This window comes from Triticum urartu, chromosome 3 (genome assembly GCF_003073215.2).
Source record: "Triticum urartu cultivar G1812 chromosome 3, Tu2.1, whole genome shotgun sequence".
NCBI classification, from domain to species: domain Eukaryota; kingdom Viridiplantae; phylum Streptophyta; class Magnoliopsida; order Poales; family Poaceae; genus Triticum; species Triticum urartu.
Window position 1 is genome coordinate 674,939,302 of NC_053024.1, and position 52,853 is coordinate 674,992,154.

The window sequence follows — 52,853 nt, forward strand, 5'->3', positions numbered from 1 at the left end:
TTCATCTTTGACGATAATTTTTTATTGTTTTTTCTAAGATGTTCCGTGGAGTTTCAGGTCATTCCGAGAATATTTGTTTTCTGCACATAAAACAACACCATGGTAATTCTGCTGAAAACAGCGTCAGTCCGAGTTAGTTCCATTCAAATCATGCAAGTTAGAGTCCAAAACAAGGGCAAAAGTGTTTGGACAAGTAGATACGACGGAGACATATCAACTCCCCCAAGCTTAAACCTTTGCTTGTCCTCAAGCAATTCAGTTGACAAACTGAAAGTGATAAAGAAAAACTTTTACAAACTCTGTTTGCTCTTGTTGTTGTAAATATGTAAAGCCAGCATTCATGTTTTCAGCAAAGATTATAACTAACCACATTCACAATAATGCTTAGGTCTCAAGTTTACTCATATTAATGGCATAATCAACTAGCGAGAAATAATAATAAATCTCGTATGACAACACTTTCTCAAAACAATCATAATATGATATAACAAGATGGTATCTCGCTAGCCCTTTCTGAGACCGCAAAACATAAATGCAGAGCACCTTTAAAGATCAAGGACTGACTAGACATTGTAATTCATGGTAAAAGAGATCCAGTCAAGTCATACTCAATGTAAACTAACAATAATGAATGCAATGACAGCAGTGCTCTCCAACTGGTGCTTTTTAATAAGAGGATGATGACTCAACATAAAAGTAAATAGATAGGCCCTTCGCAGAGGGAAGCAGGGATTTGTAGAGGTGCCAGAGCTCGGTTTTGAAATAGAGATGAATAATATTTTGAGCGGTATACTTTCATTGTCAACATAACAACCAAGAGATGGCGATATCTTCCATGCTACACACATTATAGGCGGTTCCCAAACAGAATGGTAAAGTTTATACTCCCCCTTCCACCAACAAGCATCAATCCATGGCTTGCTCGAAACAACGAGTGCCTCCAACTAACAAGAGTCCCAGGGGGAGTTTTGTTTGCAATTATTTTGATTTAGTTTGCATAAAGCATGGGACTGGGCATCCCAGTGACCAGCCATTTTTCTCGTGAGTGAGGAGCGGAGTCCAGTCCTCTTGAGAATAACCCGCCTAACATGGAAGATACGGACAGCCCTAGTTGATACATGAGCTATTCGAGTATACAAAATAGGATATTTATTTGAAGGTTTAGAGTTTGGCACATACAAATTTAATTGGAACGGCAGGTAGATACCGTATATAGGTATGTATGGTGGACTCATATGGAATACCTTTGGGGTTTAAGGGATTGGATGCACAAGCAGTATTCCCGCTTAGTACAGGTGAAGACTAGCAAAAGACTGGGAAGCGACCAGCTAGAGAGCGACAACAGTCATGAACATGCATTAAAATTAATCAACATCGAATGCAAGCATGAGTAGGATATAATCCACCATGAACATAAATATCGTGAAGGCTATGTTGATTTTGTTTCAACTACATGCGTGAACATGTGCCAAGTCAAGTCACTTAAACCATTTATGCATCTACCTATGAAGAGAGCAAAATAATGTATAGCAGGAAAATGAATGCTCCCTATGGTAGCTTGTGTTATATCTCTAGATTCCCCCACAGTTATACTAGCAAGAAAATCTCTAAATTCAGATTTGTGAGGATCCCTGATACTACCCCATTGTGGAAGTTTGCAAGCAGTGGTAAAATCCTCTAAGTCCATAGTGTAAGAATTTTCATAAAGATCAAACAGGACTGTTGGAGAATTACGTGAAGATGAAAATTCAAACCTCCTCACAAAGGAACTAGTGAGATGGTGATACTAGCTGCACTTCTCTTCCTCGAAGCTCACAAGATCAGCGTTACGCAAATATGCGTTAAATTCTTCCTTAATTCCCGCTCGATCCATAAAGTTCTCAGAAGGCCATTCACAAGGACGCACTGGAGCGTCTCTTGGTGGCTCTTCATCAGCATCACGCATTGCAAGCCTGGGTCCTTGCTTCCTTGAAGAACCACCTTGGAACATTTTCCTAAGCATATTTCTTCCTTTGAAAAATTCTGAAATTTTTTAGTAAGTTCAAAATAAAAGTGAACCAAACTCAATAATATTGATAGCAACTACTCCTACAAGTGCCTAGAACCTATATCATGCATCAAAACTACTTGGAACCATATAAATTTGACATGCAAGCTCAAGAACATGCTCACCTAGGCAGCACAAATTTGCAATGAATAAAGCACTAGAACAAAAACTAATTGGACCAACGGAGGAGTCACATACCAAGGAACAATCTCCCCAAGCAGTTTTGTGAGAGGTGCTTTGAGCAAGGAGATCGAAAATGGCAGCAAAACGAGCTCAGACTCGGGTTTGAGCTGGTTATTCGTGTTTGTGGGAGGAAGAAGGAGTGTGTGCGTGAAAGAATAAGTGGAGGAGGGCCACCGTGGGCCCACGAGGCAGGGAAGCGCGCCCTCCACCCTCATGGCCAAGTGGATGACCCCCTGCTGTGTTCTCAGTGCCAAATATTCTCAAATATTCTAGAAAAAATCATGTTTAAATTTCAGGGGAATTGGAGAACTTTTATTTTCGGGGTATTTTTATATTGCACGGATAATCAGATAACAAACAAAAAAATACTTATTTTTATTTTATTTAACATAAATAACAGAAAGTAAAAGTGGGGTACAGAAGGTTGTGCCTTCTAATTCCATCCATCATATGCTCATCAAAAGGAATCCACTAACAAGGTTGATCAAGTCTTGTTAACGAACTCATTCCGAATGACATGGAACCGGAGAAATTTTGAATAACACTATGTTACCTCAACGGGGATATGCACATCCCCAATAATAAGAATATCATATTTCTTCTTGACAGTAGGAAGAGGAAATTCAAAACCTCCAAATATAATCGATGGAATTTTTCCAATAGAATTGATACTATGAACTTGAGGTTGTTTCCTCGGAAAGTGTACCGTATGCTCATTACCATTAACATGAAAAGTGACATTGCCTTTAGTGCAATCAATAACAGCCACTGCAGTATTCAAAAAATGTCTTCCAAGAATAATAGACATACTATCGTCCTCGGGAATATCAAGTATAACAAAGTCCGTTAAAATAGTAACGTTTGCAACTACAATAGGCACATCCTCACAAATACCAACAGGTATAGCAGTTGATTTATCGGCCATTTGCAAAGATAAATCAGTAGGTGTCAACTTATTCAAATCAAGTCTACGATATAAAGAGAGAGGCATAACACTAACACCGGCTCCAAGATCACATAAAGCAGTTTTAACATAGTTTCTTTTAATGGAGCATGGTATAGTGGGTACTCCTGGATCTCCAAGTTTCTTTGGTATTCCACCCTTAAAAGTATAATTAGCAAGCATGATGGAAATTTCAGCTTCCGATATCTTTCTTTTATTTGTAACAATATCTTTCATGTACTTAGCATAAGGATTCATTTTGAGCATATCGGTTAATTGCATACGCAAAAAGATAGGTCTAATCATTTCAGCAAAGTGCTCAAAATACTCATCATCCTTTTTCTTGGATGGTTTGGGAGGAAAAGGCATGGGTTTCTGAACCCATGGTCTCTTTCTTTACCATGTTTCCTAGCAACAAAGTCTTTCTTATCATAACGTTGATTCTTTGATTGTGGGTTATCAAGATCAACAACAGGTTCAATTTCTATATTATTATCATTACTAGGTTGAGCATCATCATGAACATTATTATTAGCATTATCACTAGTTTCAGGTTCATTACCAGATTGTGTTTTAGCATCAGAAATAGAAATATCATTTGGATTCTCACGTGTTTCAGTGATAGGTTTACTAGAAGCATGCAAAGTATTATCATTTTTCTTTTTCTTCCTATTAGAAGGACTAGGTGCATCTACATTATTTCTCTGAGAATCTTGCTCAATTCTCTTAGGATGGCCTTCAGGATACAAAGGTTCCTGAGTCATTCTACCAGTTCTAGTAGCCACTCTAACAGCATTATCATTATTCTTACTATTAAATTCATTGAGCAAATCATTTTGAGCCTTAAGTACTTGTTCTACTTGAGTGGTAACCATAGAAGCATGTTTACTAATAAGTTTAAGTTCACCTTTAACATTAGCCATATAATTACCCAGGTACTCAAGCATATTTGAATTGTATTTCAATTGTCTACCAAAATAAGCATTAAAGTCTTCTTGCTTAGCCATAAATTTATCAAACTCATCTAAGCATGGCTAGCAAATTTAGTAAATGGGATTTCAGCTTTATCGTATCTATAGAGAGAATTTACCTTTACTACCTGTGGAGGGTTATCAAGACCATGAGTTTCTTTAATAGGTAATGGATTAAGATCATATGTTTCTTCAACAGGCGGTAAATTAAGAACCATGTATTTCTTTAATAGGAGGTAAATTCTTAACATCTTCAGCTTTAATACATTTTTCTTTCATAGATTTCTTTGCCTCTTGCATATCTTCAGGACTGAGAAATAGAATACCCCTCTTCTTCGGAGTTGGTTTAGAAATAGGCTCAGGAGTTGGTTCAAGAACTGGTTCAGGAAGTGTCCAATTATTATCATTTGCCAACATATTATTCAATAGAATTTCAGCTTCATCCGGCGTTCTTTCCCTGAAAACAGAACCAGCACAACTATCCAGGTAATCTCTGGAAGCATCGGTTAGTCCATTATAAAAGATATCAAGTATTTCATTTTTCTTAAGAGGATGATCAGGCAAAGCATTAAGTAATTTGAGAGGCCTCCCCCAAGCTTGTGGGAGACTCTCTTCTTCAATTTGCACAAAATTATATATATCCCTTAAGGCAGCTTGTTTCTTATGAGCAGGGAAATATTTAGCAGAGAAGTAATAAATCATATCCTGGGGACTACGCACACAACCAGGATCAAGAGAATTAAACCATATCTTAGCATCACCCTTTAATGAGAACGGAAATATTTTAAGGATATAAAAGTAATGAGTTCTCCCATCATTAGTGAACAGGGTAGCTATATCATTTAATTTAGTAAGATCTGCCACAATAGTTTCAGATTCATAGCCATGAAAAGGATCAGATTCAACCAAATTAATTATATCAGGATCAACAGAGAATTCATAATCCTTATCGGTAACAAAGATAGGTGAAGTAGCAAAAGCAGGGTCAGGTTTCATTCTAACATTTAGAGATTGCTGATTCCATTTAGCTAATAACCTCTTGAGTTTGTATCTATCTTTGCAAACTAAAATAGCTAAAGAAGCTTCTTTATCAAAAACATAACCCTTAGGAATAACATGTAAATCTTCATCATCAATTTCATCAGTATTATCTGAAGGAAATATGCCCTAAAGGCAATAATAAAGTTATTATTTATTTCCTTATATCATGATAAATGTTTATTATTCATGCTAGAATTGTATTAACCGGAAACATAATACATGTGTGAATACATAGACAAACAGTATGTCACTAGTATGCCTCTACTTGACTAGCTCGTTGAATCAAAGATGGTTAAGTTTCCTAGCCATAGACATGAGTTGTCATTTCATTAACGGGATCACATCATTAGGAGAATAATGTGATTGACTTGACCCATTCCGTTAGCATAGCACTTGATCGTTTAGTTTGTTGCTATTGCTTTCTTCATGACTTATACATGTTCCTATGACTATGAGATTATGCAACTCCCGTTTACCAGAGGAACACTTTGTGTGCTACCAAACATCACAACGTAATTGGGTGATTATAAAGGTGCTCTAGGGGTGTCTCTGAAGGTACTTGTTGGGTTGGCGTATTTCGAGATTAGGATTTGTCACTCCGATTGTCGGAGAGGTATCTCTGGGCCCTCTCGGTAATGCACATCACCTAAAGCCTTGCAAGCATTGCAACTAATGAGTTAGTTGCGAGATGATGTATTACGGAACGAGTAAAGAGACTTGCCGGTAATGAGATTGAACTAGGTATTGAGATACCGACGATCGAATCTCGGGCAAGTAACATACTGATGACAAAGGGAACAACGTATGTTGTTATGCGGTTTGACCGATAAAGATCTTCGTAGAATATCTGGGAGCCAATATGAGCATCCAGGTTCCGCTATTGGTTATTGACCGGAGACGTGTCTCGGTCATGTCTACATTGTTCTCGAACCCGTAGGATCCGCACGCTTAAGGTTTCGATGACATTTCTATTATGAGTTTATGAGTTTTGATGTATCGAAGGAGTTCGGAGTCCCGGATGAGATCGGGGACATGACGAGGAGTCTCAAAATGGTCGAGACGTAAAGATCGATATATTGGACGACTATATTCGGACAATGGAAAGGTTCCGAGTGATTCGGGTATTTTCGGGGGTACCAGTGAGTTACGGGAATAGAGAAGAGAGGCCAAAAGGAAGGAGGCGCGCGCGCCCCCTCTGGTCCGAATTGGACAAGGGGTGCAGCCCCCTTTTCCTTGTTCCTCTCCCCCTCTTTCCTTCTCTCCTACTCCAACAAGGGAAGGAGGAGTCCTACTCCCGGTGGGAGTAGGATTCCCCCTTGGCGTGCCCTCCTCCTAGGCCGGCCGCCTCCCCCCTTGCTCCTTTATATACGGGGGCAGGGGGCACCCCATAGACACAACAATTGATCATTGATCTCTTAGCCGTGTGCGGTGCCCCCCTCCACCATAATCCTCGATAATATTGTAGCGGTGCTTAGGCGAAGCCCTGTGACGGTAGAACATCAAGATCGTCACCACGCTATCGTGCTGACGGAACTCTTCCCCGACATTCTGCTGGATCAGAGTCCGGGGATCGTCATCAAGCTGAACGTGTGCTAGAACTCGAAGGTGACGTAGTTTCGGTGCTTGATCGGTCGGGCCATGAAGATGTACGACTACATCAACCGCCTTGTTATAACGCTTCCGCTTTCGGTCTACGAGGGTACGTAGACAACACTCTCCCCTCTCGTTGCTATGCATCACCATGATCTTGCGTGTGCGTAGGAAATATTTTGAAATTACTACGTTCCCCAACATTATAAGATTCAATATTTTCATTCTCTCTAGCCCTAGCAAGTTGTTCATCAAGAAATTCACCAAGTTGCACAGTAGTATCAAGCATAGAAGTAGTTTCATCGTAAGTATCATGCATAGCAGAAGTGGCATCATCAACAACATGCGACATATCAGAATGAATAACAGAAGCAGGTTTAGGTGTCGCAAGCTTACTCAAAACAGAAGGTGAATCAAGTGCAGAGCTAGATGGTAGTTCCTTACCTCCCCTCCTAGTTGAGGGATAAATCTTGGTTTTTGGATCTCTCAAGTTCTTCATAATGATAAGCAGATATAAATCCCAAGTGACTCAAAGAATAGAGCTATGCTCCCCGGCAATGGCGCCAGAAAATAGTCTTGATAACCCACAAGTATAGGGGATCGCAACAGTTTTCGAGGGTAGAGTATTCAACCCAAATTTATTGATTCGACACAAGGGGAGCCAAAGAATACTCTCAAGTATTAGCAGCCGAGTTGTCAATTCAACCACACTTGGAAACTTAATATCTGCAGCAAAGTGTTTAGTAGCAAAGTAATATAATAATAGTGGTAACGGTAGCAAAAGTAACAGTAGCAAAAGTAATGTTTCTGGTATTTTGTAGTGATGATAGCAATAGCAACGGAAAAATAAATAAGCGAAGAACAATATATGGAAAGCTCGTAGGCAATGGATCAGTGATGGAGAATTATGCCGGATGCGGTTCATCATGTAACAGTCATAACCTAGGGTGACACAGAACTAGCTCCAGTTCATTGATATAATGTAGGCATGTATTTCGAATATAGTCATACGTGCTTATGGAAAAGAACTTGCATGACATCTTTTGTCCTACCCTCCCGTGGCAGCGGGGTCCTTACGGAAACTAAGGGATATTAAGGCCTCCTTTTAATAAAATACCGGAACAAAGTATTAACACATAGTGAATACATGAACTCCTCAAACTACGGTCATCACCGGTAAGTATCCCGATTATTGTCACTTCGGGGTTAACGGATCATAACACATAATAGGTGACTATAGACTTGCAAGATAGGATCTAGAACTCTCATATATTGATGAAAACATAATAGGTTCAGATCTGAAATCATGGCACTCGGGCCCTAGTGACAAGCATTAAGCATAGCAAAGTCATAGCAACATCAATCACAGAACATAACATAGTGGATACTAGGGATCAAACCCTAACAAAACTAACTCGATTACATGATAGATCCCATCCAACCCATCACCGTCCAGCAAGCCTACGATGGAATTACTCACGCACGGCTGTGAACATCATAAATTGGTGATGGAGGATGGTTGATGATGACGATGGCGACGGATTCCCCTCTCCGGAGCCCCGAACGGACTCCAGATCAGCCCTCCCGAGAGGTTTTAGGACTTGGCGGTGGCTCCGTATCGTAAAACGTGATGAATCCTTCTCTCTGATTTTTCTCTCCCTGAAACCAAATATATAGAGTTAGAGTTGGAGTCGGAGGAGCTCCAGGGGGACCATGAGGTAGGGGGCGCGCCCCCCACCCTTGTGGACATGTGGTGGGTCGCCTGGCCTTCATCTTTTGCAAGGATTTTTTATTATTTCTGAAAAGTTGTTCCGTGAAGTTTCAGGTCATTCCGAGAACTTTTGTTTCTGCACATAAATAACACTATGGTAATTCTGCTGAAAACAGCGTCAGTCCGGATTAGTTCCATTCAAATCATGCATGTTAGAGTCCAAAACAAAGGCAAAATTGTTTGGAAAAGTAGATACGACGGAGACGTATCAGTATGCCACAACCTTATGGATAGAAATGCACGTATTTGCAATATTAAAGCACATGCATTTATATACGAGATATAAATGCATGTTCTATATCTGACATTTTGATATAAAATACTAGAAGATTCCCCGCGCGTTGCTGCGAGATTTCTGAAGGACTTCTTGAGACATATAGTTTTATTTTATAAAGAAAAATAAGATTTGGCACCATATGAAAAATATACAATAGTGCCACAATAGTTGATACATATATGTCTCATATTTATTTGAGGTTCAAATAAAAAGGTGTACTCAATAGAAAAAAAATTAGTTTATAGCTTAAATAGATAAATATTTTTGATCAGATGTCTACATCACACAGTTATTCTGAAAACAATGTATAGAAAATGGATAAATGGGTAGCACAAAATGGATAGAGGGAGAATTAATAGAATTTTTTTTTGCACCTGGACAGGTAAACTGGTTGAGAGTTGGGACTTCGAAAGTTAGAACAAATTTGCAAATGCGCAGAAGAAAGTGGTAGTTCCATAAAAGGAAAAAAAAAGGAGGTCAGATCTAGCTACATGTTCTAGTGTAACCGTGGGTTGCCATATTTGTCCACATATCTTGTTTACCAGTCTAGGCAGCAGAAGTAATTTTGTTAATTATTCTAGGAAGGAGAGCTAACATTACTAGTACCCCCTTCGCAAAAAAAAAAAAGTACTACTACCCAATTAGAAGCACAAATGGAAATAGAAATAACGTGCATATTCATGTTTTCAGTGTAACCATGTCACTCAGGTAGATGATTTCTGAAACTATACCCATGTCTGTGGCCTAACAACATATGAATTAAAGAAATCACTTAGTTAGTTGCAAGATTGTAAATTTACATAAAAAGACTAATTAGACAGCAGCCAGACTTCATCATCTCTGCAAAGTTGGCCCATATATTCCTAGAGCTAGCAACGTTAAAATGGTAATCTTAAATCCATATCGACAATATACTGGTCAGTATAGAGAAGAAAACACTTGGACTGAGAGAAAATAAATTAGTAGTACGTTGAAAAAAAAAAAGCTTTTAGCTGCCATTTACGAGAAAGACGTACACGTGAAAGGCAAGCAGAAACCATTTCCATCAACACCAAAGAGTTTCGCCTAAAAATGCAAGCATATGCTTTGCAAGTCCTAAGTTCAACAAAGGAAGGAGAAAACAAACAAATTAGTTGTAGTACGACAGATGAGGGGCACCTTTGGGCTGACAGAAGCAATTATGGCAGCTGCTTCACTTGGGCGTCGCCATACGCGAGCAACAAATATCAGAAAGCGTTCCAAATTCCAACTACACCAATGCACCTAGCTTATTGAAGCGGAAGCTAGGGAATTAACATCTGATGTTCTAGAAGCCGGCATGACCAGCAGCTGGGAGAACACGGGAAGGAAAGTGGAGAGGCAATTGTATAAAACACGCAACACTGGCGGGTTAGGCTAGTCATAATGGGAGTAACTTAGGTAATAACATAGCGCACCTCAAAAAAAAAATTCTTGTGTGGCATGTAGTTAATGAGAAGTGGTAACATAATATTTTACTATAACATAGCGCTTTTCAAGACAAAATGAGTCTACAAGCCTTAAATGAAGCCACATACGACACTACTAGTATGTTACTTTGCACTATGAAGATAGTAACTTAGACTAGTGTTATATACATGATACTAGTATAAGTTACTCCCCATTATGACCAGCTGACCACTTGACTGCTTTGTCAGTTTTTTGTGTGGAGGATGCGTGGGAGGATTAAACGTCATAGTAGTGGGACGTCATAAGTGAACCACAGCGCTTGTGTTTGGCTATTATAGCCCTGCATGCATTCCGTTGCCAAACACAAACCCTGCGTACAGGATGCATGCATGTATACATAAGAAGAATTGCTAACATAGCTAGATGATGATGTGGACGGACTGCATGTTGAGAGAACTAATAGTAGTGGGGATTAACTTCTTAACACTAGTAGAAAACAGTGCTTTGGTCTAGACCGGCTCAGCCCAGAACCGGGACCAATGTGGGCATTGGTCCCGATTCGTGAGCCCAGGGGACCGGCCGGGCCATGTGGGCCATTGGTCCCGGTTCATCTGAACCTTTTGGTCCCGGTTGGTGGGATGAACCAGGACCAATGGGCCTCGCTCCTGGCCCACCACCATTGGTTCCGGTTGGTGGCTTGAACCGGGACCAAAGGCTCCCCTTTAGTCCCGGCTCATGTCACCAACCGGGACCAATGAGGTGCCTATATATACCCCTCGCTCGCGAGCAGAGCACCCCAGTGCTCTGTTTTTCTCTGGCCGAGGGGGAGAGGGCTTGGTGGTGCTCTAGCTCACCTCTTATGCACACAAGGTGTTCGATGGAATGCCCGAGCCACACTACTTAAGCTTTCTCCTCTCCAAACTCGACCTCCAAGCTCCATTTTCCATAATATTTGTCTAGATTTAGCGGTCTGTCACGCCCCGTCCCCGTCTTCACCGCCGTCGATCACCCGCGCCGAGCTCATCGCCGGCACCACCGTGGTGAGCCTCTTGTTTTATCTTCTTTCTGAAAGGAAAAATATTCTTACTTGCATGTTTACATAGATACTTGTATTATTTGCTTACTTGCACGTTCTTCGGGGCTGGCGGAACCTTGGACCCTGTAACAGGGAAGTGCATTTGGACGAACGATCAAATGGACATACCAGTCAGGAAGCTTAAGCAGTATATCGAAGCAGCGTAGGAAGGGACATTCTTTCCAGACAGAGAGAACGACGAGCTCACAATGGCCCTCGGGAATCCTGAGCGGACACGAGGCACGCCAGGCTCCATTCCGTGGAAGGTTGGGTTTCCGTACGCAGGCGGTTACAAATCCCATGAGAGGAGGAAAAAAGTGCAGCAGACCCAAATGCAGGCGCTGCAAGCAAGGGTAGACGCGATAGAGGAACGAGAAGCAAATCGCAGCAAACGTACTGCCGAAGCTTCCCCCGAAGCTACCCCGCCATCTCAGCGCAGAAGCAGCGTGGCTTCCACCGAGCTTCTTCAGCCGGAGCATGCCTTGACGGCTCCTGCCAGCTATCCTGTGGATGCTATCACGGAGTCTCAAAATTGCCACCTTATGACGCAATGGATGAATTTGAAGGTCAAGGCGGCTGTTGGCTCTGTTTATCCTACTGAACCCGGCGCAACTTTTCACTGCCGGCCGATTCCAGAAGGATATGCTAGGGTGATGGTGGATGAAATAACGGAGGGATTTGAGGACCTCCAGCTTGACCACCCTACCAGTGAAGGGGAGACTCGGCTGGTCTACTCTGAAGACTCCATGCCTATGGCGGAAGGAGCTCATCAACCTTCCGAACTGGACGCCTCCGCCTCCTCCTCCTCCTTCGGCGAGTCAGGGCACTCCGCCTCCTCCACCGCCTCCTCCTCCGGCGAGTGACGATCAGGGCACTCGGCAGGCTCCTTCTCCGGCGCGTGGCAGCACTCCGCCTCCTTCTCCGCCTGCGCCGGCGCGCCCGAGCAGCCAGCCTCCTCCTTCTCCGCCTCGTCAGCAAGGGCGGAAGAGACCCGCCGCCGCTCCGGCAGCTGCTCCGGCGTGTCGTAGTCCTTCTCCTCTGCCTCGTAAGCAAGTAAAGAAGACAACCGCTCCATCTGCTCGGCCGGCGTCTAGCAGTACAACCAGAGGCGGGAGGACATACAGATTCGGTCCTTCTCTGAAGAGTCCACAGAAGTTACCATACGAGAGGACCCCGGAGGAGAACGCGAAGATCACGCGAACCGAAGTGGATGACTGGTTTAAAGGGTTGAAAGCAAAGAGACATCCACCTCCGGAGGAGAAGGTAGATCCGGTGAAAGTGAAGCGCACTCTAGCTGTCCTAGCAAAACCACCCAAGTCTCCGCCAAAAGGCAACTACGAGCGCATTATTGCAAAGACATGGGCCGAAGCGGAGCGGTCGGGAAGTACAGTCGGTGATCAAAGGCTGAAAGAACGACGAGCAGCTGGGAAACAAATTGCCCAGCTCGGCGAACAAGCGAAGCAATCGTGCCCCCCGCTCAAGGTGCCTACCGACATCGTCGATCCGAGGATGGTGCCCGGTTATTGCAATGTTGACGATTACCTGCCCGACGATGTACATTATGATCCCATGGAGGTGCAGATACACAGATACGAGTACGGGAAGCCTCTTGTCAAAGATGAAAAATTTTTAACAACGATGATGTGAAGATTACATGATTGGTACTTGAAAATCTGCAGAGAGTCTGGGGGGAGGAGTACTTTGTATGCGAGAGTTAACCCGGAGCATGACCTCGTTGGAATTGAACTGTTGCCTATTCCATTTGAGGAGTTCTATCAGTTTTTCAATCAATTGGCCCTCGATAAAACAACGGTCACCTGCTACTGTCTGTAAGTACTACTACTTCTGTCATTAAGTCTCTCTATATAGCTCATCTCTTTCATTGCATGTATTTATAATTATCCTCACTATATTATGCAGATTGAAGATCGCCGAATTGAAGAAAAGACAAATCGGTGATATTGGGTTCGTTAACACATATCTCATAGATGCAACTGAGGTTGAACATCGTCCTGAAGATACCAAGGCCAACTTGCTACGATCATTCAAAAAAAATGAAAACAAAGATATAATACTCTTTCCTTACAACTTCAAGTGAGTGTTACTGTCTTGTGCATATTCGGTTTCCATAATATATTAGTCCAGATTATAGTAATGTAATTGATGAGTTATGCATGTGTGCGCAGGTACCACTATATTCTCCTAGAGATTAGGCTTGAGCGGGGAGTAGTAACTGTCTTGGACTCTAAACGAAAAGATCCCCAGGAGTATGCGAACATGACTGAAATCCTCAAGAAGTAAGTTAAATCGATCATTATCCACCATATCAGCAACTTTGTTCATTTCCTGATATCAAGTAATTGTTTTCTTTGTCCGGCAGGGTTTGGAGAAAATTCACCAGAAAAGTTCCGGGACTGCCGAAGGAGCTGGAATTTAGACACCCAAAAGTAAGTACTATAGTAGCATGTTCCGCGCATCTCCTAGCTAGTGATTCAAGCGCTAGTTTCATCAATACCATTTAGCATTCTTGCTTATCAGTTTGATTGACCTCTATTTCTTGTAAAGTGGTTGTGGCAGGAACAAGGGAATGATTTCTGTGGATACTACGTCTGCGAGTCCATCCGCCACACGACCTGTGAGTGGGGCGGGTACTCTGACGAACAATATGAAGTACGTAAATAACAACATTCACAATTTTATTTTATTACCATCATCTGTGTTGAGTTTCATTCATTCATATATATATATATATATATATATATTTATATATATATATGTATTGACCCCCTTCTTCAAATTAGATGTTTCGGAAGCGGGATGAACTCCTAGCACCAGCTCGCATGCGAGCAATTCAAGAGGAATTGGCGGCATTCTTTCTTGACCACGTGATCGCTGAAGACGGAGAATACTATGTGGACCATGAGTCCGTATGATTATATTTGTAAGAGATAATTATTGTATATATGTAGCCGGTAGTGTCGGATAGATATACGAGAACTTGTTGTTCGACCAATCTCTCGGAGAAGGAGAGGTGGTCGATATCACTTCTCTCTGTATGCATATATGTTCATGACGATCTTCTGTTTCCTTCGTTTGCTTACTAGCTAGCTAGCGTGTCTAGTCCTCTCTATACGTATATATAGTACGTAGCGTCGACCAAGCACGGACATAAGAGAGGACACTTCTCTCTATTAATTATAGCTACCTAACACAATATATGAAACACCTAAATTAACCCCCCAAAACCCCCAAACCCCCCCCCCCCCCAAAAAAAAACAAAAACCCCAGCCACAGAAATGCTGACGCGTGGATGCCTATTGGTCCCGGTTGGTGCCACCAACCGGGACCAAAGGGTCTCCTGCCTGGACTCCGCGCACAGGCCACGTGGAGGCCCATCTGTCCCAGTTCTGGATTGAACCGGGACTAAAGGGGAGAGGCATTAATACCAACACTTTAGTCCCGGTTCCAGAACCGGAACTAAAGGCCCTTACGAACCGGGACTACAGGCCCTTTTTCTACCAGTGTAAAGATGTAAGATGTAAGATTTGCAGTATTGAAACTCTTGCATTTATACATGAGATATAAATACATGTATAGGACTATCTAACATTTTGATATCATGTATTTGCAGTATTATTATTTTTTGCATGGTAATACGTGCCTCATTCATATCATAATGACCAAAGTAAAAGTCTCGTAAGGACCGACATGACAAAATTGAAAAGATAGCAGAACATCTCTGAGCTTAACACCAACGCCCGTCACCTGTCTTCGGCACCACCACAGCAGCCACCGAAGAAAAGAATGATCGATCACCTCCTCACACTACTAGGGAAAAGCCTATACACAGAATCTTACCAGTAGCGATGTACAAAATCAAACGCTACTGCTACTTAGTAGCAGCGCGCGTAAATAAACCGTGCTACTGCTATGACTTTTGCAGTAGCGCATACTAGCGAAAAGCGTTGCTGCTATGTTTGAACTGGGCGCGCATGGCTAGCCCAACCTAGCAGTAGCGCGTATGCTGGCCCAGCTCTACTGCTACTCTCCTTAGCTGCAGCGCGCTTACGTGTAACGCACTGCTGCTACCGGAAATAAAATAAAGTGAAAAACAAGTAGAAAAGTAAATGAAAATGGAAGAAATAGAAAAAGGAGAAAGGAAAAAAATAAAATGTAAAGAAAAATAAAAGAAAAAAGGGGAAAAAAAGAGAAAGGAATAGCAGTAGCGAGTTTCAGGAAACGCGCTATAGCTAACTTAGCTATAGCGCGTTTTCGGAAATGCGCTACCGTTACGTTTCACTTAAACAGCGGTTCTCCCCCCCCCCCGGCCCCCCGGCCACCACTTCTTCCCCAAATCCCTCGCCCTTGCCGCCGTCTCCCCAATTCGTCGTCGCCCCACTTCGCCGCCGTCTCCTGCCGGCGTGGACGCCCGCATCCTCACCGTCTCCCTCCGAGGCCGCCGTCATCCTCACCGCCGTCGCCCGAGGCCGTCCTCAGCCTCACCGCCGCCGCCCGAGACCGCCCTCGACATCACCGTCGGCGCCCTCCACCTCATCGCCACCCGAGCCCGCCTAGGACCGCCGTTGCCCGTGCCCGAGCCCGCCCTCTCCGCCCCTGCCTCCATCACCGAGCACCTCCCCGCCATCGTCTCTCCCCTCTCTGTAAGTCCCCCACCCCTCCCCCCACTCATCTCTCTCTGCATTCTAGAGAAAAAATTAGTAGAGCAAAAGTTTGTTTATAGCAAAAAATTTAGTTTAGAGCAAAGGATGTTAAGTAGTAGATGTTAGAGCAAAAATTAGTTTAGAGCAAAAAATTTGGTTTACAACAAAAGTTAGTTAGGGCAGTAGGGTTTAATTAGGGTAGATGCTGCTTGTATAGTATATAGTGATACTAGTAGATGTTAATTAGGTTACGGCAATAGTGGTATTAGTAGATGTTAATTAGATGTTTTTCAGTTAGGGCACTAGAGTTTTGCTAGGTTAATTAGGTTAGTAGTGCTGCTAGTAGTATTGGTACAGTAGGTTAATTAGGTGATGTTAAATGAATAACCTAAATGAATGAAATTAGTAGTTAACTGATTTTTTTTCCTTTCATCATTATAGAGCACTAAATTTAACTAAATTTTGTTCTATTAGTAGTTAAATGAATTTTCTTCCACACTGTTTGTCCATGTGGTTGCTCGTGTATATTTGGACACTGTTTGCAGGGAATGATGCTTAGTGGCCTATGTTTTGCCGGAATGTTGATTCATTTCTTTTCCGGCAAATTTCAGGTTCTCGATTTGTCCACTTTTTATCAAAGCTCATGCCGAAATTTTCCGTGAATTTCGGCATGACTTGTGCTACAAACTAGGACATATCGAGTGCCCGTGATTTGCCGCACCAGGAAGGAGTCAACATTCCTGCAAAACAATAGGCCTTTTTTATGTCATTATTCATTTTATTAGGTCTAGAATTAATTGACTAGATTTAATCATAGGAAACATGGCTAGCAACGATGAAGGACAGGGTTCTGGTGATTGCGACGACGCCTACCGGGCGGCAGACGAATTTTTTAGCCTTACCGATGATCAACCGATGTTATTGCTGGGCCCACCGGTGGCATCGGGGACTGAGACCGACACGCAGACCGGTGCTGAGACTGAGACCGGCGCTCAGACTCAGAGCGGCATCGAGACCAGCGCTAAGACTGAGACTGGCGCTGCCTCGGGGAGCAGAGCCGGTGTAGAACCGAAAGCAAAGAGGCAACGGGTTCCTAACAAACTCAGGACTACTAGAGTGGTGGTCACGGAGGTGGACAACGGCAATTTTGAGCCAACGGCGCCCGAGGAAGCGCGTCGATGCTACAGCAATCAAATAGGCTGCATCGTACGGACAACCGCCACCATCAACGATGAGAAACTACAGAAGATAGAAAATATGAGGAGCTCCCTCCTAAAGAAGTTTCACCAGATATTCTTGTTCCCGGGCCGGAATGAGAAGGATTATAAAGATCCAGATAAGGACCCGGCAATGAAGAAGATAAACAAACACGCCATGACCAAGTTTAGCGACGCATTGGCCGCCTGGAAAAATCGAGTGAAAGCAAGGATCATCAACAAGAAGGAACCCTACTCCGAGATTGTAAAGGATAATCCGACAATCATGGAAGAGCAGTTTCAAATATTTAAGGAGGCTTGCGAGGCCGAAGATGCCAAAAAAAGTCTAAGTACATGAAGGGGCTTCAAGAGAGGAACATTGGGAGCCACCACCTCGAAAGTCGTGGTTACGGCGGAAAGAGGTCCAAATGGGCCAAGGAGGACGCGGAAGCCGCGAGTCTGGGCATCCTAGACCCCTTGGCGGAGTTCACCGTCCCGCAGGAGCGTGACGTCCTCAGGGCCCGGCACCGTTGGGACCTAGTGAAAAAGGTTTACGAGACAACACCGGTCATTACGGAGTTCATGAGACTGCTGGTAATTTTAGTTTTTGATCAATTCGACTGCACACGTTAGTCATATTTGTAAACGATCGTTGTGCCTTTTGCAGAGAGAGCAGCACATGATTGCGGCCGAAAGCGACTCGCCGTCTGAGGCATTGGCGAGGCCCAAGTGGGACACTCCATTCAACCGGGCGTTGAACATATTGAAACAACAACCGGTGGATACTCGACCGTCGTATGGACGCGTGCACGGTGTCGGAGACGGCGCCACATGGAAGAAGTACTACCGTGAGACCACGGAGGAGAGAAAGGAAAGACGGAGGTTAAATGAAGAAAACATCGACAAGAGGGTTGAGATTGCGGTTGAGAAGAAATCAACTGAGACAGTCGCAACAGCGGTAGCTGCCGCAAAACAGGTGGCTTTAGATATTTCTACTACCTTGGTTCCGGCCGTTTTCAATTGGACCAAGCAAAATCCAAAAAAAGACGCAGCGGACTTTCCCCTTGCTGACTTCTTGGCGGGGAGCAGCTCGACTAGCGTTGCACCAACACCTGCAGCTGCACCTGCTCCCGCACCGGCTCCCGCAGTGGACGTGCTAGGCGGTGCTTCGTCTTTGGCTGAGCTCGACGCCCTCACGGTATCTGTCACACCGGCCCCCTTCAATATAAATGTATAATCTCCCGTTTTCGTTGCCTTTCGGATGTCTCACGTCGCAGACTTTTCTTTGCAGGCCGACGAAACCCCGTGCACCATATTGTACACCATCGGCGACCAGAAGGTGGACGTGGGGAAGGCGATGATAATGGAGCCGAAGGAACCATTGTTCCACAGCCGGCCGATCCCCCCGAACGTCTTCAAGGTTTCCGTGGCCAGTGTCAAACCGGGCCACGAGAATTTGCCTCCTCCAGTACTACTGGGGGATGACGACGAGACACCGCGGCGGCTTGGTGATTGTTGCAATGCTGGGTTGGTCCTGTTGTGGCCAAAGAGTCTGCTTCGTCTGGAGGCGGCCGGGAGCACACCCACGAGCACGCAGCCTCAGCAAGGTATGAACATCAACACCCCACCTACCCAATTATCGTCGGGTGTCGGATTGGGTGATAGCGGACGGGGTAAGGAGGAGGCTCCATTAGTCGCTGATGACGTCGCTATGGATGAGGATGAGGACAATGATGGCGCTGCTAAATAGTATGTCTATACTGGCGCCTCCTCAGGGTTTGAGCGTCATGAGTCGGTGCCTGAATTGCCGTCTCAACATATTATGGACGACCTTCCGGTAGTAAAGAAGTTTAGGAAGAGAGCGAGGAAAGGCAAAAAAGCTGTTTCTATGATCCAGCAGCCTCGGCTTCAGGACCGTATAGATATCCCCGGTGCGGATAAATGGCATATCCCCGGTTAACCAATCCTACCTGCAACAGTGCTACGGGCCAGATTCGGCGATCTAAAGAGACTTCATGACAATGTGCTGCGGGTAGAGAAAGACCTCATCGCCTCGAAAGATCCAGGATACCCACTCTACGTGGTTAACGTTCCGCGGCAAATGTCGTACGTCGACAGCTTCCCCGCGGATAAGTTCTTCCTCCGATTCGATTACATATTCGACATGTTTCACGTGAAGAAGCTGGATTTTACGTTTGTCCGCCTTTATGCCTTGCACATGAACTACATCATCGGGGTTAAGCAGATATCTCATATCTGTGTCGCTGACCCGTACTACATGCACGAGGGCTTCTTGGGAGTCTGCGCAAATCACCGTGAATACGCGAGGGATTACATCGTCAATTTCATGCTCGCCAATAAGGACAAGGAGGCGATTCTCGTGCCTTATCATCTCGTGTAAGTCATCCGCGCTGCTATCCTTCCTTCGATTTCAATCATTCATTTGCACGGTGGAGGCTAATTAATTTGAGGACTTATTTTGCGCAGCGGCGGGCGCGCCGTCCTCATCATCCTCTACCCCCGATTCTCCCACGCTCTTTACTTGGACTCGTCGAAGAACATTCACAAAAAGGATTACACCCACATCAAGGATGTTCTAGACAGTGCTATGTTTTACTACCAAGCAAGGGGTGGAGAGGTCAGGGACAAGAAGAGAAGGGGCGGCAGGGTCGCCTTCGGCCATAAGACCGACTTCTGCTGCATCCAGCAACCGAAAGATTCTCTTAATGATGGATTCTATGTCCTACACCACATGCTGGAGTACAGACGGGATCACCAGAACCTTCGCATGTCACCTAGATCCGGCGATGCCCATATTCTGCAATGGGCAAAGGACATAGGAGATATCGAGGATCATCGACTTCGAGCTGAGTTCTATAACATCCAGCGCGAACTTGACCAAATCATCATGAAGGAGGTCGTCAGAAAAACAGGGATGTTCTACGGAGAAGGACAAATGTCGCGGGAAGACGTCCGAACATGGATAGCCTCTCAGCGTCTCGACCTGAAGCCTTTCACTAGGCTCGGGGACTATCTCCCTGACTTGGATGGATGGAACGACATGTTGGAGTGATTGTCGATATATGACAATGTGTCTGTTTAGTCCATACTTTATGTATGACAAAACTTTGAGTTATGCACGGTGAAACTTTATTTGTGATGTAATTAAACCGTCCTCCTCCTTGACTAGCGAAAATCACTCTAGTTAGGGCATTTTGGGGTACGATGAACTTTGTTATTTATGCTTATGATATGTTGTTTTTATCTTTGCCAAGTTTGTCTCTTTCTGTTGCTCAACTATATATGTTGCATATCATCGACTCATGTGATGATGCAGGTGCATAGATCATAGATGGCGAAGAAGTGCTATGCCAGGAGTATATATACGACAAGTGGCCGGAGTGTCAGGCCCTTCCGGTTTCCGAGCGATAGGCAATAGTTAGTTTAGAGGTTCACGCTAATGCGAAAGAGGGATACGAACTCATGTTCTCAAAGTGATAGCTCTTCTCGCGTATATCATTGTTTAGATGGATGACGATGTATTTTCATATCATTCGAGACTTGTATCGCTATTTTTGAGATGATGACGAGAGACCATTTTGTGTTGGATGATGATTATGATGATGAGATGATTTGATGAGACTAATTGTATGTATATGCTATGATTACATTTGTATGTGTATGATATGCTAAAGATTATTGTATAAAGCCTATTCAAATACAAAACAAATACAAAACAAATATGCAAGAAAAAAACTAATAAATAAACTAGTAGTAGCGAGGGGGGAAATTTAGCAGTAGCGCCGCATTGTCAGTAGCGCGTCCCAGCAAACAGCGCTGCAGATAATATCAGTAGCGCCCTTTCCCAAAGAGCGCTACAGCTATTCATGTATAGCAGTAGCGTGGGACAACCGGCGCTACTGCTATACGTTAGCTGTAGCGCCTTATTAGTAGCGCCGGTGCCCGCGCTACTGAGAGGCCCAAAACCCTCGCTGCTGGTAGGCTTTTCCCTAGTAGTGTCACTTGAGCTCGACGCGGCTCCATCGCTGATATGCAGCTTTGCGGACCTCCAAGGTGGCTCAACAAAAGTGAAGCCATTGTCATCGATCGAATCGGACCGGGGCAACACCCTGGACACGCCATTGAATTCCAGATATGGCACTCCACCACGACTAAGACGCCTAAGGAGGAAACCACACCTGTCATCCATCAACCACGAACCCATCACATGTTTCGTCTTTCAGATGTCGTTGATGCAGACCATAATCTACGTCTGCTCCTGGACTACCTCGCAAGCTCCACGCCGACGTTGGAGCAGACATCGTCGCAATGGCGGAGCCCGAGGACACATGCCACCACGAGGATGCTGCCGCCGCCACACCATCCTTGCCTGAACATACTGGTTTCCAAAACCATCCCCAACCATAGGACTGACCGCCTTGTCGGGGAAGGATCTGAAAAATCTTTATTCAGTGCCGCCAGCGCTACCGCCAAGCCAAGACGATGAACGGCCTAAAACAAAGCTACTATAGCCCAAAACTATCCACACACACGTGGACCCGGCGACCCCTTCACCACCAACGACCGAGGTCTTTGGCGGAGGGGAGCCACCGGAGGACTGCGGCGAAGGAGCTCTTCTTGGGAGATATGCTGGTGAGGTCGCCCTTTTTCTTCCGGAGGAAGAAAGAACGACCCGTCAAACAAATAAAAAAATGTATTTGCAGTATTAAAGCACTTGCATTTATACATGAGATATAAATACATGTATATCCAACACTTTGCTTCCACTAGAGGCGTGGATTTGCTTCCGTGAGAAGCATGGCCGCGCCTCTCGGAAACGGCTTTCGGAAAGGAAAAAAGGGGCTCCCGGTGTGATTTTTTCGTCCATTTTTTCATCCATTTTTCTTTGTGAAGTTCATCGAAACCTACCAACATGGGATCAAGTTTTGAATAACTCGACGCGAGGAATCCAACGGTTAAAACGGTTCGAGATTTGGATGCACAGTTTAAGAGATAAAACGTTTTGAATAAACAGATCTAAGAAAAAAAGGGAACTCTCGGGTTGCAACAAGTGGCGCACATGCAGCACACCACTTGTTGTAACCTGGAGGTGGAACTGATCTTTGAAAGGAGTATTCTTCAATTAGTGATTTCACTCTTTATATCTCCAGACGCACAAATCTCTAAGAGGACCAATAGTTGAGATAGTGTGACTATATGGTAGTACAACCCATGATGAACTTTTGTGAAGTATTAATGCACTTGCATTTAATTATGAGACATGAATACACTTATATCTGTCATTTGGATTCCACATTGATTCATCTCATACATTCAATGGAAACTGAATAAATAGCACAGATCGGTTCACATCAATCCCAACAAACCACAAGCAAAGCAGAGCAAAATTTAATCGTCTTGGCCATGGTGTTCAACCGAGCACAATTGCTTGTTGCCTTTGCTCTGGGTTTGCTCCTCATGTCCCACGGTAAGTTCAGATACTATCGTAAGATCATATGTTAACTCCAATTTATGCATATACATACATATCGTAAGATCATGGATTACACGTTTTTATGAAATTTATATATGTGTGTGCATTTGGCAGATTGATCATAGTGGTATCGTGCAAGTACATATATTAGTTAAAGTTCTGGGTGCTAAACTCTCTGGTGCAGATGCGGAGGCTTTCCATCAGCTTTCCCCCTCCATGAACAAGGATTACAACCACGGATGCATGGACTGGAAGGAATGCATGAAGAGTTGCCAAAAGGGGGCCTTCGACGGCGGATTCTGCGTACTCTCCAAATGCATGTGCTTCAAAAAGGGTACGCATGCACCACGGCCACAAGACAATGCACCGGAATTGGCGCCATCCGAAGAGCCATCGCAGACAAATTTCATGTTCGCAAGGAAAGTCTACATGGGCATGCGTAATCGATTCGGTGGCTAATTTTCACGACTCTATAAAAATGTTCTATGTGTAAGCAACTAAGCATGAATAATTGACCGCATGAAAATATGCTGAATTGAAGTACCGAAAGAAATGACAAGAAAGAAAACTCTTCAATCTGAGACCCTGCTTAAGTAAGTTATGGTCGGTTTTACCAAATCTACTATGTTGTCATGGATTTTTACGTCATCAGTATTTTGGTTATCTCTATTACATTTACATGGATTGGGATCCCGAGCTTCACTAATTGGTAGGAAACTAGCCAAACAAACTCATGCATGAAATCCAACAATAAACATTGTAACATTGCGATGTTCAGAATAATTAAAAATTAATTTCTAAAAGGCAAGGCCAAAAAAATGTGTTTACTTTACCTGGTCAAGAAAAACTTAAATTGAGTTTTCATACATTTGTAGGATTTAATTTGAATTAATGTCAACCTAAATTAAGTTTTTTTTTATTTTTGTACATTTCTTTTAGTTGGGTTTTATCTTTCTCATTTTTGATATATTAAAGTATGGTACACAAAATTTTATTTGGATTTTTTGAACTTCGTTCGATTTTATATTTGAGTCTTTATTCACTGTCTGGATTTATGTAAAAAGAAATTCATTTCTATTTCCTTCTCTCTTCCCTGGGCGCAACCCACATTTTTTTGCCTAGCCAAATCAGCATCTCTGTCTAACCAAATGGGCCAAGAGAGCGGGGTTGCTCGGTATCCCCCTTCGTGGGAAAGGGCTTTACGATTCATTCCTGTCAGCGTTTTGAAGGTATACAGCCCAATATACATCTATACGAATAGGGCCGCGGGGAATATCCTAACGGGCGCTCATTGCGGCAGAATGTCGAGCTAACGCACAGAGGCGAGCGACCTAGCGATCATGATGGGCCGGCCCAACTACGAGATAGTACACGTGCTACAGTATCCGGTTTTGGGTACTTTCTGGAAGGTTCCTGACCGGTTTTGGGAACCTTCCAGAAGGTTCTTGAACCTGTTTTTTTCTTTTTCTGTTTCTTTATTTCATTTTCAATTCCTTTTTCTTCTCTTTCTATTTCCTTTTTGTTCTTCAGATTTGCAAATTCCTTTCTGTTTCTTTTTTCTTTTCTTCTTCTTTCGTTTTTTTCTGTTTGTTTTCTTTCTTTTGTTTCTTATTTCATTTCCTTTTTCTTTTCTCTTTTTTTCAAAATATTCAAATTTTGTTTGCCTTTCCATAAAATGTTCAATTTTTTAAAAAATGTTCTCAAAATTCAAAAATTGTTCTAGTTACACAAAAAAGTTCAAAACTTTCAAAATTAATATAATGTACCAGAATTCAATTATTTTGTTCACGTTTTCAAAAAATGTTCGCGCTTTCAAATTTGTTCGGGATTTTTCAAATTTGTTCTCCATTTCAAAATTTGTTCTCAATATTAAAAAAATGTTCGTGCTTTAAGAAATTGTTCGCGCTTCCGAATTTGTTCTAAGTTTCAAAATTTTGTTCTCAAGATTAAAAAAATGTGTGCTTTAAAAAATGTTCATGTTCAAATTTTGTTCTTGATTTCAAAATTTTGTTCTCTAAATTCAAAAAATGTTCGGGACTTTTAAAAGAGTTCATTTTATCGAAACTTTGTTCAAGCTTTTTACTTTTTCTTCTAAATTTTGGAAAGTGTTCACTTTTTAAAAAACACTTTATCAAAATAATTTTTGTGTTAGGAATTTGAGAAAATGTTCGGATCTACATTACATTTAGCTTCGCCATGGAAACCCAAGAAAGCTTGTCTTTCGTGTTGGCTAGGCTCATGCATACAAAGATGGAGGTCCCTGGTTCGATCGCTCCCTCGAGCGGATTTCTTTTAGACTTTTCACTGCGTTGCGCCAATGGGCCGGCCCAGCTGGAGATGCGCCTGTGCATCCGCTCGACAATTCGCGGCAACGAGCGGCGCATAGGAGCTCTCGTGCCGCGGTACAGGATAAGTCTGCCCCCTCTGCCAAAGTTGCAGCAGCAATAAGTGTTGCACTGACCCAACGAACAGCCAACTTAAAAAGTATCAATTTTCCATTCGGCTATCTTCTGTTTATGTACCGTCAGAGCATGTGTCTCTTTTTATATAAACTAATTTTCAAATTAGTGTGCAATTAGCTACTATTTGTTTAGCAAACAATCAACTAAGACATGCGTTTTTTTAAAGAGCTCTCTTAAGATGGTCCCTCTTGCCCCTTAATAGCCAAGAGAAATATTTCATTTGTCCATTCATCAAGGATATATATTTTTTTGCTAAGAAAAAAAACTTGTCACAAATGAATGTTTAAATTATTTACAACATCTCTTTTCAATATAACAAAAGTTCACATTTGAACCCCGTACGTATGTGTTGTATCTACCATATGAAGACGAATAATTCTCGCGTTGTAAAATATGATACATATCCATGTGATCCTAAAAAATTATGTACACACTACAAAGAAATTATTATAATCCATCTAGATTGCAACATAATAATCACCGTTAACTGTACTCGCATCATTCTAAGAGAGCCAATAAGGAAAATAAATGTACACAAGCCATGCTAGGAACCTATCTGACTTTTTCTTGTGTGAGAAATATGCAAAACATTCTCTGTTATGCATTATCTTCTCTAACAGAAAAAAAATGTGTTACCCCTCAAAAAAATATGCAGAAACACTGGTACACATGGTTGCTTTGTTACAGAAAAATTATGATGGTAATTTGACTGCTTTTTGTTATGATTTTGTCATTCATTTTTGGTGTTTTCTAAAACCAAATTCTATGTGTTTAGACAAAATAAAACAAGCATAGACATATATGATAGAACATGACGAACTTCTTATTTCGTTTGTTAGACATGATGATAAGGTACGTTAAGCAAAAAAAAAGTTGGAAACAAAATCTGGAATTAATTAGCTCTGATTATTTTATTTTCTTATATACTCATGGCTTAAAAGGAAAGGAAGAAATTATAATAGTTTATTTTCTTAATTATACCGCAACAATGTCCGTACTAACCCCCACGCCATCATTAATGGAATATTACCTCGTGTTACCTGCTAAGAGGTACTCCCTTATTTTTATTTACTACGCATATTATCTTTGACTAAGGTCAAACTTTATAAAGTTTGACCAAGTTTGTAGAAAACCTAAGAACATTTACAATAATAAATTTATATGATGTGAAAATATATTCAATTACGAATCCAATGGTATTTATTTGGTGGTGTATATGTTATTATATTTTTCTACAAACTTCTTGAAAGTTTATAAATTTTGACTTTAGACAAATCTAATATACAGAGTAAATAAAAACAGAGTGGGTAATAGTTATATCAGCCATTAGATAATTAAAATTTAATGGTCTATATTGCTTTGGACCACCTTGAAATTTCTCTAAAAATAAGTTGTGCCACCGATCGGGTGCTAATAACACATGTTCATCGGTGATTTATCTGTTTCTATAAAACTAATTCTCAAATTAGTGTGCCATTAGATGCTGTTTTTAAAAAAAATAATTAGCTAGTTGTGCCTCTTTTCTTAAAAAATGTTGTGCCTTCGGGTACTAATAACACACTTTCATCGTGGATTTCTCTGTTTCTACAAACTAATCCTCTAACTAGTGTGCAATTAGCTATTGTTTTCTAAACAAATAATTAGATAACTGTTCTGCTTTTTTAATATGCCTCCTTAACAAAGCTCGCCTAAATCCAACGTCTCAAGTGTATCCAAAGATTAAACACAAACACATACATGTGTCGTTCTGCGAAAAACAATGAAGCCACAACAGTGGCATGTGCATGTCGCCAGCCCACTTGTTCATGCATATACGGCATGGGGCCTACTCAATACAGTAATATACGGCCTTTTCAGGCTGGTCTGCATATTGCAATGGGTGCTCCTAACCAGCGCTTCAGGCGCCGACTGGCGATACGGGCGCGCGAAGAAAAATAAAGAAGACCAAGCTGGTTCTTCTGTCTAGTACTATAAAATCGTCCTATTTAACGTTTTCTTTAGTAAGAACCAATATAGATTCTCTTGGAAAAAGAAAAGGTAAATGTGAAAACAAGATCATCGATTTTTAGAAAGTTCATGATTTTTTAAGAAAAAATTCACTGATTTGGGGAAAAAACATCGTTTTTGAAAAAAGTTCATCAATTTTCAAAAGAGTTCATCAATTTTGAAAAAGAGTTCATCGATCTTGAAAAAAATTCATCGATTTGGAAAAGAGTTCATCGATTTTCAAAAGAGTTCATCAATTTTTAAAAGATTTCATCAATCTTGAAAACAATTTCATCGATTTGGAAAAAGAGTTCATTCATTTTCAAAAAAGTTCATCGATTTCGAAAAACAGTTCATTGATTTTGAAAATAGTTCATCAATTTTCAAAAAGAGTTCATCGGTTTTGAAAAAGAGTTCATCGGTTTTGAAAAAGTGTTCATCGGTTTTGAAAAAGGAGTTCATCAGTTTTGAAAAAAGTTCATAAATTTGGAAAAACAGTTCACGAATTTGAAAAATGTTCATCGGATTTTGAAAAAAAAAAAGTTCAAGAAATTGAAAAACGTTCACGCATTTAACAAAGAAAAAGAAATTAAAAGAGAAAAGGAGGAAAAGAACAAAAGAAGGAAGAGGATGTAAGTGAACACATACAATCTCTTTGTCTAGTTGGTTATTGCGACCTACATAGAACGAAGAAGTCATGGGTTCGATTCCCACCCACGATTAAGAGCGGCCTGCAGACCGGCCTCTGCAGTGCTTTTACGAATGGGCCAAGCCCATCTCTCTCTCTCTCTCTACCTTTTCTGTTTCCTGGCTCGTAGCCAACCACTCCCCCTCTATATTTTTTCCTACTTTCCCTTCCTTCCTCGTGGATCTGGATGAATTGCCTGGCTTTAATTCCTATAACTTGTGCCGGTGATCACTTTAATTCCTGTGGTTCAAAGTACCCGAAATATCATTCCTAAACTTTCTCTAGGGGTTCACATACGGTCCATTTATATAACCCTAGGTGAACTATTTTTGTTGTAAACTTTCGATATTTATCTAAATTAAATTGGTTTACACATTCCCAACTGCCAGCTCGCTTACATACTGCCTTTTTTTCTTTCATAAGAAAAACAATGCAGCCACCAACACGGGTTTCACGACCAGCGCGGCTTGTCGTCGTGCCTTCTGTCTGCTAGTCTCATTCTAGTCGCGGGCCACTGCTAGTGCCGCTAGGCAATTGACGATGGCACCCAGGATAAACGAGTGAAAATCAAGAAACTTGATCTTCTAAAAAAGTTCAGCTAAAACTAATTTATCTTTTTTTTTACTAAAATCTGACCCTTTTGCTCAACAGCCTATACGACGTTAGAGCATCTACAACTTGACAAATCCGACTGCTATATGCTCGCGGCAGGCGCGTCCGAGTCTGTTCACGAACGATGCCGGACGGTTCCTCATTTGGATTGTCGCACGTCCACATATCTTAAATGCGGATTCTCAAATCCATGTAATCTATGCATGTTGATCATACAATACAAATTATCCCAATTCAATAGTTCAACATGAATACAACAAAGCAAAACAAATCATAATTCAACAGTCCGTACATGCCAAAATGGAATCAATGTCCGAGCGTGATGAATCACTCGATAGACGCCATCCTTGCTTCCAGCTCCTCCTGCTCTGCTGTATCCTTCCGCATGCTCCGCTTGCATCCTTGCCGCATGCTCCGCTGCCATAGTAGCCCTCGCCACCTCGTACTCCCTACGGGCTATTGTCTTTGATCTCCTTCTTCTTCTCCACAAGCCATTTTTTGCATGTTCATCCAAGAGGCTATCGTTCGCCAACATTATCTTCACATTCTCCGCTTCCCGTGAGATTTGCAACCTCTCTTTCTTGATACTTCCTTTTAGTGATCCGGTACCGAAACAGAAAGTACCCCACACTTATTTTTCCAAGAAGTGACCCTACGTTATCGAACACACGAGAGGAAGGCCCCGAAGCGATGGTCTCTAGTAAGCTTTTGTCAAAGAAATAATTCCAGCTTTTGACGGATCAAATCAAGCTAATTGGAATAAACACTTATAAATAGAAAAGAGTACGTGTATGAGGTCTTAATGCTTACAACCATGCATTTGTGTTGGGACTAGATATGATCTTAAGTTGCGTGCTAAAAGTCACCCATTGGGATGCGCTTATTATGAACCGAAGTGGGGGATGTGTTCAAATAACATCTGACCGGCACGCATTCTACATCAAGAATCAATTGTCCTACCGAAGGCCCTATCCGTCGCGTGGGTTGCCTCGATTATTAGGATAATCAGACAAGAGCTTTGGGTGTTTAATGACTATACCTCATGAATCCCCAGAGATTGAATCTGTGTTACTATCTAAACTCTTCTGTCACTAGTGTTCAGAATAACATTGCACGTTCTCCCTGCCCTTAGCCTCTCTGTGACTCGCTCTCCATGATCATGGGTACCTGCAGGGATGAAGAACGCAGACGAGACAAGAGACATCTATGGAATAATTTTGTTTGACACATATGGGGCGTTAATTCAAAGCACTTCCATTAATCCCCACAACAAATACATAGGATTGCAAGGTTTTTTCCTCAACCCATACCTTACCGAACTACTCATACATGAAGATCATATCACACGAAGACCACATTGAATAACACATCATAAAAATTGATTGATTGATAATACAACTTACAATGGATGATGTGCGCGATGCATGATTACAAGTATGGTATAAAGGAAGATGAATTGTGGTCGTGGTGATGGCTATGAAGATGAAAGTGGCGGCGGCTAGGGTTGATGGAAAGAGATGAAGATGACTCTGTTCTGGCTTCGCTCGCGGACATTCTATTCACATTTCGACCTGGCCCCCTTTATAAAAGTTGTTCAGGTGGACGAGATGCCTCGGTTTCCACACTATACGACCGCTCATGCGAGCGGTTGTTGTCACATGGAACCCCGTCTTTTGTGTTATTTCTTCTTGTGCACCTCCTCCTGATTTCTTCTATCTCCTCCTTCACTTCTTTCCATGTCTACAAATGATTTCTTCCATTTTTGGCCCATTTCCCATGGAAACACATCAAGAGAGGATTTGTGGAATCATTTGCATCCATTAACCATTATTAGCAATATCAGAGCGAATATCTCAGTTTTAATGAAATATCTCAGTTTAAACAAAGAATAAATGAGTGTAAAAATAGCACCCATCACTTCTGAAGCTCAATCTCTCCAAATGTCTGCCTTCTCGAGCTTCCATTTGATCGCCGCCTCTTTCTTCTTCAACTCGATTCCCCCCTCTCAATTTCCAGCTTCTTCTCCATCCTCTCCTGACCCCAATCCGGTCCCGGGGCGCGACGGGGAGGACAGCCGCTTGTTCATGTTCGCATCCGGTCCCTGCGATGTTGTCCCTTCCCTTTTTGACTGCCTCCGTTGCCGGTCCCTTCGAGTGATGTTCTCCGGCTTGCACAACAAAGTCGAGGATGGGACGCCGATGGACGAGGTGGATGCAACCTCTATCGTGGCGACCGGGGATGGGTTGGACAACATCTAGGGCGGCGGATCGGGACCGACGACGAGGATGGGGAGCAAAGGTGGCAGACGACGAGGACTCAGATGCGGGAAATGTTGGAGGAAGGCGGGAGGAGTGAGAAGGGTTTGGTGGATTTGATCGATTTATGATGGGGTAGGCATGTCGGGTCCGACGTGGCGGACACGCCCGACCCTCCCCATATCCATCCCTTTTTTGGGTTGGATATGAGGGGTGACAGTCAGTCCGAACGTTTGAACCTATTTGAGGTGCCCGTTTAGGTCGATTTTTTTATAGGTAGCTGGCCGGGTCGTTCGTCCAGACGTTTGAGGCAGGTTTGAGGTGCCCGACTGTAGATGCTCTTATTTAAATAAACTTGCCTATGTCAATGCTCATTGAAATTTTTTTAGTGTTTTCGTCCATAAAGCAAAGATTCATGGTGCTGACATTCAAAAAAATAGAGAGAAAGATCCATCGTATTTGATCAATTCAAATATATTGCATCACCGATTTTTTCCACTGCGAATCGGGCGTGGTTAGTTTTTTGTGTTGGAATTAACCCAACGTGATTCAAGTCCTAAACCTTCATAGAAAAGAGTATATGTCTGTGTGTCTCTATTATACATGAGCGTATATGTCTGTACTGTGTTTAAAAAAATATATTTTCACGACAAGAATGGCAAACTCGAAATGAAAACACAAAATCTACATCGACACTTCGACGGTAGTAACTGTAGCGTCAAAAAAGGGGAAAAGACAGTTACTAAGAGCCCCCCGAGCCCCCTAAAAAAAAAAGAGCCCCCCGAGCACGCTTTCTTCCTCCTCCCGATCGACCCCGTGTCTCTCTCTCCCCCACCCCAACCCATTCCCCGCCCGCATCCCCATCGCACCGACACGCCCACAACTAAAACCCTAGCCCCTCGCCCCCCATGGCGGCGGCGCAGCAGCCGCACCCGCTGCCGCCCGTGCCGGCGGAGGGGGCGGCGCCCCTGGCCGCGCCGGCGGGGGCGCCGCGGCCGTATGAGCTGGCGGTCGCGGCGGCGGAGCTCCGCCCCGTGGACTGCAACCTCGCGGCGCTCTGCGACCACGTGCAGGCCGAGGGATTCGGCTCCGGCGCCTTCTCCGATGTCGTCGTCGAGGCCATGGGCGACACCTACCGCCTCCACCGCCTCATCATCTCCCGCAGCACCTACTTCAGGTCAGCCTCCTTCTCGAATGCGGATGCGGGGACCCCGGGCTAGTTCACGTGGGAGTTTGCGCTGTGTCGACTGAGTATTTAGGATTGTTCCATAGAGTAGAAATACATTTTTACTGGGCTGCGCGGTGCATATGTTTCGATTCCCTTTGAAGTGGAAATTTCTCGTGCTATGACCCCTGTGTGAAAATGTTTAATAGAGTGAATTGAGCGGAGTTGCGTCTGCAGGGACCAATTCTGTTGCTGATTGCAGGAAGTTAGTTCAATTTTTTGGTTTTCCGCAGAAAAGGAAGTTAGATTTCCCCTTTGCGTTCCAAATGAAACAAGCTACTCCTTTATCACACAAAGCTAAATGGAAGCCTGATGGGTAGTTAGTGGTCTGTTGCAAAATTAAGACACCCACACATCCTAAGGTTGACATTTGACCAACGATTAGACTAATAAAATCAAATGTTGGTCATGTGACACAAGCATCACTTCAGATTCATAATCAAAAGCATTTTCGAGTGATATCCCTGGTATGTCACATCACATTTATTTATTCCAATGGTTGGTCAAACTTAAATCATGGGATGTTGTGGGTCCCTCGCATTTTGCACCAGACGAAGTAATCCACAAAGTGTGATAGAACTCCTCAATGCAAAATACCTTTCAGTGCATATATTTCCTATATAAACCTTCAACATAGAAAGGAACCTTCGTATGCAACTAAACCTCTTCATTTCGTTAGATTATTGTCTTTTCTTATGACTGACAGTCAATTTTGTCCAGATTAATACTGTGTGAATATCTGAAACTGATAAGCAGGCTCTGTGTAAAAAAACTGCCAGGAATATGTTGCATGGTCCATGGAGAGAAGCTGGAGCACCTACAGTGGTCTTGCATATAGATGATTCTAATATTGATTCAGAGGCAATTGCCATTGCGTTGGCATATCTTTATGGGCAACCCCCTAAGCTTAATGATAACAATGCGTTTCGTGTACTAGCAGCTGCATCATTTCTGGATCTTCAGGTTTCTTCTATTTGAGAGAGTTCTTATTGTCCTCAACTGTTTGCTATTGTCTTGTACTTACAAATGGACTATTGCAGGGCTTGTGTACAATCTGTACAGATTTTATTATTTCTGAGCTTTGGACATCAAACTTTTTACAATATCAGGTTAGCACATCAGCTTATCTTTGTGACATATATACACATGGTGTTCTTTGTCAATGATACTATTTTTCCCTTCTTTATCTATGGCTTAATTTTTCTCTTAATGTTTTTTAGTTGTTTGCGGAAAGCCAAGACTATGGTAGTCATGGAGAGCGTGTCAGAAATGCTTGCTGGGGTTATCTTTGTCAAAGTGCCACACTGGAACTACGAGAGGTAAGGACCAAGGAGCATTCATGGGGATCTTGCTGGTTGAAAAGCTACACTTATCAATTTATGAGCATCAAATATTTTCCAAGACAAACTCAATGATTTTTTTGCATATAAGTCAATTTATGTATTTTCGCACAAATTAGTTGCCAAAGGTATTAAAAGTTGACTGCATGAACCATAGGTTGACCTGCATTTCTGAACATAGGCAGTTGTTTATTGTGACATTAATTTTGGTATTAGTGTTATTGGATCTGTGTTAGATATTCTCCATAAAGCTCAGCTACTTAAAAATTTAGAACTTATTATCCATGCTTACAAATTCAGCAATGTTTGCTTGTGCATTCATGGTGTTAATTTTTTTTAATGTAAAGACTATAAGACTTGTTCTAGTGAATAGAAATTGAGTCTAGCTCATTGGTTTGGAAGTGAATGTTCAATGTGACCCCCTATATTGTCGTGGTTTCATTACCATTTTCCTTCGCCAAAGAAAGAATACAGGTTGCAGTACAAATGTAACTCTGGTGTCCTAGAAATGCATAGGAAGCTTTTGAATGTTGAACCGTTTGATTTTATTTAGCTTTTACTTTGATGTTAATGCGTCATGAATGCTGAATTATGACACATAGGGTTGGACTTGTGTGAATTTCAATCTGAATATGTCATACATGCAACATTTCCTTTTAGGCTTAGATTTTCCATGCCTGTTTTTCGTCCATAATATTGATAACTGATTTTCAATGTTTGTTTTTGCTGAAAGGTGCTTCCAAAACTTTCTTCACAAACTTTGCATGCTCTCGTTACATCTGACGAACTGTGGGTACCTAATGAGGAGAAACGGTATGTATGTGTTGTCTACTGATGGCATTAGAATTTGAAGCCCAATTATGATAACTGGTCATCTTGCAACTTGAAGGTTTGAACTAGCATTATTTGCTCTACTGGCAAAGGTCACTGTTTCTGATGTAGAAGTTAGCGGAAACGAAAATTTGGACCATATGGCAAGCTCATCAACTGTTGATTGTTCCATGGGAAAGGGAAAGAGTCTGATGAGTGAAACTGGTGAGAAGCAGCTAATGGAATCTGAACTGCAGAAGTTGAAGTTGCATGATAACATGCCGAGTAAAACTGCCAATAACATTATTGATGTTCCAAATGTTGTAATTCCGCAGGATATCACACCACACTCCATTCCACAAGTAAGAAGATCGTGTTGGCTTGTTTTCAATATGCTATGAACTCCCCTTCTTTCATTAAACAAACCACTTCACCAGAAGCATGATAATTGCACTAAGATTGTACTGTTTGTTCTGATCATTCAGAATGCTGAAGCTTCCAAGAGGATGGAGAATGATATTTCTACAGGAGGACCATCTGCAGAAAGCACCTCTTATCAATTTAACGAAAATATGTGGCTTTCTAGTGAGCAAACAAAGAATTACTTCTCAAGAACTTCTTCAAGTAATGTATTAGTTCCATGTGAGTGGGGAAGACCCACTGCGCCTCTTTGGGGTGGTAGGGTTGTTGGTCGACGGCAGGTTAGATGCAGCAGGGGAAGTTCTTTGTCTGCTGATGAATATAATACTTTCATGAATATATTTGAAAGGGGTTCTCTTCTCTATTGCAATATGTCATTTGATGCACTGTTAAGTGTTCGAAAGCAACTTGAAGAATTTGAATTTCCTTGCAAAGCTGTAAACGATGGTCTTTGGCTCCAGGTTAGTTTATCCCCCCCCCCCCCCCCCCCCCCCCCCCCCCCCCTCTAAATGATGTGTTCCCTCTAAGACCATCTCTGAAACTTTGCTGATTTGTTAATGCAGATGCTCCTGTGCCACAGAGTGCAAGCAATAGTTGCTGATACTTGCAGAAACTGTTGCCTTACAAGTAATTCTTGTGCTTGTAAACAAGCATATGTTGGTACACACAGCCACTACAGGCAGGAGCATGATAGGACAAGTGCTTCAGGAACTGCAGGTAGTATCTACCTTGCAGATGCCCAAGGCGATGGGAATGGTATGTTTAGTCCTGTGCGTGTTAACGTAAGAGGAGCAGTTGATGGACTTGCTGGCATTGGGAGAGGAAACTCAAATGTGCCTGGCGCTGCTTGGGCTCCTACGCGTTATGTCTTCTCTCGTGTTCCCTATGGGCTTGGTTCAAGGAATGGTCAGCAACCATTTGCGAATGATGAATCAGAACCTAGAGTTGACCACAATGGAGATATTCCAGGAGATGGTCTGACTGCATTGGTCAATCTTAGCCAAGAAAGCAATGCTTCTCATTATCAGGCAGAAAGTATTTTTGAGGCAGGCATGCAAACTAGATATTCTGGTGCTGCTACTGTTTCTACACCAGGTGGTTCTTCTCTCCAGATGCAAGAGTCAAAAGAGCACGAACTTGGGTCCAGTTGGGAAAGTGCAGATAACACAGCTATATCCTTGGACATGAGAACACCGCTTAGTCATTTCCCCCCTTTCCGCTTTGGGTAAGATCCCTATTTATCCTGCCTTTGCTCTTACAACACACACCACCTCTTTGGACACAGTTCCTGAAAAAAATAACCCGGCTTGTTCTGTATGATGTTTACTTGATTGCCAAATCATCTGTTTCAAGCAATCTGAGTGTTCCTGTTGGATATTATTGCCTTCACCAAAGGCAGGCGGAAGAAACAACTTCTTCTAATTTCTTATTAGTCTAGCCAACCAAGACATGCTCAAAACTTCTGACGTCAATTTCTTTATTCCCTACAGATATCATTAACTTAGAACTAGGCGTCCACACTTATATCATGTTTGTATTAAGCTCTGACCAGTCTACCTAAACACAGGGTTGAATTTGAAGATGTGCATAGGCTTGCAGATGGTCAAGTGAAACACTCAGCTGAAGTATTTTACGCTGGCTCGCTATGGAAGGTTTATTACTTTCTGGTCTTCTACCTATCCGTGCTTCTGACAACCTAAATCAAGTTTGGTACTAAACATGATCGTCTGCAGGTAAGTGTCCAGGCATTCAATGATGAAGATCCTCATGGGCGGCGCACCCTTGGTAACATATTTTGTGATTCTGTAATGTTTGCCAGTCACCTTTGTTGTTTGCTGAAAAGCACGTTAGCATTTGACAAATTGACAATGCAGGGCTTTTTCTCCACAGACGCAAAGCTGAATTGTTAGACCCGTTGAGGAAGGTGAGTAACCTAATGGGTTGATTCATTTATTGCAAGATAACAAGGTCACTGATGTACTTCTTTCTCAGGCCCACATGTATATAGACCCCCGGGAAAAGGTCACTGCTCGGTATCAGGTATCTACCTCAGTTATATTTTTTTCAATTTTTCCATTGATACTGTATATGGTATAATTTGCCATCTGTCTTGTTGCCCTTAGCTCATCTGTCCATCGAAGAGAGAGGTGATGATATTCGGTAGCCTGAAGCAGGCCGGCACTCTCCTGCCCAAGGCTCCAAAAGGGTGGGGTTGGCGCACGGCCATACTGTTTGATGAACTTGCTGATCTTCTCCAGGGTGGAGCCCTGAGAATCGCCGCAGTAGTCCAGCTTGTCTAAACCAAAAACTGCCCCCTCGTGCATCGAGAGAAAAACGACGGTACTATATATAGTAGCGTGGATCTATGCAAAATACGAGAGACGATAGTAAGTACGTAAATAATGCCCCCAAGGTTGGTGGCGTAACTGTCACCGTAATGTAAGTGTATGTAGTTTTTCCTGCATGACTTGTATTCTGTGAATGGGGTGCGCACTGTGCCTTTGAAGCAGTGTAATAAGAGTTCTATTACGCCATGTAATTCAAAGTAGTTCCCTGCAAAAAAAATTGTAATTCAAAGTAGTTCCTCCTTTTCTGGTGCGGTCTCTAAAAGTTTTATCCTGCAGCTACGCTTGCTGCTGGCAGGTTGTTGGTTGGTTCTAATGAACTGCTATGCCATGTAGAAGGAATGTTTTCTTGAGGGGTTATTCGCTATCGGATGACGGGTGCTTGCAGGTCAAAACTACAGTCGAGAAATAGCAATCTTGTTTGCAGTTCCATATTTTCCTCTGCATCTTGTTTCTGGAACGTTTGCTTTCAAGTAAAATCGGGTGATGGTTCCAACTCCCAAATGCCTTAGCTTGACTATAATTCACGATAATCTCGCATCTACTTGTTCACGTCCATGGATGGGCTTGTTTGTGTCTTAGCCAGTCACCCTTCCATTTTGCTTTAGTTTTATAGTACCATTTGTTTTAGGGGCTATTCGGCAACGCTCCGCTTCACAACTCCCGGAGTGGAGTTGGGGGAGCTGTAGTTTAAAATGGTAAAGTTGCCATTTAGCCACTCCGCAGATTCCGGGAGTGGACCATTACCGAACAGGGCCTTAATTTACTACTACCTCCGTTTCAGTTTACAAGTCCTATGCGTATACTAGGTTGTCAATTTTATCACCTTAATATAAACTATATAACATAAAAATTATACGGTTTAAAAATAGAACATCTAAAGTTTATATTGATATTTTTTTTGTAATATATGAATTGTATTAGCTTGGTCAATTGACGACCTAGGGGCACGCGCACGCCCTGTAAACTGAGAGAGAGATAGTACTTCCTCCGTTCCAAAATAGATGATCCAATTTTATACTAATTTTGTATTAAAGTTGAGTCATCTACTGTATTTTGGAAACGGAGGGAGTAAGAAGCAAAGAAGTTTCAGTCCGCTGGCCAACAGAGGACCCATACATTTACACTGCCCCGCACTCGTCAGACCTTGATGAACTTTCAGCCTGTTTTTTTTTTTTTTTTTTTTTTTTGCATTCAGAAGCCTCGATACAGCTTCATGGAAGAAATACGTAACGTCATGGAATAAATTCTCAATAGTTGCATGCCGACTATCTTCCCAACCACGAGACACTATGCCATATAAATATATAATGTTTTCACACGAGCACCGTACGTGCCATGTCAGTATCCCATGCATGCTTTTCACATGCATGGCATGGGATTGAGCGCTCTCGTTCAGATTACCATGATACCAGTATGATGACAGAACAAAAATACGAAAGGGCCGTTTGAGAAGACACAACTGCTCTTGTGCCACGGAGCTCCAACTCCTCTCGAAAAAACAGGACAGTAGATCCTAAAAAAAAGGACGGTGCACGGTAAAAACGGATGGGGCTTGCCTGCTCCCGTCGCCTGCTCCCATCCGTGCTCCCAGCGAGTTATTTTCCATCCGACGGCTGCGCAACTTATCTCCACCCACGCCCCTTTTCCAGCGAAAGAAAACACGTTACAAAACTCGTATTCTCTGTCTGTTATCTTTCCGTAATACTTGGCACAGCTTATCTCCACCCACGTCTCTCTCTCTGTTATCTGTCTGTAATACCTGGCAAGACTCCCGCTGCACTAACCTGGAGGGAAAATGAGGCTGATCTCAATTTTTGCCGCCAACATACAGAACAAAAGAGGTTTGGGCGCCAAATCTCTTAGACCTTTGTTAATCCAAACGAAAACACACAAACACGCAAATCTCACCATTGCCCACATCAATCAGGAACAAGATCCTTGGCAGAAGCACGTCAAACAAATTCAATATCAGGCAGAAGAAGGAAATTCACAAGGCTAAGGTGCATCAATCGGGCAGAAGCAAGGCGACCTAGGGGCTGAAGGAAAGGGGCATCTTGTTCCCCATGGCTTCTTCAAGCATCGATCCTCGAATCCATGAGGACGGTGATGAATCTCAGGGACCAAAAGTATAGCCTTCATGATCTCTTTTCATTGTTCTTTTCCTTGTAGAATGTACTGATTAATTTTCCCTGCTGATAAAGATCAAAAATGCCTTCACGATTGTAGATTGTTAATTCTTCCTTATGAAAACAAAATTGAAAATGTCGATCATGATCATAAAACATCTGTGTTTGCTTCGTATAGGATGATACAACTTATGGATCGGTTATAATTATACTAGCCTTATGCCTGGTACATGAAGAAACTGCACATGTCAAAATAGATGCTTAATACTCAGTTAATACTCTAGTCAGCATATTCTAATAAAACAGCAGCCCGTGCATATTAGTCTACATTGTTTGATAATACTGTTATGACATGGGTAATCTTTTTTTAATCTGTGTTTCATAAATCCAGTCAAATTACGCATGGTAAGCACAATACAACATATGTGAAAATGTGCATTAACAAAATTGAATACTAATTCATACAGGATGTGCAAGAAAATGTTGCAACAAATTGTACTGACAACAGGTTACCAAAGATTGACATGACATTTTTATCGGAAGAGGAGGCCTACTCATTTTATAACAAATATGCAAAAGCTACTGGTTTTAGCATCCGAAGAGGAAGTCACCATAAAGTGAAGAATACTACTGTAATACAACAACGGACATTTATGTGCTCCCGTCAAGGTATGGGTTGTTTGTATTTTTGTTTTGGTTATACTACTATTACTTTTGGTTTCACTAAGATAATTACTTTAATTGACAGGATTCCGTGCTGAAGATAGCAGAGAGGATTCTTTCAGTTACAGTAGGCCCGAAACACGATGTGGTTGTCAAGCCCATATGAAGATAAGTCTCAAAAATGGATTATATTATGTGTACGAATTTGAGGCAGCACATAACCATCCTCTTGCTACTGGAGACATGGCCCTATACTTAAGATCCCAAAGGAAAGTCACAGAAGCACAAATAGCAAACGCTGAAGTCGCAAAGTCTGTGGGCATTTCAAATAAAGCAACTATAGATCTTATGGCCAAAGAAGCATGTGGACTTCCAAATCTTGGGTTTGCACCCGAAGATATGAAAAATCGTTTGTACTCTAAGAGAACACTGCAAGCAAAGAAAGGAGACACAGGGGGGGTGTTAGAATACATGGAGAAGAAGGTAAAAGAAGATGCCAATTTTTTCTATTCAATTCAAGTTGACGAGGATGATCTGATAACTAATATTTTCTGGGCTGATTCGAAAATGATATCAGACTATGCAATGTTTGGTGATGTTATATGCTTTGACACCACATATAGGAAACTAGATGATGGGCGTCCCTTTGGTTTGATTGTTGGGGTGAATAATCACAAGAAAACCATGGTCTTTGGTGCTACACTTCTCTATGATGAAACTGCTGAAAGTTTTGGTTGGCTTTTTAGAACATTTCTAATAGCTATGTCTGGGAAACATCCAAGGACTATTCTGACCGATGAAGATGCAGCAATGGCCAAGGCAATCAGTAAAGTCCTTCCTCAGTCTCACCATAGACTTTGTGTGTGGCATATGAATCAAAATGCTTGCAAGCACCTTGCTGGGGTTGTTGAAGAATATAAGAAGTTCAATGCCGATTTCCAGCATTGCATCTATGATATTGAGGAAGAAGACGATTTTATAAATGAATGGAATAGAATGCTAGACAGGTATGGACTCCGTGACAATACGTGGCTGCAAAGGCTGTTTGAGAAAAGGGAGCAATGGGCACTAGTGTATGGCAGAAATACATTCTCAGCCCACATGAGCACTACCCAAAGAAGTGAAAGCATGAATGATGAACTAAAGCGGTACATTAGTATTAAATATGACATGCTTACTTTTTTTGAGCATTTTGAGCGTCTAGTTGCGGATAAAAGATTTGTAGAGGTGAAGTGTGACTTCAAGGCGTCACAAACTACTCCCAAGCTGAAGGCAGAAGGTAGCTATGTGTTAAGGCAAGCCGCAACTACATATACTCCCGCAATATTCAAGATGTTTCAGGAGCAAGTGCTTCGGACCCTGAACTATGACACATTTCTTTGTGATTCAAGTGATAAAGAGAAGAAGGTTTACACAGTAAAATTTCATGGAACGCAGCGCGAGCATGTTGTCAGTTTTTATCCAAATGAAGAAAAGGTCAATTGCAGTTGCAAGAAGTTTGAATTTGCTGGAATCCTCTGCTCTCATTGCTTAAAGATACTTGATATTAATAATATCAAGCATATCCCTGAACAATATATACTGAAAAGATGGACAATTGATGCGAAAGTGCTAGAGATAACAAGCAATCGCAATCTGCATGAAGATCTAAAAGCAAGAATGTCGAACTTTTACAAGGACTTGTGCAGAATGTTTATCCACATAGCTGCTCGCGCCGCAGAGTCCGATGAAACATATGATATGGCTGCTAAATGTGCAGAGCAGCTAGCACGAGATGTGGAGCAAAGCTTGAAAATCAGAGTTGATCCAGACCCAAATCCAGATTTGGGTGACTCCTCTGTTTCACAAGGTATATAGTTATATACTATACTACTAGTTGCATAGGGTATATTCAAAGACTTACATTTTACTATATGGTTGCAGGTCTGAACATCGACTCTACTAGAGTTTCAAAGCATAACGAGGGGCTTCACATGCCAAGAGGTATGAAGGTCAAGGAGAAGACTGTACGAGGATCAGCGAGACCCGTTGGTGGCTTGGAGAAAGCAAAAACAACGAAGAAAAAGAAGATAGATGATTCTTTACAACTACAACCTGAAATGCCTTTCACAAATCAAATGCCTACGTATAACCCAATCTTAATGGTATAAGAAGTCGAAGCTTTTTGACTTTATCTCCTTTTTAAACTTGAACCACACTAAGTTTTGTTGTTAATCTTCATAGGGTCAATTCAGAGAAAATATTGTACCAGGATCAGCAAGACCCGCTGATGGCTTGGAGAAAGCAAAAACAAAGAAGAAAAAGAAGACAGTCAATTCTTTACAAGAAGGACCTGAAATGCCTTTGACAAACCAAATGCCTGGGTATTTACCACAGTACAATCCAAGCCAAAATGGTATAAGAAGTTTAATTATTGAACTATTTCTCATTTTCAATCACCTGTGACCTAAGCTTTGCTATTTATCTGCATAGGTTCAACTGGGAGCTCCGCCAAGTCATGCTTACCCCTATTTAGCACATTACAACTCAAGTCTGCAACAATCCATTGGTCTGTCGACCCCTACGATGATGCCAGGACAAAATATATTATTCTTCCAACAACAGACTCCTACCAGTGGTACCTCTACCCCTAGGATAATGGCAGGACAGAATTTACCATTCTTCCAACAACAGAATCCTACCATTGGTACCTGTAGCCCTATGATGATGCCAGGACAAAATCTATCATTCTTTCAACAGCAGACTCCTACCAGTGGTACTTCTACCCCTATGATGATGCCCGGACAGAATCTGTCATTTCTCCAGCAACAAAATCCTACCGTTGGTACCTCAACCCCGACGATGATCCCAGGACAAAATCTACCATTCTCCCAACAACAAAAGCCAGCTTAATCAATGTTATAGATTTTTATTTCATGTACTTCTGTGCAATTCTATTAGAACCTATGAGTATACGACCATGGATTGAAGGAGACTACCTATATCAATCAGCAATTAACTGAATAAGCAATTTGTGACTGTGATAAATATAAAAATAGTCTTATCTGTCTTGTATTAATAGGCTTGGTTAGCATCAGGTACAAACTGTACTATTACCAACATCATAGATTAGTTTCTCTAACCTGACAAACAGACCATTAGTCGATCACTATGATAATGGAGCGCCACTGTCACCTGGATGAGGATGAGCCAAACCAACGACTTTGCATGCATCGATCTAAGGAGTAGTTTGTTCACTTAGTTGAACCGTCTTTCTGGCATCATCCTGTATGCAAATATCACCATCAGTAGCTAATTAACTTTCAGTTTATTTTCAACCAGTAAACGACACCATCAACATTTTGTGCAACGCAAGAGATTCCCATGTCCGAATCCACTGTGTTTGAACTATGTATTTTGTTGCCTCAAAAATTAAACATCTTTAAAAATATATAAAATTGAGCACCTTCATTACGCAGCAAAACAGTGATAGAAAGGAATTATCAACTAAAACTAAGCTAACTAGGTATCCAGGACATTTAGAAACTAATTTCGGTCTATAATTTTGCACACATAATTTGAGCTTTTAACGAATCACTGTATGGAACAAATTAATTTGCAAGGCCCCGATGTGCATGTGTGCTTAATTGGTACTAGCTAGCTGTTGCTTGCTCGGATCTGAACTGAAGGGAAAAGAAACCAGGAGACATCTGTATTCTGCACAAAACAGTAGAGAGGAGGATGGAAGGGAGCGAGGGTGAGTTGCCGTACTGACCATGGCGCTAGTAGGCTAGGTCGGCAGCCGCATGGCCGGTGTCGGGCCCGCGAAGACCCGCTGGATGGCGGCCGCCCTCGTCGCTCGCCGCGGCCTCTGCCCTGCCACCGCCCGTGGTCTTCAGTGGCGGCACAACAGCCACCACCACCTCCACTATCCCGACCCGAGCTCCACCATGGCTGCCCGCATCACAGGCAACTCCAAGACCTGGCCCTTGCGCGAGGACGAATCAAGAGGAGGAGCCGGTCTTGCGGCGGGAGAAGCCGAAATCTGGGACGAGCGCGGCGCCATAACTGCGGACTACGGTGAGACAAGGCAGTGCACGCTGACGGACCTCCCGCCGGAAGCCGCGACGACGCCTTGGGGAGGTAGCCGATCCACTCGATGCCTCCGCTCCCCACGGTCGACTGTCGGCAGGGAAAGAGATAGAGGAGGAGCGAATACGTATTCGGGCAAACGAAAATACAGGAGCTTCGTGATTTCTTTTTTGCCAGAAAAGACGCACGGGGAAGGAAAATAGCGCCAGCCATTAGATGAAGAATTAGGGAAGGGGAGCACGGATGGGAGCAGGCGACGGGAGCAGGCAAGCCCCGTCCGGTAAAAACCAAGCATATTCATGGTTCCGCCACTGTGTCGAGTTAAGCCATTAAAGAATAAGTTGAAAGGAGCTCACGAATGTAGTGCATGCTAACGCTATGCATGTGCTCCTGCCAAATTTCCTCCGACCATGCTTGATAGTCGTACGTCGTATTGATGGCCCTCCATACTGTGTCGAATGGAGGCACCCTAATCATCTGCCTGAAAGGAACTCATGAATGACCTCTATGCGAAAATTCTCTCCAAGAATACGAATATTCCGGGCTTAAAAATGAAGAAACAAGGAAAAATGACTATATTTTTATTTGATTTTTTTTAGATAATTTGTTTTTTACTTGAATGGAATTGCTTAAGTTCATGTGCTATTATATCACGCACTACGTCCATGATTTTTTCAGAATGTTTTAGAAAATTTAGGCGCCTCGTCTCGAAGCGAGGGTGGTTCATAAGAGAGCACTTTTACGGTAACAACCACTCCACGTAGCGTTTTGGAGCTTTTGAGGTACAACCTGTATGTTTTTTAAGTTGGAGGATGAAACCCCACACCTCGATTAGTTGACAGAGTAAGTATATACGTTTTCTTCTTCTTCTTCTTCTTCTTCTTCTTCTTCTTCTTCTTCTTCTTCCTCCTCCTCCTCCTCCTCCTCCTCCTCCTCAACTACCCCAAGCTGCCCATAAAGTTAAAGTAAATTATCCATCATGCCACCTGTAAGTGAAAAAAAGCTATTCGTTAATTATTTTTCTGATTTTTCCGCCCGTCACCAAAACTGCCCCTAAAGTTGAAGTAATTACCCACCCCGCCACCCGTAAGTGAAGAAAAAACTCTTTATTAATTGTTTCTCTTGAATTTTTTGTCCGTCATTAAAACTGTCCTTAAAGTTAAAGTAAATTACCCACCCTGCGTCAAGGATCAAGTCCAACATCGACCTATCGTGAGCATGTTAGAATGCACATGTCTTACGTCTGCATGTGTGTCGATTGGTGCATAAATATTCAAATACATGTATATACATGGAGTGCGAGTATTTGAAACTTGCTTTGAAGACCATGATTTTATTATCCCATTGCGTCGAAAGGGTCCTTTTGCTATTTATAAGAAAACGATGGCTTTACCTTTTGAGTGCTTGTTTCAAGTGTATCCACTACTTTTTGGAGAAAAACATTCATCCGGTTTTATATGTAAATCACCAAAATGAAGCAAAAATGACAACACTAATAAGTCACAATTTTTTACAACACACATATTGAAATATATTATCCGTCTCTCTTCATCAGTTTAAACTTTTAAATATTGGTTGGAGCATGGATTCAATCACACACACACACACATCAATGATATCCGATTTACCAGTGTCTCCACTACTTATTGCCGCGGCCTTGCTTTTGGAGACTTAATCTGCACTGGATAGCGGTGGATGCACCCAGCCCATGGTCCATTGCTATTGGGGGCTGGGACGATGCACTCCCACACCGCACTGTTGCATTTGAAGCCGGAGCCAAACCCGATCATCCATATGCGATCACCCTCATGCATACGACCCTTGGCCTCGACATATGCTAGCTCATACCAAACTGAACTGCTGGATATGTTTCCGAAGCGGTGCAGCGTCATTCTTGATGGCTCAACATGCTTGTCTGTCAGGCCAAGACTGCGTTGAACCTCGTCGATAACCGCAGACCCACCAGCGTGTATGCAGAAATGCTCAAAAGCTGTGAGGAAGTTGGGGACGTACAACCTAACACGCCCGCTGGATAGTTTTTGTGCCACGAAAGACATTGCAAAGAAAAGTTGCTCGGAGATTGGGAGCACGATGGGTGCAATGGCGGTGATGTTGGATTTCAAAGTGCGACCTGCGACAGCGATAAGGTCCATGGAGAGACCGGCACCCTTGTTCCCCTTGCCATCCTCCTCCTGGTATATGGACCGGTATGACTTATCATCCGCCGCGGTGGTCGTACGCACGGTGGACGTGAGCCGGAATCGGGCATTGGCGGCGGACGTGGACAGCAGCACGGCCGCCCCGCCCATGCGGAACAGGCAGTACGGCAGCAGCATGGGCCGCTCGTTCCCGGCATAGAGGTGGGGCGACAGGGTCTCCGTAGACACGACCAACGCACGTGCCCCTTGGGGTGACACCCGCAGGAGGTTCCTCGCGAGCTCTACCGATATTAGCCCGGCGCTGCACCCCATCCCAGATAGGTGCACGCTGCGGATGTCGCCTCGCAGCTTGTACTTGTTTACGATCATGTCGGTGAAGGATGGCGTGGGGTTGAAGCAGCTGCAGTTGACGACGAGTATGTCGATGGTGTCAAGAGAGACGTTCGTCTTGGAAAACAGCTCGTCCATGGCTGAGAAGACCACGAGCTCAGCCTCCTCGCGGGCGGCCTCCAGTGTGCAATACTCGTGCGCTGGAATGTAGTGGGTTGGTGCGGGCGCACAAGTCTCGTCCCCGAGGCCTGAGCTCTCGAGAAGACGTGACATGAATCGAATGCTCTTCTCATTGAATGTTGGCATTTGGCGTGTGTGCTCCACGAATGAGGCAAATGGGACGCGGTAATGATGAGTGCCATGGAAGCAGGCGTAGTCGATGAGGTACACCTTCCGTGGTCGCGATATTAGATACATGGTGAGTGCAGAGACAGGGAGGAAACCAAACAAGAAGAGGTGCGCCGGAGTAAGGGCTTGGAGCCGACCCACGATCTCATCGGGCTCGAGCCTTCCCGCCACAACCACAGTGGTTGCGGCTATTGGTATGGTGATCATGGCTAGGAAGTTGTCTACGACCAGCTTGTAGACATATTTGAGGTGCTTGCGAATTTCTGATGAACTCATGGTGTGGAAGCCCAAACATGTGTTTCTATGCGTGTGAATGTGAGGAGAGACCGGTCGTACATATAACAACTATTTTTAGTGCTACCAACTACCAACTAATTAGTTGTACAAATGAAATATGGTACATGTTGTAGCATTATGCGATCACATGTTGTTTTTCTATATATACCATTCAACTAACCATATCGTGCCAGATAGCCCCAAAACCAATTAAGGCAGCCAATCCATTCTTCTAATTAACATGCACGCCATGCAAACTACTCCCTCCGCACGGAAATACTTGTCATTAAAATGGATAAAAGAGGATGTATCTAGACGTATTTTAGTTTTAGATATATCTCTTTTTATCCATTTTGATGACAAGTATTTCCGGACAAAGGGAGTAGTAGATATTCTGGCGCTGCTACTGTTTCTATACAAGGTGGTTCTTCTCCCCCGATGCAAGAGTCACAAGAGCATGAACTAGGGTTCAGTTGGAAAGTGCAGATAACACGACTTGAATCTTCAGTTCACTTATTCTCAGAATGCCCACTGGCGTTGGACATCTGGAGGAAGGTGGCGACATGGAGAGGATGCATTGCTCTAAATCCGGATAACTGGAACAGAAACGGCTGCACCACTATAAGAGTTCAGAATATATTGCAGTAGGCCGTCACAGGGCAGGAACGTAAGGCAATAAGATCGATGATCATGCTGGTTTTCTGGGAGATTTGGTAGGAGAGCAATGCCTGCACTTTCCGGGGGAAGATCGCGTCAACGGAAGATGTCATCAGAAGCATCAGACAAAATCTCAAGCTTTGGCAACTAGCTAGGGCAAAGGGATTGGAGCACCCCCTAGGGGCACCACGGGAGAGATTAGCTTAGCTTTCGCCTAAGGGCGCGCTCTCTTTTCTTTCTTTTTACTTTTGTGCTCGCATCTAGCACCCATCCAATCACTTGATCGAACATTGTTTCCCGCTCTTCTGCTAAATCAATTGAACGCCAGCAACATGCTGGATCTTTTAAAATAAAATAAAAATAATGCTAAGTTAGAAACACTTATTTTGGGATGAGGTAAATACACTAGGGGTGCCTCAACTTGTTCTGCACGGTCAGTTTAGTGTCTAAAGTTGCAAAATACACGAAATTGATGCTTAAACTTGTCCGACTGTGCAAATACGGTGCCACCTTCTGTATCTGGGCGTATGCTCTGCCCACGTGGCATGACAACCCCACATGTCAGTGGCAGAGAGCAAGGATCGTGCTGGGTGGCCTGCGCTTGAGATTGTTTTTGTAGGAAACTCCTCATATTTAATTTAATCACGTAGGAAAAACCTATGTCAGTATAAGCGTATGACAGACAAAAACTAAAGAAAACGTGTGAGTCCACACCAAACTCTGCTGAATAGGCAATCATGAAGTTGAACTGTACATATTGCGTTGTTATGCAAAAGGTAATTCTTCTATAAAAATATAAAGGGGGCGCTTGCCTCTGTGATCTCGCCTTTTTTGTAACTTTGCAACACGGGCATATTGTGCCCGTTTTTTGAACTTCAAAGAAACGGATTTTTACAGTGCAAAAAATTCTGAATTTTTTTATATGTGCACATATAGAAGTGTAATACATCATGTGAATTTTCATCAAAATCTGTGCTTGTATGTGAGAGATAAGAAAAAGACAAATACATGCAAAAATCAGCTCTTTTTTTCTCCGGATTTTTGTCTTTATTGCAGAGTATAATATAACATCATTTCAGACGAAATTTGACAGTCACTTATAGCACATGCATATGTTTTTGTCAAATAAATAAATAAATGGTAACTTTTAAGTGACGGTTTTTACCCTTTCAAAAAAAAAGTGCTCAGTGGCCACCGTGCTCCAAAAATCCGTTGTGGTCGCTATGTACCTCTTCAAGCGATTTTGTTTCCATATGGCGCTCGTATTGGTCCACACAAGTTTTATTTTTACTTTTTCAAGTTTGCTTATATTATTTTACTATTTTAAAAAATAAATGTTCGAAAAAAAGTACAAACTGCCATAAACTTAGAAGAAAGTTTTAGTGCATTTGAAAAATGTTCAACATGTTCTGGGAAAAGTTTTCACATGTATTAACAAATTATAAGTGTTTTTGAAAATTTTTGCCATGCATTAAAAATGACAATGTGTATTTTACAAAAGGCTCAACATGTTTTTAGAAAATGTTCAACGGTTATTAAAATTGTTTTGAATATCCTTAAATTTCTACAAACATGGTTGACATGTTTGGATACATTGTAGAATTTAATATTATTAGAAAATAATTTTTAATACATGTTGAATAGTTTACAAAATACAAAGTTGTCAAATTTTTAATAATTGGGTATTCTAGAAATAGAGTGAAGATACACAATAATTGTGTGTGCTTCTGGTGCAGAATGAAGATATATGAATTTACACAATAGTATTTAATGTGGGTTCAACTATTTAAATCAACATAAAATTCTGAAGAAGTTCATTTACCTCTTCAAAGTACACACAAAAAGAATAAAAAAGATTTGAAAACAAAAAGTAATTTAATATTGGTAATTATTGTATTTTTATATGGGAAAAATTGTGTGTCATAAAACTAAACATGAACTTGGAAAAAATAAAAAATAAACAGTGGTAATAAATAAAAAATAAATGATGGATAAACGAGTCAATCAGTCTACAATAGCTTTATTGCTAACATTCTTATGGAAAGCAAAGTTCAGCTGCATGGCTAGATCGTGCCGGTAGTTGACCAAGACGTGCCTCGTTCGAAACTCCCCTGTGTTTTTTTTTCATTTTATTTCTATCTAGCATACCTTATACTTCAAGACATTCCTGCATGATTAAATAAAATTCGAGTTTGGTTTCTGTAAAATAATTCCTCACGAGCGGGTACATGGGCCACTGCCGCACTAGCACGCCACGCGGACAGCACGTACGTTGGAATATGGATGAAGGCACCATATTTGCACGATCGGACAAGTTTGAGCACCAGTTTCATGTATTATACAACTTTAGGCACTAAACTGATAGCACAAGACAAGTTTAGGCATCTCCGATGTATTTAACTCTTTTGGGATAAAAGAAGTATATCAATGGACATGAGAACACCGATTCACGCGCCAAAAAAAAAGAGAACAGCGATTAGCCATTTTCCTCGTTTCCGCTTTGGGTACTTACTATTACTACAACACACGACCTCTTTAGTAACGGGCGTGGATTAGCATATACTCCCTCTGTCTTAGAATAAATGCTTTTAACTTTGTACTAATTTTAATATAAAGTTGTACTCCCTTCGTTTCTTTTTAATCTATAAATAAGATTTAGTCAAAGTCAAACTTTATAAAGTTTAACCAATTCTATAAAAAAAATACCAATATCTACAATACTAAAGCTATATGGTATGAAAACTAATTTCATGACGCATCTAACAATATTGATTTCATATTATGAATCTTGATATATTGTTTTCTATAAATTTAGTCAAAGTTAACACAGTTTAACTTTGACCAAATCTTATATGCAGACTAAAACAAAATGAAGGGAGTGCTAGAGTTGAGACACCTATTTTGAAACGTAAGAAATATTAGGTAAGTCAACTTCTGGCCTTGAAGCTTTGTGAACTGGATTTTTCTCGTCCAGGTTAATTAATGAGCCTCCTTTCCTCGTGAAAAAAGGTAGTACGATAGTTAAATTAGGAGAGAGAAAGATTAATTATCATGTTTCACAATAAAACCATGCTAAACCAAACGGTTAAAACCCGAAATTGCTACACCTACGAAAGAGTTTTACGTATCCTATGTAAACTTGCTTGGCATAAGAGCATCTTCAACGGCCACGTGAAACGACGCGCGCATGGTAAACGCAGCCTTTAGCGCGTGGGGCGTTTTGCCGCGCTCCAGCGGCGGCGGAAAAACCACGCGCGCGCGAAAAGGCGCCAGTTCGCGCGCCGTCTTTTGCACGCCGCTTCCGGCGCGCCTATAAAGTGCGGCGCGCGTCACGCGCCTCTCCACGCCTCTTCTTCTCATCTTCCTCTCTCTTTCTGCCACGTGCCGCTCCAGCGTCCCGCCACCGACGCGCCTCCGCCGCCCCGGCGCCCCGCTACCGACGCGCCGCCATGCCGCCGCGCCGCCGAGGAGCGTTCGGCTACCACAGCGTCCGCCTGCGCCCCAACGGCGGCTACTACGCGGAGAAACGCTCCGGTGATCTCCGGCTCGGCCTCGGCACGTATGGGACGGCGCGCGAGGCCGGCCGCGCGTACGACGCGGCGGCGTGGCGCCTAGGCCGGCCGCGCGGCCAGATGAACTTTCAGGATGTCTACACGCTCCAGCAAGCGCTCGACCGTGCCCCGCCGCCGCGTCTGAACACGGCACAAGACCGTGCGGAGCACGCCGAGCGGCAGCGCCGCCTCCTCGTCGCCCAGGAGGACGAGCGGGTCATGGCGGAGTGGCGCCACCGCCACCTGGAGGATGTCGCCTACAAGTAGTCCTACTGGGCAAGGCGTCGCGAGGAGGACACGCGAAGGCGCCGCGAGGCGCGGTTGGACAGGCGTCGGCGCAAGGCGTTGGCTAACGCGCAGTCCGATCTCGTTGAAGCAGGTGGGCAGTCGTTCTTCATGCCGGATGATGATCGGTGGTTGGACATCTGGCTGGATACCTCGGACGACACCGCCGAGGAGGATGACGATAGTGCAGATAGCGACTTAGACTAGTTTTTTTATGCAATCTATCTCGTGTTTTATCGTTTGTCGTTTTTAATTATTACATGCAATTTATGTTTCGGATGTAAAATACCTTTATATCGTTAAAATCTATACAATCTATTTATTTTTCAATAGTCTAGAATAAACGCGTGTTGCATTTTAGCGCGGCTGCTGAAGCGGGCACAGCGCACCGCCTCAAACCAGCCGATGCACGCGCGGCATATATGTTTTTTGCGCGCGGCGCGACCGGCACCTGTTGAGATACTCCAAACGAAAGAGATTTTGGTGCGTACCGAACTCGCTGGCCAAAAGAGTCTTTTTGCATTGCTAGTGACTCGGCGCCCCAGCTGTAGTGTAGTGTGGCAAAAACGACAAATTTGACTTATGAACGAAAAGAATTCATAAAATGAACTGTGCTTGAAATTTTTTTACTCCACTAACTCTTTAGTGTGGCATCCGACAGTCAGGCGTCACATTATATTGTCCAACACCTAACTGACAGGCGCTACACGCCTGTCTAGCGTTGCACTCTGAATTGTCTAAAATTATTAAATTAGTGTGCAACGTCTAAGAGCTAAGCCCTATACGTTAGACGCTGCACTATTTGCATTATCCGTGCCGCGTTTTAGTTTACTTTTCTGTACCGTGGCAGAGACAGGCCTGCCGCTGCTACGGGATGCTCGTCAGCAGCGTAGCTTGGCTTTTGTCAGTGATTTGTATGGTCTACTGCTAGCTATAGTATGGTCTACTGCTAGCTGCTATAGTATGCTAGCCGGCTAGGCTGGATGAGATTTATTTTATCTTTTTCTTGTTTCTCCAGTAGATGTCTGCTCCCCTCCCATGTACGGCGCTGCAACATCTTTCTTGCGTTTCATCAACTCTCGGATGTTTCTGCCCTCTCTTTACCACTGGTGGCATTTGCTACATAATTTGATTCTAATTCATCTATCTACGTTACACCCTCTGCACCGCTGCGTACATGCAAGTAGTGCAGCGCCTATGATCTAGGCGCTACACAACACTATACCGTGTAGCGCCTAGCTCTTAGTGGTTGTTTGGATACCAATAATAAAACCTGAGATTTAGGAAAATGAGTTTTAGGAGTGTTTTTAGGAAAACCTGTTTTAAGGGAGAATTTTCGTTACCAGGAGTTTCTGGAATAACTCGTTTGGGTGAGAAAACGTTAAAACAAGTTTTGGTAAAAGCGTGTTTGGATTAGTTAGTACTCTGTAGACGCCGCTTACTTTCCCCTGTGTCTCTCTGAACTCAAGTCGCCTCCGCTTCTTCCCCAAATCGCCGCCGCAGCTTACCGTCTCTGTTCCTCGAGGAGCTCGACCTAGCCCAAGCTCCCCACGCCATCAACGGC

General features: G+C 42.8%; 3 protein-coding genes across 3 annotated transcripts; 2 read left to right on the forward strand and 1 right to left on the reverse strand.

Moving 5' to 3' along the window:
• Positions 1-31,466: 31,466 nt before the first annotated feature.
• Positions 31,467-37,063, forward strand: LOC125545866. Its single transcript, XM_048709923.1, has 13 exons — positions 31,467-31,857; positions 32,685-32,868; positions 32,946-33,014; positions 33,126-33,224; positions 33,979-34,058; positions 34,135-34,417; positions 34,541-34,936; positions 35,039-35,700; positions 36,043-36,127; positions 36,209-36,260; positions 36,350-36,399; positions 36,468-36,515; positions 36,599-37,063. Exons 1-13 carry the CDS (start codon positions 31,589-31,591, stop codon positions 36,773-36,775), a joined length of 2,454 nt encoding a protein of 817 aa, XP_048565880.1. The 5' UTR covers positions 31,467-31,588; the 3' UTR covers positions 36,776-37,063.
• A 2,006-nt stretch (positions 37,064-39,069) lies between these two features.
• On the forward strand, positions 39,070-42,245 carry LOC125547146 (protein FAR1-RELATED SEQUENCE 5-like). Its single transcript, XM_048711138.1, has 5 exons — positions 39,070-39,618; positions 39,698-41,461; positions 41,536-41,618; positions 41,836-42,007; positions 42,085-42,245. The coding sequence occupies exons 1-5, from the start codon at positions 39,474-39,476 to the stop codon at positions 42,243-42,245; spliced, it is 2,325 nt and encodes a 774-aa protein (XP_048567095.1). The 5' UTR covers positions 39,070-39,473.
• A 2,962-nt stretch (positions 42,246-45,207) lies between these two features.
• Positions 45,208-46,812, reverse strand: LOC125549068 (3-ketoacyl-CoA synthase 5-like). The gene has a single exon (XM_048712560.1). It carries the CDS (start codon positions 46,794-46,796, stop codon positions 45,327-45,329), a length of 1,470 nt encoding a protein of 489 aa, XP_048568517.1. The 5' UTR covers positions 46,797-46,812; the 3' UTR covers positions 45,208-45,326.
• Between the last annotated feature and the right edge of the window lie 6,041 nt (positions 46,813-52,853).

What these genes read in the sequence shown, in the direction of transcription:
- LOC125547146 (XM_048711138.1), top strand. Translation starts at nt 39,474, where the DNA reads ATGACATTTTTATCGGAAGAGGAGGCCTACTCATTTTATAACAAATAT. An exon ending in ATTTATGTGCTCCCGTCAAG is followed by an intron (nt 39,619 to 39,697) that starts GTATGGGTTGTT and finishes TTTAATTGACAG; the next exon opens with GATTCCGTGCTGAAGATAGC. An exon ending in TGACTCCTCTGTTTCACAAG is followed by an intron (nt 41,462 to 41,535) that starts GTATATAGTTAT and finishes ATATGGTTGCAG; the next exon opens with GTCTGAACATCGACTCTACT.
- LOC125545866 (XM_048709923.1), top strand. Translation starts at nt 31,589, where the DNA reads ATGGCGGCGGCGCAGCAGCCGCACCCGCTGCCGCCCGTGCCGGCGGAG. An exon ending in GTACCTAATGAGGAGAAACG is followed by an intron (nt 34,059 to 34,134) that starts GTATGTATGTGT and finishes TGCAACTTGAAG; the next exon opens with GTTTGAACTAGCATTATTTG. An exon ending in CACCACACTCCATTCCACAA is followed by an intron (nt 34,418 to 34,540) that starts GTAAGAAGATCG and finishes CTGATCATTCAG; the next exon opens with AATGCTGAAGCTTCCAAGAG.
- LOC125549068 (XM_048712560.1), bottom strand. Translation starts at nt 46,796, where the DNA reads ATGAGTTCATCAGAAATTCGCAAGCACCTCAAATATGTCTACAAGCTG.